The sequence below is a fragment of the Procambarus clarkii genome, chromosome 9 (genome assembly GCF_040958095.1).
Source record: "Procambarus clarkii isolate CNS0578487 chromosome 9, FALCON_Pclarkii_2.0, whole genome shotgun sequence".
Taxonomy (NCBI): Eukaryota; Metazoa; Arthropoda; class Malacostraca; order Decapoda; family Cambaridae; genus Procambarus; species Procambarus clarkii.
In genome coordinates, this window is record NC_091158.1 from 12,742,368 (window position 1) to 12,800,272 (window position 57,905).

Here is a 57,905-nt window from a genome sequence, read left to right on the forward strand (position 1 = left end):
TCACAGCTGCACCACACAACACGTCTCACAGCTGCACCACACAACACAGCTGGTTATCATGTTGATATCTCTTCTTTGGGACTTCATACTTGCTCCACTTTCCCGCCGTCGATGGTAAACTCACCCACGTAAAGTTTTCATAAATAAATTTCAATTGTTTCCGTTCCTTCGTCTTCCAGTGCCGTCCCCTGCTGCCGTGGGGTGGTGACCCACGTCCCCTGCTGCCGTGGGGTGGTGACCCACGTCCCCTGCTGCCGTGGGGTGGTGACCCACGTCCCCTGCTGCCGTGGGGTGGTGACCCACGTCCCCTGCTGCCGTGGGGTGGTGATCCACGTCCCCTGCTGCCGTGGGGTGGTGACCCACGTCCCCTGCTGCCGTGGGGTGGTGACCCACGTCCCCTGCTGCCGTGGGGTGGTGACCCACGTCCCCTGCTGCCGTGGGGTGGTGACCCACGTCCCCTGCTGCCGTGGGGTGGTGATCCACGTCCCCTGCTGCCGTGGGGTGGTGATCCACGTCCCCTGCTGCCGTGGGGGTGATGATCCACGTCCCCTGCTGCCGTGGGGTGGTGACCCACGTCCCCTGCTGCTGTGGGGTGGTGACCCACGTCCCCTGCTGCCGTGGGGTGGTGACCCACGTCCCCTGCTGCCGTGGGGTGGTGACCCACGTCCCCTGCTGCCGTGGGGTGGTGACCCACGTCCCCTGCTGCTGTGGGGTGGTGACCCACGTCCCCTGCTGCTGTGGGGTGGTGACCCACGTCCCCTGCTGCTGTGGGGTGGTGACCCACGTCCCCTGCTGCTGTGGGGTGGTGACCCACGTCCCCTGCTGCCGTGGGGTGGTGACCCACGTCCCCTGCTGCTGTGGGGTGGTGACCCACGTCCCCTGCTGCTGTGGGGTGGTGACCCACGTCCCCTGCTGCTGTGGGGTGGTGACCCACGTCCCCTGCTGCTGTGGGGTGGTGACCCACGTCCCCTGCTGCCGTGGGGTGGTGACCCACGTCCCCTGCTGCCGTGGGGTGGTGACCCACGTCCCCTGCTGCCGTGGGGTGGTGACCCACGTCCCCTGCTGCCGTGGGGTGGTGACCCACGTCCCCTGCTGCTGTGGGGTGGTGACCCACGTCCCCTGCTGCCGTGGGGTGGTGACCCACGTCCCCTGCTGCTGTGGGGTGGTGACCCACGTCCCCTGCTGCTGTGGATTGGTGACCCACGTCCCCTGCTGCCGTGGGGTGGTGACCCACGTCCCCTGCTGCCGTGGGTGTGGTGACCCACGTCCCCTGCTGCCGTGGGGTGGTGACCCACGTCCCCTGCTGCCGTGGGGTGGTGATACACGTCCCCTGCTGCCGTGGGGGTGGTGACCCACGTCCCCTGCTGCCGTGGGGGTGGTGACCCACGTCCCCTGCTGCCGTGGGGTGGTGATACACGTCCCCTGCTACCGTGGGGTGGTGACCCACGTCCCCGGCTGCCGTGGGGGTGGTGATACACGTCCCCTGCTGCCGTGGGGGTGGTGACCCACGTCCCCTGCTGCCGTGGGGTGGTGACCCACGTCCCCTGCTGCCGTGGGTGTGGTGACCCACGTCCCCTGCTGCCGTGGGGTGGTGACCCACGTCCCCTGCTGCCGTGGGGGTGGTGACCCACGTCCCCTGCTGCCGTGGGGTGGTGATACACGTCCCCTGCTGCCGTGGGGTGGTGACCCACGTCCCCTGCTGCCGTGGGGTGGTGACCCACGTCCCCTGCTGCCGTGGGTGTGGTGACCCACGTCCCCTGCTGCCGTGGGGTGGTGACCCACGTCCCCTGCTGCCGTGGGGGTGGTGACCCACGTCCCCTGCTGCCGTGGGGTGGTGATACACGTCCCCTGCTGCCGTGGGGGTGGTGACCCACGTCCCCTGCTGCCGTGGGGTGGTGACCCACGTCCCCTGCTGCCGTGGGTGTGGTGACCCACGTCCCCTGCTGCCGTGGGGTGTTGATACACGTCCCCTGCTGCCGTGGGGGTGGTGATACACGTCCCCTGCTGCCGTGGGGTGGTGACCCACGTCCCCTGCTGCCCTGGGTGTGGTGACCCACGTCCCCTGCTGCCGTGGGGTGGTGATACACGTCCCCTGCTGCCGTGGGGGTGGTGATACACGTCCCCTGCTGCCGTGGGGGTGGTGATACACGTCCCCTGCTGCCGTGGGGGTGGTGTCCCACGTCCCCTGCTGCCGTGGGGGTGGTGACCCACGTCCCCTGCTGCCGTGGGGTGGTGATACACGTCCCCTGCTGCCGTGGGGTGGTGACCCACGTCCCCTGCTGCCGTGGGGGTGGTGATACACGTCCCCTGCTGCCGTGGGTGTGGTGACCCACGTCCCCTGCTGCCGTGGGGTGGTGATACACGTCCCCTGCTGCCGTGGGGGTGGTGATACACGTCCCCTGCTGCCGTGGGTGTGGTGACCCACGTCCCCTGCTGCCGTGGGGTGGTGATACACGTCCCCTGCTGCCGTGGGGGTGGTGATACACGTCCCCTGCTGCCGTGGGGGTGGTGATACACGTCCCCTGCTGCCGTGGGGTGGTGATACACGTCCCCTGCTGCCGTGGGGGTGGTGATACACGTCCCCTGCTGCCGTGGGGGTGGTGATCCACGTCCCCTGCTGCCGTGGGGTGGTGACCCACGTCCCCTGCTGCCATGGGGTGGTGACCCACGTCCCCTGCTGCCGTGGGGTGGTGATACACGTCCCCTGCTGCCGTGGGGTGGTGACCCACGTCCCCTGCTGCCATGGGGTGGTGACCCACGTCCCCTGCTGCCGTGGGGTGGTGATACACGTCCCCTGCTGCCGTGGGGTGGTGACCCACGTCCCCTGCTGCCGTGGGGTGGTGATCCACGTCCCCTGCTGCCGTGGGGTGGTGACCCACGTCCCCTGCTGCCGTGGGGTGGTGATCCACGTCCCCTGCTGCCGTGGGGGTGGTGATACACGTCCCCTGCTGCCCTGGGTGTGGTGACCCACGTCCCCTGCTGCCGTGGGGTGGTGACCCACGTCCCCTGCTGCCGTGGGGTGGTGATCCACGTCCCCTGCTGCCGTGGGGGTGGTGATACACGTCCCCTGCTGCCCTGGGTGTGGTGACCCACGTCCCCTGCTGCCGTGGGGTGGTGATACACGTCCCCTGCTGCCGTGGGGGTGGTGATACACGTCCCCTGCTGCCGTGGGGGTGGTGATACACGTCCCCTGCTGCCGTGGGGGTGGTGTCCCACGTCCCCTGCTGCCGTGGGGGTGGTGACCCACGTCCCCTGCTGCCGTGGGGTGGTGATACACGTCCCCTGCTGCCGTGGGGTGGTGACCCACGTCCCCTGCTGCCGTGGGGGTGGTGATACACGTCCCCTGCTGCCGTGGGTGTGGTGACCCACGTCCCCTGCTGCCGTGGGGTGGTGATACACGTCCCCTGCTGCCGTGGGGGTGGTGATACACGTCCCCTGCTGCCGTGGGTGTGGTGACCCACGTCCCCTGCTGCCGTGGGGTGGTGATACACGTCCCCTGCTGCCGTGGGGGTGGTGATACACGTCCCCTGCTGCCGTGGGGGTGGTGATACACGTCCCCTGCTGCCGTGGGGTGGTGATACACGTCCCCTGCTGCCGTGGGGGTGGTGATACACGTCCCCTGCTGCCGTGGGGGTGGTGATCCACGTCCCCTGCTGCCGTGGGGTGGTGACCCACGTCCCCTGCTGCCATGGGGTGGTGACCCACGTCCCCTGCTGCCGTGGGGTGGTGATACACGTCCCCTGCTGCCGTGGGGTGGTGACCCACGTCCCCTGCTGCCATGGGGTGGTGACCCACGTCCCCTGCTGCCGTGGGGTGGTGATACACGTCCCCTGCTGCCGTGGGGTGGTGACCCACGTCCCCTGCTGCCGTGGGGTGGTGATCCACGTCCCCTGCTGCCGTGGGGTGGTGACCCACGTCCCCTGCTGCCGTGGGGTGGTGATCCACGTCCCCTGCTGCCGTGGGGGTGGTGATACACGTCCCCTGCTGCCGTGGGGTGGTGACCCACGTCCCCTGCTGCCGTGGGGTGGTGATCCACGTCCCCTGCTGCCGTGGGGGTGGTGATACACGTCCCCTGCGGCCGTGGGGTGGTGACCCACGTCCCCTGCTGCCGTGGGGTGGTGATACACGTCCCCTGGTGCCGTGGGGTGGTGATGCACGTCCCCTGCTGCCGTGGGGTGGTGACCCACGTCCCCTGCTGCCGTGGGGGTGGTGATACACGTCCCCTGCTGCCGTGGGGTGGTGATACACGTCCCCTGCTGCCGTGGGGTGGTGACCCACGTCCCCTGCTGCCGTGGGGTGGTGATCCACGTCCCCTGCTGCCGTGGGGTGGTGACCCACGTCCCCTGCTGCCGTGGGGGTGGTGATCCACGTCCCCTGCTGCCGTGGGGTGGTGATGCACGTCCCCTGCTGCCGTGGGGGTGGTGATCCACGTCCCCTGCTGCCGTGGGGTGGTGATGCACGTCCCCTGCTGCCGTGGGGTGGTGATCCACGTCCCCTGCTGCCGTGGGGTGGTGACCCACGTCCCCTGCTGCCGTGGGGTGGTGATCCACGTCTCCTGCTGCCGTGGGGTGGTGACCCACGTCCCCTGCTGCCGTGGGGTGGTGATACACGTCCCCTGCTGCCGTGGGGTGGTGATCCACGTCCCCTGCTGCCGTGGGGTGGTGACCCACGTCCCCTGCTGCCGTGGGGTGGTGACCCACGTCCCCTGCTGCCGTGGGGTGGTGACCCACGTCCCCTGCTGCCGTGGGGTGGTGACCCACGTCCCCTGCTGCCGTGGGGTGGTGATCCACGTCCTCTGCTGCCGTGGGGTGGTGACCCACGTCCCCTGCTGCCGTGGGGGTGGTGATCCACGTCCCCTGCTGCCGTGGGGTGGTGATGCACGTCCCTTGCTGCCGTGGGGGTGGTGATCCACGTCCCCTGCTGCCGTGGGGTGGTGATGCACGTCCCCTGCTGCCGTGGGGTGGTGATCCACGTCCCCTGCTGCCGTGGGGTGGTGACCCACGTCCCCTGCTGCCGTGGGGTGGTGATCCACGTCTCCTGCTGCCGTGGGGTGGTGACCCACGTCCCCTGCTGCCGTGGGGTGGTGATACACGTCCCCTGCTGCCGTGGGGTGGTGATCCACGTCCCCTGCTGCCGTGGGGTGGTGACCCACGTCCCCTGCTGCCGTGGGGTGGTGACCCACGTCCCCTGCTGCCGTGGGGGTGGTGATCCACGTCCCCTGCTGCCGTGGGGTGGTGACCCACGTCCCCTGCTGCCGTGGGGGTGGTGATCCACGTCCCCTGCTGCCGTGGGGTGGTGACCCACGTCCCCTGCTGCCGTGGTGGTGATGACCCACGTCCCCTGCTGCCGTGGGGGTGGTGATCCACGTCCCCTGCTGCCGTGGGGGTGGTGATCCACGTCCCCTGCTGCCGTGGGGTGGTGATCCACGTCCCCTGCTGCCGTGGGGGTGGTGATGCACGTCCCCTGCTGCCGTGGGGGTGGTGATCCACGTCCCCTGCTGCCGTGGGGTGGTGACCCACGTCCCCTGCTGCCGTGGGGGTGGTGACCCACGTCTCACGGTACAAACAAGAATGAGTACCAAAGTGGCAATATAATAATGTTTGGAGCGTCATTATGGTGATATATGAGAGCGCTACACACGGTAGTGGAGCCACACATTACTACAGGTGAACATGTGACACATCTCAAAATGATTGAAAACCTGTAAAGTAGTTAATTGAAGGCGGAGAAGTGGGTACACAGAGCTGAAGCTCGATCCCAGGACGTCCAATAAGGTGAGTTCACACATATACACACACAAACACACAAATCAGAAGAACAACATGGCACCTAACACTATAATTGAGAGAGGAGCCGCTGCTCCCTGAAGAAATCGATCCCATCTGCTCATCATGGGGGACTTCAGTCACGGAAGGATAGAATGGGAAAACAAGGAACCGCATGGAGGAGAGGATACATGGAGAGCTAAACTAATGGAAGTGGTGACAAGAAACCTTTTCGAGTCAGCATGTCAGGGACCCATGAGAATGAGAGGCAACGATGAACCAGCGAGACTCGACTTAGTCTTCATTCTGAACGACTCAAACATAAGGGAACCCTCCCGCCGCCCTCCTTAGGAATGAGCGATCACAATGTACTGATGATTGAGTACCTGGTCGAAGTAGGTTAAAGTATTCAAGGAAGGGACCAGAAAACAAAAGGCCGGCATTCCGGAAGGAAAACTATGAGGAAATAAGGAAATTCCTAACAGATTAAGGGTGGAAAACAGGTCTCAGAGGAAAAAATGGCCCAAGACATGATGGACTATGTCACGCAAATGTGTAAGGAGGCAGCAGACAAGTTCGTCCCAGTCCAAAAGGAAAAACTTATATGCAAACGAGAAACTCATGGTTTAATCAGAGATATAAGCTAACAAAGCAACTAGTATAAGCGCGTGGAGAAACTATAGAAATAACAGGACACTTGAGAGCAGAGAAAGATACCAGAGCGCCAGGAATGAATACGTCAGGGAGAGAAGAGAGGCAGAGTGACAATATGAAAATATCATAGTGAGCAAGGCAAAGACTGCACCTAAATTGCTGCACAGCCCCATCATGAGAAAAACAACAGTGAAGGAATAGGTAATGAAACTGGGGAAAGGGGTAGACAGATTCACTACAAACGACAAGGAAGTGTGCGAAGAACTCAATAAGAAATGCCAGGAGATCTTCACAGTAAAGCAAGGAGATGTCCCAGAGATAAAATAGGGAATATCTAATCAGACTCCACTAGAGGAGTTTGTGATTACCAGTGGGGAGGTGAGGAACCATCTGCTAGATTTGGATGTGACAAAGGCTATAGGCCCGGATGGAATCTCACCATGGATACTAAAGGAAGGAGCAGAAGCTCTGTGCCTGCCATTATCCATGTATTTGTACAACAAATCAATGGTAACAGGTGAATTGCCAAAACTTTTAAAGACGGCCAATGTAGTCCCGATATACAAGAAGGATGATAGACAGGAGGCATTGAACTACAAGCCAGTGTCCTTAACTTGCATACCATGCAAGATGATGGTGAAGATTGTGCGAGAAAACTAGTGGAACATCTGGAGCGAAAGAACTTTGTAACACATCAGCATGGGTTCAGGGATGGCAAATCATGCCTCACAGGATTAATTGAATTCTATGGCCAGGCATCACAAATCAGGCAGGATAGAGAGGGCTGGGCACACTGCATATTTTTGGATTGCCAGAAAGCCTTTGGCACTGTACAACATAAGATATTAGTTCACAAGCTGGAGATGCAGGCAGGAGTGAAAAGGAAGGTAATCCACTGGATAAGGGAGTACCTAAGCAACAGAAGACAGCGAGTCAGTGTGAGGGGGAAGGTCTCGTAGTGGCGAGGTGTTATCAGTGGAGTCCCATAGGGATCAGTCCTTGGACCTATACTGTTTTGATGTACGTAAATGAATTGACTTGTTCCTCTCATTGTTTGCTGATGATGCAAAAAATTATGAGGAGGATTAATACAGAAGAAGACCGTATATGGCTACAATATGACCTAGACAAACTGAAGGAATGGTCCAACAAATGGCTACTAAAATTCAACTCAAGTAAATGTAAGGTGATGAAACTAGGCGGAGGAAATAGGAGGCCAGACACAGGATACCGAATAGGAGATGAAGTCCTTCACGAAACGGACAGAAAGAAGTATCTAGGAGTGGATATCAGACCAACCCTGTCTCCTGAAGCCCACATCAAAAGAATAACATCGGCGTCATATGCGAGGCTGGTTAACATCAGAACACCCTTCAGAAACCTGTGTAAGAAATCCTTCAGAACCTTGTATACCACATATGTAAGGCCAATCCTGGAGTATGCGGCCCCAGCATGGAGCCCGTACCTTGTCAAGCACAAGACGAATCTTGAAAAAGTTAAGAGGTATGCCACTAGGCTAATCCCAGAACTAAGAGGCGTGAGTTATGAGGAAAGGCTGCGTGAACTGCTGGAAGATAGAAGAGTTCGGTGAAACATGATCACAACATACAAAATTCTCAGGGGAATTGACAGGGTAGACAAGGATGGACTATTTAACACGGGTGGTACACGCACAAGGGGGACGCAGATGGAAGCTGAGTACCTAAATGAGCCACAGAGACATTAGAAAAATCTTTTTCAGTGTCAGAGTAGTTAGTAAAACGCCATACATAGTTTCAAATGTAGATACGATAGAGCTTGAGAAGCTCAGGAATCTGTGCACCAGTAGATGGTTGAGAGGCGGGATGAAAGAGCCAAAGCTCAACCCCCGCAAGCACAACTAGGTGAGTACACACACACACACACACACACACACACACACACACACACACACACACACACACACACACACACACACACACACACACACACACACACCACACACACACACCACACACACACACCACACACACACACACACCACACACACACACACACACACACACACACACACACACACACACACACACACACACACACACACACACACACACACATACCACACACACATACCACACACACACACACACACATACCACACACACACACACACACACACACACACACACACACACACACACACACACACACACACACACACACACATACACACACACACACACACACACACACACACACACACACACACACACACACACACCACACACGCACACCACACACACACACACACACACACACACACACACACACACACACACACACACACACACACACACACACACACACACACACACACACACACATACCACACACACATACCACACACACACACACACACATACCACACACACATACCACACACACACACACACACATACCACACACACACACACACACACACACACACACACACATACACACACACACACACACACACACACACACACACACACACACACACACACACACACACACACACACACACACACACCGTGTTAGCTTGGTACACATCAGGAATGGCCGCCATTTATCAGCATATAATAGTTGATTAATGTCGGTGGAGCGATAAATGCTCACGCTGCCACACACTTTATTTAGTCAACCGTTTTCTTTCTTCACAACCGGCCACAGAACCACCGCTCCTGCCAATCATTGGTGATTAATTAACATTGTAACCAAATTAGTTAATTAATCATGACAACAGGACGTCAATTAAGTATAATAATAATAGTCTCCCTCAGGCAGGGGCGGGGGAAACTGTATACTTCAACCAGAATGTAAACAGTCTACAGAAGGTTGGCTTAGCTCACTCGTATGGCTTGGGGAAGGACGCCATCTTGGCCTTACTTCTCTGGGTTGGGGAAGGAAGCCATCTTGTTTCTCCCGTATGCCTTAAACAACGTATTTTCCACACACTTCTAAGTCCACTACGGGCTCACCATAGCCCGTGCTACTTGGAACGTTTTGTTCCAAGTAGCGAATCTTAAACAACAACAAATACACACTTGTAGCAATTCATAAACTCTTCGAACTCAAGTTAATGTTTTGGTTTCCAAAGATATCACACTACGTACTCTGGATATCATAGCATGAAAAGTACATTTAGACTTTATGCATATTATTAAATATTAAAGAAAACTTATTGCATTTAGACTTCAAGAAGACTATCAGTAAACTGTGAACGTTTTGCTGTTGATGATGTTGATGTCTGAAGTGATGTTATCACGTGGTGTTATGTTGATGATTGTATCATTGTTGATGATTGTATCATTGTTGATGAGGATGATGTTTAAAGTGATGGTAATATTGCATCCCGTCCTTTGTCAGTATTAATACACTGGCAATACAATAATAGAGTACACTTTTAAACAACACCATATTATGGTACTCTGTTATAGGCAGGTTAATCAATGCAAGAAATTTATGCACAAAAATACAAGAGCTAGAATACATTTGCAAAAAAAAATGCATCAACGTATGTTCGAAAATGTATTTGCAAAAAAAAATGCACAAACGCATGTGCAAAAATAAATGTGCTAAAACGCATTTAATATATATATATATATATATATATATATATATATATATATATATATATATATATATATATATATATATATATATGTCGTACCTAGTAGCCAGAACGCACTTCTCAGCCTACTATGCAAGGCCCAATTTGCCTAATAAGCCAAGTTTTCATGAATTAATGTTTTTTCGACGACCTAACCTACCTAACCTAACCTAACCTACCTTTTCCGGTTACCTAACCCAACCTAATCTATAAAGATAGGTTAGGTTAGGTTAGGTAGGGTTGGTTAGGTTCGGTCATATATCTACGTTAATTTTAACTACAATAAAACAAAATTGACCTCATACATAATGAAATGGGTAGCTTTATCATTTCATAAGAAAAAAATTAGAGAAAATATGTTAATTCAGGAAAACTTGGCTTATTAGGCAAATCGGGCCTTGCATAGTAGGCTGAGAAGTGCGTTCTGGCTACTACGTACGACATATATATATATATATATATGCATTATCACATGTGCCAAAAATACCTTTGCAAAAATATATATGTGAGAAAATACATGTGCGAATGAATTCGCCAAACACATGTGTTTACGACAGGTATGGTGGCCAACCATTGAACAGGTCTGCCATTGCCTCTTGCCTCTGTTTAGCCTTTCGAATACTGAGTGAGTGCGAGCTGCAAGCTAACTGCCAACTAGTTCCAAATTGCCAATCGCTTAGCTTAATTGGTCTAATAAGCAGAAATTGCGTTTACCAATATGCTAGGTGGGTGTCGCCTGGTGTCTGGGCCCGACCTGACTCTACCGAGATCAAGAACACTACTCCCAAGGTTAATGAGCAGGTAGGAGAGGGAGGGAGAGAGGGAGAGAGGGAGGGAGGAGCAGAGGGGGAGGGAAGAGCAGAGGCTGAGAAGAGAAGTGGTAGGAGTAGAAGGGGAGGGAGGAAGGGAAAGGAGAAACAGAAGAGGATGAAAAGGAGGGGAGAAGGAATACAAAGGGAAAGGAGGAGAAGAAGAGGGAAAGGAAGAGAGAGAGAGAGAGAGAAAAAAGAGAGGGAGACAAGGAGGAGAGAAATGAGGAGAGGGAGGAAAGGAGAGTAAAGGAAAAAAGAGGAAGAGACACACCGAGATGGAAGCGAACATGGAAGAGGGGAAGGAGGTAACACAGTTGGGGAGAAAGGAGGAAACAAGGTAGGCAAGGACGGAGACCCAGAAGGAAAGGGAACTTCCCTTCCGGTAAAAGGTTTAAAAAATAGAGGGAACTATCAGGAGAAGCGCCAAGCCATTACGACTATATAGCACATGGAAGGGATCAGGATAAGGATTTGCGATGGGACGGGGGGGAAGGAATGGTGCCCCCCAACCACTTGGACAGTCGGGGATTGAACGCCGACCTGCAAGAAGCGAGACCGTCGCTCTATACCGTCCAGCCCAAGTGGTCAGAACCAGAAGGAATGAAGGAAAGAAAATAATTGTCTTAACGAATAAGGAGGAAGAGAATTAGGAATGAAAAGAGGGCGGAATATAGGTAAAGAGGGAAGTAGGAAGAGAGAAAGAGATAAAGGAGTGTTACAGTGAAACCAAAAGAGAACAGAATGTTCAACTGATGATAAAAGCGAGCTGACTGTCCATCTTCCCTCTCAATTTCTGCCTGTCTATCTGTACTAACCTAATTGTGATTGCGAGGGTTGAGCTTCGGCTCATTGGTCCCGCTTCTCTACTGTCAATCAAGTGGTGTTCAGATTTCTGATGCTATTGGGTTCAGTGTCGGCCTGTCTGTCTCTCTCTCTCTCTCTCTCTCTGAGAGAGAGAGAGAGAGAGAGAGAGAGAGAGAGAGAGAGAGAGAGAGAGAGAGAGAGAGAGAGAGAGAGAGAGAGAGAGAGAGAGAGAGAGAGAGAGCGTAACATGTTACACATCAGTGGAACATCTAGGGTAGAAGGGCGGGAATAGGTCCTGCCAGGTACATTCCTCACATCCTTCTAAATCACAACTATCCTTACTAAATGCCTAGAGTATGTGACTATATGATAACACATAAGCTCTCTGCAACTATTACTTGGCTTTTATAAAGTGATTTACATCTGTTTTTTTTGTAAGGTCTTTTTTTAATAAAATTAAGTGGAGTTTAAATGAAGAGATGTAATCGTCGTCTAAATAAAACCCTTACAGCCTTGAATCACACCAATATACGCAAAATTAAGGATACATTTTGTATTTCACGAAAATAAATATATTGAATAGTGTGTTCAGACATTAATATATCTATATATCTATCTTCTATATTCTTTTATCTATATTAATAAAAATGGAAATGTTCGTTTGTTCAAAATCGCTAATCTCCGAAAGTTCTTCACCGATTGCTTTGAAATTTTGACACAAAGTCCCATTCGCATCCGAGCGGGTTTTTATATACATGCTATACAGATGTCACGTTTGTGACGGGAAAAATATGTTTTTTTTTGGAAAAACTGTGTTTTTCTTGTGTTTTTCATGTGAGGGAAATCTTCGAAACCTCTTTACTGATTGCTTTGAAATTTTGACAACGTTGCATTCGAATAAGCGCGTGTTTTAATATACTCACTATATACATATATCACCTGTGACAGGTAAAAACATGTTTTTCTTGAAAAACAGTGTCATCTGTTGCACGTAAGAGCAACACATGCTATAATCTCCGAAAGTACTTCACCAATTGCTTTGAAATTTTGACACAACGTTCCATTCGAATACGCGCATGTTTTTATATACCTACTATATAGATGCCACACCTGTGACAGGTAAAAACATGCTTTTCTTGAAAAACAGTGCCATCTGCTGCATGTAATAGCAACACACGCTATACTAAATATGTTACGATTCCATTTCAATGTTTCCGATTGCATTGATAAGTTGAATTTTCATAGATTACGATTTATTTTTATTTTGATTTAATTACTTTGTGTGACATTGCATTGGAACTGAACTGTGTTGTTTACCATACTGTTTATTTTCTGAGTATACTTTATTATTTTATTTTTTCATTGTTTTTCAGTTCGTTTTTTTTTTCTTATATTTCAGTGATGGGAACATCGGATCATTTGATGTTTCCAATTTTCTGATAAGAACATCAGATCAGTTGGGAATGCATCCGATGAGGGAGTGGTGGATGGTGAGAAGGACGAGGGGACAGGGGAGTGGGAGATGGTGGGTAGGACGAGGGGACGGTGAAGTGGGGAATGGTAGGAGGACGAGGGGATCGTGGAGTGGGGGATGGTGGGGTTGACAAAGAGACGGGGGAGGGGGGAGGACAAAGGAACGGGAGAGTGGGGAATAGTTGGGAGGACGAAAGGACGGGGGAGTGAGGAATGGTTGGGAGGACGGGGGGGGGGGGGGGAGATGGGGGATGGGGGGTGAAATGGTGGGGAGGACTGGGAGCCACAGCAATGCGTGGCCGGGTACAGCTAGTATATATATATAACATTTGAATGACATACGAGGTCCTTTATCTTACATTTTGAGAATAAAGAAAGATGTGATAGGAAGCTTCGTGGCTGGTTCCATGGGAACGCACTATATTTCTCCTCGTCGCTCTTTCCCCCAAGTAAATTGCTAGGTCCGTCGCTGTTTGGCTGTAACGCTGGAGTGGTGGGGCCGGAAACGGGAATTCCACCAAAGGTAAGGCAATGGCTCCTGAACTATTTGTCAAACAAAATCCACTCTGGTCATGTTGTGTTGTTGTGTGCGTGCTCCAGTGGCGAGGGAATGTGTCGTCAGTAGAGCACATTCTCTGAGATTTTTTTGGTGCAAATAATACAACTGCTGGGACATTTCCTACTACATAGGAGTAGGTGTTTAATTTGTTATTTTACTTCTACTTCGGCCAAGAGGGCATCGTCGTCTGTGGCTGAGGCAATAATATTCCCTCACAAAACGTTTCCAGAGTGATGGAGAAGCAGTGGTGGTATACTTCGTTCCTCGGTGTGAATATGTACACTGAGAGTTTACCATGTTAGGTAATATAGTATACATTCTGTTTGTTAGGCCTTAAGCCCAACATACTACTAAATTGAAAACATTGAGAACACTCATTGAAATCTGCCTCGTTCACCTACCATCCTCACCCTTGCAATTCAGTCCATAGTTTGTTATTTTCTTTATTTTAAAGTCGCAATGCGTCAAACATATTTCCAAAATGTATATTTGATATAGGGAATGACGTGTTGCTCTGCTATCACAGATTTGAACATAATTACTATGATATTAATACATAAATCTGAATAATCATTTATTAAGGTTAATAAATAATAATTTATAATAATTTCTGGATAAATTCCAACCGTTCTGAATTTCAGGTAATATACTAATTCCAATGAACTAGAAACACCTGTAACCAGAAACACTTGGAATATATAATAAGAAACTGTAAACTTTGTCACGAAGTAACATATAACCCCTTAAGAAACTATTACTGAGGATAACAAGTGATGAATAGATAAGAGAGAAAAGTGTTGTTTGAGGTCATTATACAAAGGAGGTAAGACTGATGGTGAGCCATAAGGGTGGTTGATGATGATGTGTGTACCGTGTGAAGCCTCACCCGCCTGGGGCACCGCAGGCGGGTGAGTACACAGGAACAGAGACACGAAGGAGAAGGGGAGAGAGGGAACCGGGTAGATAGCGACAACGTAAGAGAGGAATGAGGAAGAAGATAGATAGAGGAGAGGAACCAGGAAGAGAGAGGGCAAAGAGTGTCGAGATTCAAAACATGAGAAAGGGCAAAATGAGTGATAAAAGCGAAGGGGCAATGCCAGGGGTTTGGAGTGAGGACAAGGAGGGAGGAGAGAACACACAACCGGTCAGCGCTGGCCCTCTGGTTAGTACTGATCCCGGAATTTGATCCATGTTTGTGTCGCATCTCCCTCAGATCTGTCACATCTGTTTGTATCACAGCTACCACGGCCTCTCGTTGGTAGCTCTGCTGTGATACAAGCTCTGGGTGCTACAGCAGCCCGTCCTCCTAAGTCAAGAAAACGGTCAATTTAAAGTGTCCCCCTCCCAACCTACCTGAGGACCCAAAACAGAAAACGGGACACTACGTCACTTTCGCGAGCCGCTTCCTTTTTCTAGTACGGCAATTTTTGGCCTTATGTAACGCATATGAGCGAAAGGCGACGTTCTTTGTAGGAGGACAGGTTGACTCACAGTGCGTGAGTCAAAATTAATCAATTAATCAATTAATTAATTGAGTCAATCAGTAATCTCAGAGTGCTTGAGATTACTGATGGCTTGTCCCTATGACCGCCCACGTACCCAAGCCTCTCGCCTCTTACAAATTAATACCCAATAATATACACTTATTTACACAATGGTGGAGGAGAAATAGGTCATTTAATACACAATAAACTTCCTGTCATCAAACATGTTTTCCCGTGGCTCTCACTGTGTTCTAGAACCTAGAATGTTGAACTAGCTGGCCACACATGTGTGCTGGTGACCCCACATGTGTGCTGGTGACCCCCACATGTGTGCTGGTGACCCCACATGTGTGCTGGTGACCCTACATGTGTGCTGGTGATCCCACATGTGTGCTGGTGACCCCACATGTGTGCTGGTGACCCCACATGTGGGCTGGTGACCCCACATGTGTGCTGGTGACCCCACATGTGTGCTGGTGACCCCCACATGTGTGCTGGTGACCCCACATGTGTGCTGGTGACCCCACATGTGTGCTGGTGACCCCCACATGTGTGCTGGTGACCCCACATGTGTGCTGGTGACCCCACATGTGGGCTGGTGACCCCACATGTGTGCTGGTGACCCCACATGTGTGCTGGTGACCCCCACATGTGTGCTGGTGACCCCACATGTGTGCTGGTGACCCCACATGTGGGCTGGTGACCCCACATGTGTGCTGGTGACCCCACATGTGTGCTGGTGACCCCACATGTGTGCTGGTGACCCCACATGTGTGCTGGTGACCCCACATGTGTGCTGGTGACCCCACATGTGTGCTGGTGACCCTACATGTGTGCTGGTGATCCCACATGTGTGCTGGTGACCCTACATGTGTGCTGGTGACCCCACATGTGGGCTGGTGACCCCACATGTGTGCTGGTGACCCCACATGTGTGCTGGTGACCCCACATGTGTGCTGGTGACCCCACATGTGTGCTGGTGACCCCCACATGTGTGCTGGTGACCCCACATGTGTGCTGGTGACCCTACATGTGTGCTGGTGATCCCACATGTGTGCTGGTAACCCCACATGTGTGCTGGTGACCCCACATGTGTGCTGGTGACCCCACATGTGTGCTGGTGACCCTACATGTGTGCTGGTGACCCCACATGTGTGCTGGTAACCCCACATGTGTGCTGGTGACCCCACATGTGTGCTGGTGACCCCACATGTGTGCTGGTGACTTCACATGTGGGTTGGTGACCCCACATGTGTGCTTGTGACCCCATATGTGTGCTGGTGACCCCACATGTGTGCTGGTAACCCCACATGTGTGCTGGTGACCCCACATGTGTGCTGGTGACCCCACATGTGTGCTGGTGACCCCACATGTGTGCTGGTGACCCCACATGTGTGCTGGTGACCCCACATGTGTGCTGGTGACCCCACATGTGTGCTGGACCCCACATGTGTGCTGGTGACCCCACATGTGTGCTGGTGACCCCACATGTGTGCTGGTGACCCCACATGTGTGCTGGTGACCCCACATGTGTGCTGGTGACCCCACATGTGTGCTGGTGACCCCACATGTGTGCTGGTGACCCCACATGTGTGCTGGTGACCCCACATGTGTGCTGGTGACCCCACATGTGTGCTGGTGACCCCACATGTGTGCTGGTGACCCTACATGTGTGCTGGCCCCACATGTGTGCTGGCCACATCAGGGTCACTCACGGCTCTATGATAATAAGGTCAGCTGTGCCATACTGCCACAGTTGTGTTGTTACACTTAGGATGCTCCGTCGTTAATGGGTTACTCTCATGTGGAAGATGATTGTTAGTTATGCTTCCCATGCCATTCCTTGACGTGAGATGTCACTAACTACTACGCTTGGTGAACTGGACCTAGTTGATGTAGATAACCTTGTGCGTTCATGGGCTCGTGTGAGCATCTTCACCGGCACTTAAAGACCTCTTAAGTTGCACGAGTGATTTAAATTCTTACTAACTTAGCAGTTTCTCTTGGTAATTATTAAGTTACAGTGAGTACGGGATTATTATTTGTGTGTGTGTGTGTGTGTGTGTGTGTGTGTGTGTGTGTGTGTGTGTGTGTGTGTGTGTGTGTGTGTGTGTGTGTGTGTGTGTGTGTGTGTACACACGACACATCGCTAAGAGCCATTAAATAGAAATTTGATCAATTGCTTATTTATTGCAAATTACGACAAATATTTCACAGGTCTTATTTCCACAAGTTCTCAAAATTCTTACATCTGTTCTCTCTCTCTCTCTCTCTCTCTCTCTCTCTCTCTCTCTCTCTCTCTCTCTCTCTCTCTCTCTCTCTCTCTCTCTCTCTCTCTCTCTCTCTCATATATATATATATAATTTCTAGTTAGTTTTTTAAGTTTCGTCCCCCGTTTGTTTTGATTGTGTTACTTCAAAACAAACATAATGCCTCATAACTCGCGATCATTTAAACAACGCACGTTTTACATGCACGAATAAAATCCAGTTTTATTTTACGGTGTTTCATTCTATTCGGCGTTGTCTTAATTGCTCAGCGATATATGTGAAATTCAACAGACTGTTTAAATTAATTGATGAAAACTGGCCTACCTAGTTAGCTACTTGTTAAGGGTTTTTCCGTCGGGGATACAAGCACTCAATTATTCCCAGTTTTATGCATCAATATGGAAATTTGACTATTAAATCTATTTTAATAAATTGACGTTGCTTGACGCAACTCATTTCTTTAGCATTCTGGAATATGTACGTTCAAATCCGTGTGTGTGTGTAGAGCGTTTCTCCACCACTTAACAAGTACTCTACCTTTGCTGCAGGTAAGCTCTACCAACCATGTATCATACTTGTCTCGTAATTTGTCTAAGTCATCCTGCAACTTCTGGAAGTGGCCCACCCTGCTAATCCTCCTCCCCCCCCCCCCCACCTTCCCCTCACAGCTCATGAAGGATCTCACGAGCCATAAGCTGAATATCCTGATATGTATGCGAATAATCTGAGTTTATCTTAGTTGTGCAGAGTTTACAGTTCACATTATTCGCCTGTATATCTCAGGAAGATGTTGGATCAAGGCACTGGCGCTTGAGGACCCCCCCCCCCAGTGGTAGTTTCTCACCTCTCTCATTATTCTCCTCTCTCATTACCCTCATCTCTCATTACTCTCATTGTTCCGGTTGTACTTCAGTTATCCATTGTAGCACCCTCACTATCGTTCACCATTTTTGAAACTGTGATTCTGCAATGGAGCTCTCATTGAGGTTAATTTAATAATTCAACTAAACTTCACATTTCTAATGGATGGTTTGTTATGAAAATGAATTATTAGGTTTGCTTGCCTACGTTAGAGAACTTTGAACAAGGGTATTCTCAAGTTCTCAAGAACATATTCGCTAATTTTAAAGTGCTTAATATTTTTTACAAGGTCGCTTGATGTCTCAAGTGATGGAACATTCAATAATATATTGTTGAACTGTATATATATTTTCCTCCTGTTTATATTTGAATTGTTCCTAAATAGGTGATTCGTCATATGCATGTACCTTGTGGTTCCCCATCTACATGTTTTTGCCAAAAAATTAACGATATGCAAATCAGAGGCTGATAATTACAGTATCGGAGTGTCTAGCTAATTGGCTGCAATGCCTGTGTCATTATGGTGTGTTATATTTACGTGAGATGCTATTTATACATTTATACAAATGAGATTTTAAAACCTTTTATCCCGTGCATCAAAGGTTATTTTATAAGTGCCAGCGAGGGTCTGCCTTCACAGTCTACGGACGTTAAGTGCCAGATTACACTTACAGGGGAGAACCATCACACGAGCTATCAAAATAAATAATAATTCTTCTTCTTCTTCTTATTATTATTATTATTATTATTATTATTATTATTATTATTATTATTATTATTATTATTATTATTATTATTATTATTATTATCAATGGTAAACAGTTGACGTTGAAGGGCCTGGTTGGAGCCAGATCATAACACTATGAGACAACTCTGAAATTCAGCACTACATCAATGGGCGTATTTCTCGTGTAATTAACTTTATTATTATCAATTATATTTTATTGTCAACATTAATAGACAGAAAGACTTCCTTTCTCCCTCTTTCCCTTTCTCTCGTGCTCCATCTTACTCCTCCACTCTCTCTCTCCCTCTCTCCCATCTCCCCAGACAACACATGAATATAAACCAGTTCGATCAAGGAGCAATAATCCTTCACCAGCTCTACATCAGCCGAGTGCTTTCAAAAGACGTTCCCTCAGGCAATCTTGCGACGTCAATACCCATCTCAAGGAAAGCGGCCCCTTGCTTGCACTATCTAATCCATCTCTATCTTCACTATCTCCCACCAAGAGATGGGTACAGGGGCATGAGGAGAGGTGTGGGTATATATCCTGGGGCACCACTTCAAGGTATGAGGCTCAAGGTTGGGCTGGTTTGTTCTTGAGGAAGTGATTTAGAAAGCGGTATTCTTACGTGATGTCGGAAAAATATTGGATGTTTTGATTTGTTTTGTAGAGCCCAGAGCTTTTGGGATCTGTGTTACCCCAGACCCATCCACTCATTTCAGTCCATGTAGGCTTTTCCGTCTCTAATAATTAGTATATGGTAATTGCCATATGTTAATTAACTGATTTCTTTATTTCATTTCCTTGGCGTTCAATAGCTTCTGCACAAAAAAAATATTTCTTTAAAAGCTTTTTTGTTATTTGCTCTATTTTCTTTACCATCTTTAGTTTCTCATGTAATAATTTATTTTTCTTGTTTCCTCGTTTTTATTTCCATACTGCTCTTTCTCAAGTTCTCTATAACTTTCACTTACTCTCTCTTTTTTTATTTCCTTTTTTTCTTAACTTTCTCTCCAAATCTTTTATGTGCTCCTGGAGCTGCTTTACAATCACCTCCGGCCCTCGCTGTATTCTCCCAGTGTTGGGCTTTACATTCACACACACGTATGAGTGAGAATGTGTGTGTGTACTTACCTAATTGTACTTACCTAATTGTGCTTGCGGGGGTTGAGCTCTGGCTCTTTGGTCCCGCCTCTCAACCGTCAATCAACTGGTATACAGATTCCTGAGCCTATTGGGCTCTATCATATCTACATTTGAAACTGTGAATGGAGTCAGCCTCCACCACATCACTTCCTAATGCATTCCATTTGCTAACTACTCTGACACTGAAAAAGTTCTTTCTAACGTCTCTGTGGCTCATTTGGGTACTCAGCTTCCACCTGTGTCCCCTTGTTCGCGTCCCACCAGTGTTGAAAAGTTCGTCCTTGTTTACCCGGTCGATTCCCCTGAGGATTTTGTAGGTTGTGATCATGTCCCCCCTTACTCTTCTGTCTTCCAGTGTCGTGAGGTGCATTTCCCGCAGCCTTTCCTCATAACTCATGCCTCTTAGTTCTGGGACTAGTCTAGTAGCATACCTTTGGACTTTTTCCAGCTTCGTCTTGTGCTTGACAAGGTACGGGCTCCATGCTGGGGCCGCATACTCCAGGATTGGTCTTACATATGTGGTGTACAAGATTCTGAATGATTCCTTACACAGGTTCCTGAACGCCGTTCTGATGTTAGCCAGCCTCGCATATGCCGCAGACGTTATTCTCTTTATGTGGGCTTCAGGAGACAGGTTTGGTGTGATATCAACTCCTAGATCTTTCTCTCTGTCTGTTTCATTAAGTACTTCATCTCCTATTCTGTATCCTGTGCCTGGCCTCCTGTTTCCACTGCCTAGTTTCATTACTTTGCATTTACTCGGGTTGAACTTCAACAGCCATTTGTTGGACCATTCACTCAGTCTATCCAGGTCATCTTGTAGCCTCCTACTATCATCCTCTGTTTCAATCCTCCTCATAATTTTTGCATCGTCGGCAAACAATGAGAGGAACGAATCTATACCCTCTGGGAGATCATTTACATATACCAGAAACAGTATAGGTCCAAGGACTGACCCCTGCGGGACTCCACTTGTGACGTCTCGCCAATCTGAGACCTCACCCCTCACACAGACTCGTTGTCTCCTGTTGCTTAGGTATTCCTCTATCCACCGGAGTACCTTCCCTCTCACTCCAGCCTGCATCTCCAACTTTCGCACTAGCCTCTTGTGTGGCACTGTATCAAAGGCTTTCTGACAATCCAAAAATATGCAGTCTGCCCACCCTTCTCTTTCTTGCCTTATTTTTGTTGCCTGGTCGTAGAATTCAAGTAACCCTGTGAGGCAGGACCTGCCATCCCTGAACCCATGTTGATGCTGTGTTACAAAGTTCCTTCGCTCCAGATGCTCCACTAGTTTTTTTCGCACAATCTTCTCCATCAGCTTGCATGGTATGCAGGTTAGGGACACTGGCCTGTAGTTCAGTGCCTCCTGTCTATCCCCTTTCTTGTATATCGGGACTACGTTAGCTGCTTTCCAAGTATCTGGCAGTTCCCCTGTTGCCAGTGATTTGTTATACACTATGGAGAGTGGTAGGCTCAGTTCTCTTGCTCCTTCCTTTAGAACCCAAGGGGAGATTCCATCTGGGCCTATAGCCTTCGTCACGTCCAACTCTAGTAAACACTTCCTTACTTCCCCACTGGTAATCTCAAACTCTTCCAGTGGTTCCTGGTTAGCTATTCCCTCACTTACCTCTGGAATTTCTCCTTGTTCTAAGGTGAAGACCTCCTGGAATTTCTTATTCAATTCCTCACACACTTCCTTGTCATTTGTAGTGAATCCTTCCGCCCCTATCCTTAATCTCATAACCTGTTCCTTTACTGTTGTTTTTCTCCTAATGTGGCTATGCAACAATTTAGGCTGAGTCTTTGCCTTGCTTGCGATGTCATTTTCGTATTGTCTTTCTGCCTCTCTTCTCATCCTGACATATTCATTCCTGGCATTCTGGTATCTTTCTCTGCTCTCCAGTGTCCTGTTATTCCTATAGTTTCTCCATGCCCTTTTACTTTGCTGCTTAGCTAGCCTACATCTTTGATTAAACCATGGGTTTCTCATCTTCATTTCTCTGTTTTCCTTTTGGACTGGGACAAACTTGTTTGCTGCGTCCTTGCACTTCTGCGTGATGTAATCCATCATATCTTGGGCCGTCTTTCCCCTGAGCTCTGTTTCCCATGCTATATCTGTTAGGAATTTTCTTATCCCCTCATAGTTTCCCTTTCGGTATGCTAACCTTTTGGTTTCGGTATCCCTCCTCGAGTTCAATAACCCTTCTTCAATCAAGTACTCAAACACCAGTACACTGTGGTCGCTCATTCCTACTGGGTCCTCAAAACCGATTTCTCTTATGTCGGAGTCGTTCAGAGTGAAGACTAGGTCGAGTCTCGCTGGTTCGTCATTGCCTCTCATCCTTGTGGGTTCTCCGACATGCTGCGTTAAAAAGTTGCTTGTCACCACCTCCAATAGTTTGGCTCTCCACGTATCCTCGCCTCCATGCGGTTCCTTGTTCTCCCAGTCAATCTTTCCGTGATTGAAGTCGCCCATGATGAGCAGGTGGGATCTATTTCTACAGGCAGCAGAGGCTGCCCTCTCAATTATAGTGTTAACTGCCTTGTTGTTGTTTTCATACTCTTGACTGGGTCTCCTGTCATTTGGTGGAGGGTTGTATATTACTGCTACTACTATTCTTGGTCCTCCCATTGTTATGGTGCCTGCTATGTAGTCTCTGAACTCCTCACAGCCCGGGATGGCCATCTCCTTAAAACTCCATTCCCTTCTCATGAGTAGGGCCACTCCGCCTCCTCCTCTACCTTCCCTCTCTTTCCTTATTACTGTATACTCCTGTGTGTGTGTGTGTGTGTGTGTGTGTGTGTGTGTGTGTGTGTGTGTGTGTGTGTGTGTGTGTGTGTGTGTGTGTGTGTGTGTATGTGTGTGTTTTCCCACCTATTTTTACTCACCTATTTGTGCTTGCGGGGATTGAGCTCTGGCTCTTTGGTCCCGCATCTCAACTGGTGTACAGATTTCTGAGATTCAACTGGTGTACAGTAGATGTGGCAGCTATCTAGCACACAGCTATCTAGCACCCGTAGCAGCTATCTAACACACAGATGCTTATTTACTGCAAGGTGAACAGAAGCATCAGGTGGGAATTGAACCCAGGCCCTTTGGGATACGACTCCAGAACTCCATCTGCTCGGCCGCGGGAACCTGTGTCTATAAGTGTGTGCTTATGTTTATATGTATGTATATGTGTGGAGGAGTTCTCTTGACAAGCCGCTGCCTTCCTGCCACCTTCGGTCCACTAGAGGTGGTGACCCTCAAGTCAATTCAGGTAAAACCAGGGCGGCGAGCTGGTTTTATATTTCTGGTGTTACCCTTGAAACGTGGCAGTGGTGACTTCCACATTTTCTATGAAGCGATACCATAAATAATGGGGAGACTTTTGTAAAAGGGGTATTATGCAGGCCGAACCTGTTGTCTAACTCTCGGGTACCTGTTTACTGCGAGGTGAACAGAGGCATCAGGTGACAGTAAAAACTGCCCTACCGTCCCTATTCTGTTGTAGAAATTAAACGTGACCTTTCCGCTGTAATCCTGCTGCACTTAGAAGTACGCCGGTCGGCCGAGCGGACAGCACGCTGGACTTGTGATCCTGTGGTCCTGGGTTCGATCCCAGGCGCCGGCGAGAAAAAATGGGCAGAGTTTCTTTCACCCTATGCCCCTGCTACCTAGCAGTAAAATAGGTACCTGGGTGTTAGTCAGCTGTCACGGGCTGCTTCCTGGGGTGGAGGCCTGGTCGAAGACCGGGCCGCGGGGACACTAAAATGCCCCGAAATCAACTCAAGATAACCTCAAGATAACGCCCCCCCCCCCACACACACACATACAAAATTGAAGGACGGCTAATGTAGTGCCAATTTTCTAGAAGGGTGATAGACAGGAGGCAATGAACTACAGGCCAGTGTCCCTAACTTGCATACCATGCAAGATGATAGAAAAGATTGTGCGAAAAAAAAATAGTGGGACATCTGGAGCGAAAGAACTTTGTAACACAACAGCAGCATGGGTTCAGGGATGGCAAATCATGCCTCACAGAATTAATTGAATTCTATGACCAGGCAACAAAAATCAGGCAAGATAGAGAGGGATGGGCAGACTGCATATTTTTTGGATTGCCAGAAAGCCTTTGACACAGTACCACATAAGAGACTAGTTCACAAGCTGGAGGTGCAGGCAGGAGTAAAAAGGAAGGAACTCTAATGGGGTACCTAAGCAACAGAAGACAGCGAGTCACTGTGAGGGGTGAGGTCTCGGAATGGCGAGGCGTCATCAGTGGAGTCCCACAGGAATCAGTCCTTGGACCTATACTGTTTCTGATATATGTAAATGATTTCCCAGAAAGAATAGACTCGTTTCTCTCACTGTTTGTTGATGATGCAAATATTATGAGGAGGATTAAGACAAGGAAGATAGTATGAGGCTACAAGATGACCTAGACAAACTGAAGGAATGGTCCAATAAATGGTTACTAAAGTTCAACCAAGTAAATCTAAATTAATGAAACTAGGCGGGGGAAATAGGAGGCCAGACACTGAATACCGAATGGAAGACAAAGTCCTGCATGAAACGGAAAGAGAGAAAGATCTAGGAGTCAATATCACGCCAAACCTGTCTCCTGAAGCCCACATCAATTAATAACATCAGCGGCATATGCGAGGCTGGCTAACATCAGAAATGCCTTTAGAACCCTGCGTAAGGAATCTTTCAAAACCTTGTATACTAAGGATACAAGTATACCTACATATACTTGTATATATAAAGCCAATCCTGGAGTATGCGGCCCCAGAATGGAGCCCGTAACTTGTCACGCACAAGACGAAACTGGAAAAAATTCAGAGGTATGCCATTAGGCTAGTCCCAGAACTTAGAGGCATGAGTTATGAGGGCAGACTACGTGAACTGCACCTCGCGTTGCTGATAGATAGAAGAGCTCGGGGAGACATGATCACCACATACAAAATTCTCAGTGGAATTGCCAGGGGTTATCTTGAGGTTATCTTGAGATGATTTCGGTGCTTTTAGTGTCCCCGCGGCCCGGTCTTCGACCAGGCCTCCACCCCCAGGAAGCAGCCCGTGACAGCTGACTAACACCCAGGTACCTATTTTACTGCTAGGTAACAAGGGCATAGGGTGAAAGAAACTCTGACAAAGATGGATTATGTAACACATGTTGTACACGCACAAGGGGACAGAGGTAGAAGTTGAGTACCCTTATGTGCCACTGAGACATTATAAAGAACTTTTTCAGTGTCAGAGTATTAGTAAATGGAATGCACTAGGAAGTGATGTGGTGGAGGCTGACTCCATACACAGTTTTAAATGTAGATATGATAGAGCCCGAGAAGCACAAGAATCTGTACACCAGTAGATTGACAGTTGAGAGGCGGGACCAAAGAGCCAGAGCTCAACCCCCGCAAACACAACTAGGTGAGTACACATTGTCTGTGATTCAGCTGCATTACTATTTCATATGTTTACCACCGTAAAAGAAGAATTTCCTAGTGTATTTTCTGCATTTTTTGTAATTTTTTAAATATTTCATCTTATTTGGCTCTGGACATCTTGAAGAAGTGAATTTTTATTTGAGTTGTTAAACTTGTCCAATTCCGTAAATGTCTCGGTGAGGTTTGTCTTGTGCTGCCTTGCTTGAGGAAAGTTGTTCTTCACTTATGCCTAAACTTACCGGAGGGCCGCCATTTCTATTGGCCTACATGGAGACAGGAAGCAGGCAACTTGTTAAAGGTTTCTCCACTATTCCTCGGAATTCGTTCTATATAGACTTTGAAGTGTTGTGTCCAACAGTGAGGATTCTCCGACTTGAAGCTGTTGCCTACTTGTGTGAATCACATTGGTCTTGGTAATATGTGGTCTCCCATAATATCTTCCAATTTGTTCAGTATTTTAAAGGTCTTAACTTGGTCAATCATGTCATGTTTATTTCGTGGTGGTATTAGTGTTGACGCCCTCAACCTTTCATGGTTTAGGAGTTAGTTCTGGGATGATTTTTGTTGCTCTACGCGTATCATTTTCAAAGTACTTATATCTCCTTGAAGTCAGGTTTCCGCGCTTGGAGGAGGCGCACCAAAAAATTTGTATTGGTAAATAACCAATATCTTTTCCTTGGAATAAAACGTTTGTTTAATTATTTATAAGGTTTGGTTGGCTTTTCCTTTTTTTAGTTCCTGCTTGCTGTGTAGCTTTCAATGACTGCACGATCATAATTGCCTGTTTGCCGGTCTTCTCACCATTTGTGAAGTACACGTAGGTCGTTTTGCAAGGACTAAAAATGAATTAAGTTGCTCACTAGGACACTGACTGATCTGTCAAAGGAGATTAAAACTGAAGTTCCACCAACCTGTTAAATGCTGACACGGGCTCTGGTCAACTTTATTAACCATCTTCATTAGGCACTACGACACACAGTAATGTGTTTTGACCACCACTTCACTCTTAATACTCCTTGCAGGTTGAAAACGTAAAATTGAAATACAAAAGGATGTTTGGGAATTGAACGTTGGACCTTGCGAGCCCCAATTTTCCACTTGTTAGTATGCCAACTTACCACTCTTCCAGAAAATAATTTGTCATTCTGTCATAAGTCAGTAACCTGCCGAACTTTTTTTTCCAAAGAATAAATCTCTTTCCAGTTGTAATTATCGTATTAAATGAATACCACAACCTCACTTATTTGTTGGAGGCGTCTCCACTCTATACTTAGAAGGTTAACTCACCACATATCGACGATGAAATCACCAAATTCTAAGGCTGGCAAAAACATAGTACACGGATTAAATTATCATACGTCAAGCATGAATTCTTGGTGCTCCATTGGGCGAAGACATCGAACTCGCCTACGTTCTCCATGGGGTGAAGACATCGAACTCGCCTACGTTCTCCATGGGGTGAAGACATCGAACTCGCCTACGTTCTCCATGGGGTGAAGACATCGAACTCGCCTACGTTCTCCATGGGGTGAAGACATCGAACTCGCCTACGTTCTCCATGGGGTGAAGACATCGAACTCGCCTACGTTCTCCATGGGGTGAAGACATCGAACTCGCCTACGTTCTCCATGGGGTGAAGACATCGAACTCGCCTACGTTCTCCATGGGGTGAAGACATCGAACTCACTTACGTTCTCTATGAGGTGAAGTCATCTGCATTTATCGTTCTCGAGGGGTCAAGCTAATCTACTGCAAGGATTCCATTGGCATGTTTTCCAGCCTGGAGCCTCTCTCCAATACCAGGCTTTATGGCTGATCTAATAAACACGAGCTGACAACGCCTCCGGGGAAATTTCCGTGATATAAGAGTCCAGACTTCGGGGTGTCGAAACAGGCTCCCGCCTGTAACATTTTCCTTTAATGCTTGAGATCTCAAGAGGAAAATTGAAGTTTTGTAAAAAAAAAAGTATAAAAAAGTCATGCAATGGCTTTAGTGGATAACTCAGGAGAGAAATTTTAGTCTTCTGTGGCCTTTGTGTGTATTCTCTTGTATGTGTTTTTTTTATTCATTTTGATTTTATTAAAATCACCTTCGTTACTTTTCAAGAAAAATATCTGTGAGCAATAAAATGTTACATTAATTCCATTATTCTATATATTTTATACTAGTTAGCATTGTAAAACAACGTCAGTCTTCCTCAGTGGTTCAGTGTACTGAAGCAGCGCTCAAATTAGGACAGACGAAAATGTATACATGCTGGTTAGCACTGTAAAAATATATGGCCACGTCTGTGGTAAAATAACATAGACAAAACAATTAGCCATAAAATATACAATATATTCATTCAAGATTGTAATGATACAATATGATTATTATACATCTTGAAGATGATATTAAAGTTTGCTTTGCTTCATGCATATTACCTTATAACACAAAATTAACCTGATAATTTACAACGAATTTAATGTAAATTAAACATTAATAAATAACTCATCCTCCACCTATGAAAAGATAGGAAGGAAAAAAACGTTTCGACCCGTCTTGGACCCTTATGAGGTAGTGACTTAAGACATATCGAACTGTGGTTTCCCTTCAAAACGCATAAATCTTTCGTCTTTTGAGACGATTGATGATTAATGAAGATTAAGCCACCCAATAAGTGGTATGGACATGAATAACCCGTAATCCTTTTGAAATATTTTTGTTGTTATAGCTTCAGCTACTGGCAACAAAAAGTTCCAAGTAGCACGGGCTATGGTGAGCCCGTAGTGGACTTACCTGGCACAGGAGCGGGGCTGTAACTTGTTTTTTTTTGAGAGAGAGAGAGATGAAGGAAGCTAATATAAGGTCTAAAACTAGGTGAGGTAGTAAAGAAGAGGTGAGGTAGTAAGTGGAACAAAATAAAGCACGAAAAATGGAGCTAAAAATATTATTTTATAATACTGAGGAGATACATTTATGAAGGTAAAACCTAACGTGAAGTCATGGAAATATGTACTAAATGTTTTTAACATGTTTGATTGAATTATCAGCAGTAATTACACATGCTAGACACTAATCTCTTAAGATATCTGTAGAAAATTCATAGGCAAGACACAAGCCTAAATAAAATCTTGCTGACCCACAGGTACAACGCCTTGAAGGAGAAGCTATATTAATGTCACTATTAACATATACTCGGAGACGCACGGGTAACGACACAAGTATTGCGAAAACCTACACGGTTTCTGCTTCCCCTCCCTGGCACCCTCTCTCCCCTCCCAGTATACCTCTCTACTGTCACACAATTCTCTCTTATTCCTACAGGATCTCGCTCTTCCCTCTCACAGGCTCTCTCTCTCTCTCTCTCTCTCTCTCTCTCTCTCTCTCTCTCTCTCTCTCTCTCTCTCTCTCTCTCTCTCTCTCTCTCTCTCTCTCTCCATTCAAATCTCAGATGATTTTGAAACAATTCAAAGCACGCGAATGATATACAAATTTTCTCTGATTACCTGCCATTCTCAACAACATTGAGCAAATACTCGTCCAATCAGCTGCCGCTGCTTTTGGAATTAAAAATGTTTTGCACGAGACTTACAAGTGATTAACGTTAGAATTTTTCTCGAACAGTGTTTCGCTCACTGCCTGTGTTCGAAGCACGCCTCTCTAATGTAAACGTAATTGGGTGAAGAATTATAAGGACACGGAACTATACCCTGTTTTTCGGTGTATATATATATACAGTGACAATATACTTTCGTAAGTAGATTAAACTCGAAATCATGTAATTATTTGGATAGATGTTACTTAATTACAGAAACAAATAAGTATTTAGAACACACATTTTTACTGTGTTGTCAGGTAGATTGTCCTGCTCAAATATTTCCTAATCAGATAGTCGTGAAGCGTGATACATTACGATATCTACCACAGGGGGCAGCGGAAATATTTATGCAGTTATGTCATTATCTGATAACCAGATATATGCTGAAATAATCTATGATGATGTAATGGCCAACCGCTATATTGTGGTGCCACCTCTTGTGTACGATGATGTTCGGTATGATGCAGTGGCCAGCCAATCACAGCACAGGAGACAGGTAGAAATAAGAGCCTGGGAAAAGTTTTTAGTCAGTCTTCAGGTGTCGTTGGGAGAGGACGCGTCGTGTGACCAACTAGAAACATTGGCAGCAGTCGGTGAAATGGCAGAGGTAAGCGGTTTTGTTAGGCTCGTAAGAGCACGCACAGAAATGGTGTTTTGATTTGATATTTGCATTGAGATAACTTACAGATAGGGCTTGAGAGGAACTGTAAGGTGCATATGGACTTAAAAAATATTATATGGCATTTTAATGAGTTTGTAAGTTCTTTAATGCTGTGAGAAGTTCCTATGTATTGTGTAATTAAATGTTACTGGTGACTTGTGTAGCTTGTACGCCAAGGGTTGTGCTGTTACTTTGCTTATTTAATAAGTGCTGAAGGGCCGTGAGGATGGTAGAGGCGAAAGCTCAATATATTGGCTCAATATATCAATATATTGAAAATTTGTAATTTGGTGAATGTGAAATTTGATGTTGGCTAAGGATTAGTCAATTTAGCGAAGCGGATCTTTAGATTGCCAGGATGTTGGAGAAGGATATTATGTGACTGGTTTAAATGCGTAATGAGTGATTGATAAGAGGCATTTTGTTCCGTCAAAATTGAGTAGTGTGAATCAATGAAATTGCAGTGTGAAAACTTCGGTTACTGAAGCCACGATGCAACTAGATGAGAGTAGTTTGCTTGGAGCCCGTGGTGGTGCCGCCGAGCCCTGTGTTCCCTGTGATCTGAGGAAGGTGGGCAGGTAGGTAGGTAGGGAGGGAGAGGAGGTAGGTGGGCAGGTAGGGAGAGTGAGGGAGCAAGGAGTGCGGGTATACACAGCACGATATATGGTAATGGTCAAGGTTAAGTATAAATGGTTTGTGGAATGGAGTGAATAAATATGTTGCATACAGAGGCACGTAACTGGTCTCGTGAAACTACTGTTGTTCCCTGGCCGACTGCTGGAGCGGTGTTGCTTATCTTGTACAGTCTCCGTAATATAATGAATGGATGAATGAAACAAATATGGCACGTAACTACTTAAAGTTCAGTTGAGTATAATAAATTTCAGATGTAGGAACTGTGTTGGGTAGTGGTTCTCGTGCAGTAGAGAACAGTATCAAAGGCAAAAAGTGCCTGGAGGCGTGTGTGATGTTGGTATAGCTTCTCTATTACCCCGCGGAGCTTGAATGTCTTTAGAATTTATCATAACACATTATTGTAAACACCTTAATAGAATTATTCACGGCTAATTTCGTTATTACTCTCAAGCTTGGAGCGATATTTTCTAGTGCCGAGCACAATGCTCGCTGCGTATAGCATTATACTCCTTCATTTTCTCCCAATATTTTTGTCTTGAAAATGCATCTTGTTCTTAATGTAGATGTGAGTTGTTAATGATTCATTCGTATATTTTCGTGCGTAGAATCTTCTGGTAATCGGTCCACTATGATGCTGGCTCTATCTTCACCCAGTGATGTAAGCTACACCGTGGTGTAAGTGTTCCTCTTTAGAATTCACTCTGCATAACGCCTCTGCTTGAGAGGTTTTAGCTTGATCAACGTAGCTCTGTTCACAAGCATTCTGCATCGGCCATGGAGACGGCTGACATTGCCACACCGGGGGATTTCTTGAATTAATAATTGTAATGCACAACTCTTCGTGCCAAGTTGTTGTTGCAATGAATCTACACAATACTGCGTGGCGTTAATTTTAACTTTTTTTTAACTAGTATTGTTGGCTGGGCGCATGACAATACAGGCAAAGCAAAGTATTTATGCCCCACCATTAAGTCATTACCCTAATCCCACACGTGGCACACATCAGGAAGAGACGAGAGCAGTGCTGGTTAATCTGGTAGTCAAAACCACGTTCCCTCTTGCACAGTATCGCATAATAAACAGCAATAATAACTAGTTTAATGTGCTTTTTAAAAGTTTTTGGTCCATAGCCAAACTCCGTACAACTTGTGGTTGACTGTTCACTAGTCCACTTCATCCATCTCCTTGCGAGCCATAGTCTGAAGATTATTTTCCTGCTTCCTTGTTTACTTTTGCTTTTGTTACACACGCTGTTCTATATGGGTCATAAATGTCACTGTTGCTCTTCCAAACTTTGAGTTTCACTGTCCCAATCACTTTGTCTCGCCACTCGATCCCCCCCCCCCCAGCTTAGATTGCATTACTGTGTTTGTATAAGTGGCTCTGAAGTGCTCGACGTTTCATAATTTTGCTTGACAAGCGTTACCTTCCTAAAGTCTTCATTCTCTTCATAACCAGGGCTGTTCAAAGACCTCCACCCGCCACACCTGCAAAGTTTCATGTTGGCTTTAGTTTATACTAATTTTCTCCAGCACTTCCGGCCTTGACACGTTTAGTATTAAGCAATTAATGATAATTACTTCACCAGTTGGCGTTGATTTTTATATTCACTCCTGAAGTAATGCCACCATCCTTCATTTAGTATATTTTTCCCATCGTTTCGTGATACTTTTTCTTGGCTCACCATTAACTTTTACCTAGCTGCTCAGTCATGCGTTTGAACCCTGCTTGGTGTACTGTGCATATACGCTTTCCTAAGACTTGGTCCTGTTCAAACACTGCTGACACTACAACGCTTCCAGCACACACGGGTCAAGTCTGGCGTGTCCACAACGACACTAACACAGCCCTTACAACACCCATTTACCAACACATTACAGAGTTTTCCATCAATAGGAAAAACCAACTGTGAGGGCGAAGATGCCCATGTCCGTGGCTGGGGATGTTGATGCCCTGAGGAAGGCGATGAAGGGCGTGGGGACGGATGAAGCGACAATTATCAACATCCTTACCTCCTGCACCAACGACCAGAGGAAAGTCCTGCAACAAGCCTACAACAGAGCCTACGAGAAGGTGAGGCCTCGGTGCTCCTCTGAGCTCCTGCAAACTCTTCTCTTCATGGTTGTGCTTTCTCTTCAATCTCCCTCGACCCGTTCATTTGTAAACGGTGACTCAAAATTACATTAGATGTCCAATGAAACAAAAAAGGGGCTAGTTTAAAGACTTGTAAATATATTGATAGTGGCTATTGTAATGTTATAATATTCTTTTGGGAACATTAAAACTTCACTGAATTAAGATTGTCTTTGCCTTCCTCTTCAAAATTCCTTGTCACCTCAAAGTAGTCGGCAAGGCTTGAAACCCCCCCCCTCCCCACAGGATCTGACGAAAGACTTGAAGAAGGAGCTGAGTGGAGACTTCGAAGATGTGATCGTAGCCCTGATGACGCCCGAAGCAGACTACCTGGCTCAGGAACTGCACGACGCCTGCAAGCACAAGAACGGGAGGGTCATGGTAGAGATCCTCTTTACTGCCGACAACTTCCTCATTAAGTACGTGGTGATTGTGGCAGGCGGATAGGCGCCAGATCTGTTTAGTACTTCGCACATCTCTTGTCTTGTATCTTGTCTGCACTCTAAGGTAGACTACGTGATCATTCACAAATGTTCGTGTTTGTACAAGAGTCTGGCTGTGACGTGGCTGCTGTATCATTCTTATGGTTTATCTATTTTGTACATAATATTATGTTTGATTCCCCGTATCTCTTTAGTCTTTATTTTGTCTTTTACACCCTGACGCGTCTCTCCACCACCCCCTCCTCTTCCCCCCCCCCTCCCTGCCTCTCACGGGCCGCCACCCCCCTTCTGCTTCCCCTGCCTCACGCAGCCCTCTTTCCCCTGCCTCACTCGCTCACCTAGACACATTCCAGGTCAATAAAGTCGGCGTACGAGCGTCTCTTCAGCACCAGCCTGGAAGAGTCCCTGACGAAGGCCACCTCGGAGACCTTCCAGGCCCTGATGCAGCGGGTGGTGGAAGCAAAGAGGAGCGACACGGTCAACGAGGACTTCGGCCGCGTCATCGCCAATGAACTCTACAACGACGGTGAGTGTGGACAGCTGCACACTTAATCCTCCTCCTAAAACCCATAGTGCAACAGCCAGTGTGGGTTGAATGTGTAATTATTGCACCCACGAAGTTTGTAGTGTACTACTGGTGTAAAGAGGCATAACGAACTGCAACAACCCGGTCATTAAACTAACCTAACCTGCAGACGAAGAGTCACAACGTGACTGAAGATATGATTATCAAGTTGATTGTCAAGACAATCAACTTGATAGTGGTCCAGGACGGACAGAAACGTAGTCTCCATCTTCTGGTGTGGTTTGGTCATCATAAACTAATCTAAACTAGACCTAAATAAGTAAACGGGTTTAATATAAGTAATCTTAGGCTTCATTTAGTTCATATATGAACTAGATTAGACTTAGGAAAGTAGATTTTTTATTTCTGCCTTCAATTCTTGGGGCTTCTACTAAAGCTGTAGCAAAATACGGACTGACTAAGTTGCAGATACAAAGTTCATATTTTGTACGTTACTGGTGCTATGAGTACCGTCATTTCTAGAAGATAAATTTGCCACTTGATATTCTCCCTTCATACTCTTTAATTTACTGCCTCGTTAGTTTAATATTTAACTTTTTCATACGTTTCTGTATCTTTAGTGTGGATTATGCATTAATATTATAATATATAAAGACTTAAATAATAGCAGGTGTTATGTTGTCGCTACACCTGGCGATGCAGACGAAGAGTCACAATGTCGCTGAAATATTACCAAACCACACACTAGAAAGTGAAGACAACGTTTCGGTCCGTCCAGGACCATTCTAAAGTAGACTGTAGATTACTCACTGGTGGTGTTATCTTATTGGTCCATTAGTGAGGTGCGTGTGCCTGTCCTTCCTGTCTCGCGTCTCATGACAACTGTTATCGGCCGCCGCTCTATCTCTACAATGTACCAGTGTTTGATACTGGTGTTTGATATCGTTCGCCTTGTGCGTTTTTGTTCTCGTATTGGCATCCTTGGTGATATTTAGCGCCCTCTGATTATCTCGCACTTTGATGGTGCTACATGGCCTTCCCGGTTTGGTGCCTTCTATTGATAATTACTTATTTGATACTGGTGTGTGTGATGCATGGCGTGGAGGGACGATGCTCTAATAGCTGTAGTATGGAACGACTAGTAGTCAAACCATTCTTCAATATAGCAGTATAAATTATTTGGACAACTTGGCTGGTATGAATGCTGTGAATGAAGAGTGCTATGATTCTGACAAACGCGTCTTGGGGGGGGGGGGGGGGATGGTGTCTGTGTATGGTGTCTGTGTATGGTGTCTGGGTACGGTGTCTGGGTACGGTAACTTTCTCGTATTAATTTCCGAAGACGGGAAGTGTTAATGTATTTCATTTGTAACCTGTGGCCGTCTTTCTTCAGGAAAAGGTCTAGTTGAGAAAAAGTTGCTCAAGGCCCTCTGCTTGTACTCCTACAAAGAATTTCGCAGCATCTTCGTAGAGTATTACAAGCTGGCGGGTCGAACTCTGGGAGACACCTTCGACTGCGAGTACAAGGGCAGCACCAAGACTAACATGAGAGCTGTGTGTAAGTATCCCATGACACTGTGTTGGCCAGTTTAGGTCTATCGTTAGCGGGAGGGTTAAAGCCGCCGGCCCCCCCCCCCCCTGAGCTTGCTGACCAGCTTATAGTATACTTTAAGCATAAACTTTGCTCAGTGCTAAGTAAACTGTGCATACATGTGGGGTATGTACCTCTCGGTGGCTGAGAGGCCCAGGCGGTGCTGCCCTGGGTGTAATGGCACCTCCCTGAAGGTATTACAGGGAAACTTTGGGAGAGTTAGAGAGGCGATCATTGAAATATTTAATTATTTGTACGTTAATGTTGGAAAACCTTAACACATGAGATATAGATTGTCTGTTTTATTGTAGATTGTTAAATGTGATAGTCTTGGTTATCAGGGATCCTCTAAAGTGGTAATTAAACGCTTGTACACGCGGTAGAATGGTTATGGTCCAGTGAACAGCTGTCAAGTTCATATTCCATCTAGTGTAAAAAATATAAAAAAATTAAGTATAATAAACTGGTCTTCAGTGAAGATTGCGTGGCGTTAGGCGATATACCTGGGTTACGTCTCGCAAATTACACGCTCCCTTCAAAATTGTTTTATGAATGATGTATGTATACAATTTGGATTGCACTGTAAATTGTTTCAGCTCGACAGCTTTTTTAACCCGCAGAGGATAAGTGTAGCTTAGACATCCTTTATTATTTAGATCTTGATGTGTAGTTAAAGACCAGGATGGATATTGCTCTAGACTCCCCCGTATCCCCACTGTTTCCTGTTCATATACACCACCACCCACCCACCCACCGCCATTGCTGACCATCACTATTTGGTACAGTTGACTGCCTGGAGAACCGGTACGTGTTCTTCGCCGAGTCTCTGCACAAGGCAATGGCCGGGCAGGGCACCAAGGACCAGGACCTCATCCGCCTGGTAGTCTCTCGCTGCGAGGTAGACTTGGGCAACATCAAAACAGAATATCATAACCTGTACGACAAACTTCTGGAGAACGACATCAAGGTGGGCGTCTCATTTTGTTACACATTTAGAGTAGGATTGTCAAGTTGAATTTTTAAGAGTGTAATTGGTGGGAGTTATGGGGGTGGTATTTTTGATGTCACCCCTTGCAATTTAAATAGTTAGCTGGCGCCCTTTCTTGGCCGGGTCTGTGTTCACTCTGATGTTACGAGTAGAGTACTGTTCCTTTGCCTAGTCTTCATACCGCGAATGTTATGAATCTTCCAAATTGAAGATTTTGAATTTCACTTGATGCCCATCAATTTGACAGTTTGGTTCGTAAATGGGTGAATTGAGCATCAAAACTTATTCTAATTTATTTAGTGTTTTATTAAAAATTGTCTTCTCAGGCCGACACTTCTGGGGACTACAGGAAGGTTCTCCTGGCTCTCGTCGGAGAGTAAATGACCACACCGCCAGATGGCAGCACTCGACCAGAAACATGACAAGAACAATAACCCTTAATTATATATATATGTATACATGTTATATTTTAGCCAGTTAATAGTTTGGCACTATGTATAGCCTTCTAATGTTTATAAGCATGCACTTATTTGTATTGGAAACAATAAACATATTAATATGATGGAAAGTTTTATCATTGGAACTAGCCCTTAATGCTGAAAAAGCAGGCGTTGGTATTTTGTGATATGAAGTCGGCTCATCAGTAGTGTTAAAACCCAAAATACATGGTGCAGCTCGTTCTCCAAATAAAGACCCGAAAGTTGATTCCATGCACCCCTACAAACCCCCCCCCCCCACGTTTATGGATGAAAAACGGTTTACATATTACTCACAATTGACTTCATTCGAACACTTCCGGAGCAAGTGCTTCACTAATTTTGTTCGAACCAAAACGCTGTAAATGCTTCACCCACGTATTACAAATAATCGCCAACAGAACTTAAACACCTAACCTGTGCCTATATATGTACGATATAATATATTAACATGTATATATTTGATAAAATTTAACGTTTTGAATGAACAGCACGTAAAAATTTATAAATATGTATGGGGTCGACCGCTGGATGTAATGGACTAAAGTCGAGGGCGGGTTGTGTGGGTATTATAAAATGTGACAAGGCCGCTGAAACTGGATGTAAGAAACTTTAAAATAGACTGGTATACCTAGGTACAATACAGTTCAGTTGTAAAATGGATATCTTTACCAAAGTGGTGAACTATAGCAAAGATTACATTTTACTTATGTTGAATTTATTGTGAAAATTTTTATCTTAATATAAAATGTTAGTAGCGTATATGAACCTTAAGATAAGTATGCGGATAAGTCTAAATTACAAAGATGCACATTTACTGCCACAATTCCTCAAAACTGAAAATAGAACACCAATTTAAAGTTTCAAACATTTGGCGGCAACAAGGAGTAACGGAATTAAAGGGATACGGGTTAAGAAACTAATGTAGAACCTAAATAGCCCTACCCAATGGTTTACTCGGTGGAACACGGCTTGCAATATAAATTACAACCTTCTGTAGGTTGTATCTGACCAAATGTCTTGCAGCACTCACTTGAATAATCAATCTAAAGGAAAGCTATACGGTTGAAGATTTTTTTTTTTTTTTATAGACTAGGTGGATCTACGCAGACAGCTGGTAGTTGCTGGGTAACAAGCAGTTGACGGCGTGCTGGTAGGTAAGCTTGGTCTAGAAGCCCCGTCCACCTGCCATATCACCAGGCGAGGCTTCTCAACAACCTTGTGTTGTGTCTTGCTGTTCACCGCCCCGTCGCCGCCCGTCACTCGACCACACCCAGTTACGGCGCGCGGTAACCCTAAATAGTGGATAGCAACAGCATTTCCTTATGACTGTAGAGTTCGCAATCTTCCTCTCTCTTTTTTCGATATATTTTCGACTTTCATGAAGTGTGAAAAGAAGCCTCCACTTAATTTACAGTTTGAAGATAAAATATTCGGGAGCAACATTCCAGGGATAAGAGGATATCAACGGTGAGTTCTTCTGTTGCCTTCACTTGGTGCCTTGGTGGTGGTTTGAGCCGGTGGATTTGTGGGTGGATGTCGTAGTTGTGGATGGGTGAATTTATGTAATCAGATTTTTTCAAAGAATTTGCAAAACAAATGCAATTAACCAGTATAGTGAATTCTCTTCAGGTTATCAAACAAATCTCTGATGCTTATTTACAAAATATGGGTGTAAATTGTATGAACATGATAATCTTTTGTGTATATTAAAAGTTGGCTTAGATCTTCGATTAGGTTAGATTTGTATAAAAAAAACTTAATTAGATATAATAGATTTTATGCAGAAAATTCCAAATCGATAATGCGTTTATTAAAGTAATGGATAATTACCCGGATGAACGAGGTAATTATAAATGAATATATTGGGTAGGAATTAATGTTCTGTATTTGCATAATGCTCAGACTGTGTATAGTGACAATATATTATAGTTATAGTTTACATTTTATAGAAATATTTTCTGGTGTAAATACCTATTTGAAGTTTGGAACTTAAACAGTTTAATAGTACAAAGATCAGGCGATGGCAATAACAAAGTTATTACAAATAACGTTTGCAAAAGAAAACACTGCACAATGTTGACGTTTAAATGGCGGTTGCGAGTATTGGGGTTGCGCGTGTGTGTGTGTGTGTGTGTGTGGGGGGGGGGGGGGTTGCATGCGTGCATAAAACCTAGTCATAACAAGATGGCAACTCACAATCACATTGACTTTGGAGACGAGGTGGTGTCCTTGGGCCGCTCCCAGTGGTTGACAGGTGTCGCTTCTCTCGTGAGGTGACGGCTTCTCACACACTCACATTCTCGTGGTTGCAAACCAAGTACCGAGAGTATAATTATCCCACGGTAATTGTTACTAAATTCGTAAGCAACTATTACTGAATAATTCGTTGGTGGTTGTCCTGTTGACCTCCACGTGCGTAGGGTTTAGGGTGGTCTCATAACACTGATGCTCTTGTAAGTGTATTCACCTAGTTGTTCTTGCGGGGGTTGAGCTCTGCTCTTTCGGCCCCGGCAAAGTGTGTGAGGATGATGAGTGTGTGTGTGATGAGCTGTGAGTGGTGTTGATGCTAAGGCATGTGATGAACATGTACTTAACAATTCCCGTTGTTAGGATAGGAAGCTTGTGCTTAGACATCTCTAACCCTCATAGGCTGATTACATGCCTTCCCCCATGCAGGCCACAGTTGCTAAACTCCACGGTACCTATATCATTCCTAAGTGAACCAACGCATTAGATGAAAGGAAACGTACCCAACCGCTTCAATTCTGCCCGGGGATTGAACCCGGTCCCTAGACTATGGGCTGAGAACTTATACTACTGTGTTACAGGACACTTGTGCTTGTCTTGAGTATTCAAATGTGTTATCACCTGCGTTCCGAGAAACACATTTCGGCGTCAGAGATGTGCCGTTCTCGCTTACTTAGCATTAGATCTAAGGAACAAAAGTTACAGATTAGTCCAGTAATATACTGCGTGAGAACAGTCTGCAACGGTTTATAATTACACAACTTCTGCGCCTATAAGTAAACTATTGTAATGTGTTATATATATTTTTAATTTGTATTTTTCCAACTTATTTTACTGAAATCTGTTCGCTTTATATATTTGAAAAATATTGTTGTGTTAAATTCTTGAGTATTAATACACATCTATTAGTTTTAATATTTATTATGATTGTTTCCACATAATGTGTAATAAGCATTTTGTATGTTAGGAAAATTATTGATCATTCATGTGAAACAAATAAAATTTCAGAGAATTCTATTACAAATATTCAAGAAATGTATATTTCATTCAAAATGGTGTGCTACCATAAATCAGAGCAAGGTAACCAATGTTAGGTTACATTGGGGTACATGGGTGTAGGTTCCCACCACTGCCCACTGGTTGGGTGCTGGCTGCATGATCGGTAAACATGCAACTGGCTCACCACAGATGTAAGTTGCTGTTGTGTTCTTGCACCATTTGTGCTATAAAGACTATTGATACACAAGTTTAAACAATTTAACTAACTTACCAAGATTGTTACATAGGTCAGTGAATTTTTAGGTTCAGTTTCCGAGCCCATTAATGTGCCTCTAATCGTTTAAACTACCGCCCACGGAATGGGTATGGGGCGCATAATAAATTAACAAATTTAAAAATAAAAACCATGTGTGGAATGTTTCAAGTTCACATTGTACCAAAGATCTGCGAGTTAGTCTCCAAACTTAATTTATAACGTGTAACCATCATTTTAAAATTTTACTTTCTTTTGGTCGACTGATCTACTATATTTCCAAATAGGCCTATAGGTCTCTACAATGATGATTTGGTTTTCTATTGTCGGGAACAGGATGTCTGCTTGGCTTATTGAGGTCTCTCAAGGCCAACGGTTGACCACCTTCAGACAAAGACAAATTATTTAACATTATCAGAGTAGCTAACAAGTGGAATACACTAGACAGTTATGTGGTACAGTTTGAACTGTAGATATGATAGAGCCCAAATAGGCTCAGCTGATTGATTGTTGAGGCGAGACCAAAGAGCTGAAGCTCGTGCCCCGCAAGCACAACTAGGTGAATACATGAGGTGAGAAACTACCGTGTATCTGTTACTACTCTTAAGTGAACAGCTATATCAGGTGAAAGGAATATTTTTCCAAACGTGTCCGTCCTGAGCGCCAATCCAGATCCGGAACTTTTTGAATGGGAACCGACTGTTCTGACAATACATTTCTCCGTTTGCTGATATGTTATTGTCGGAGAACTGGTAAGTTGTCTGACTCTCCCACGTACCGCAAGCCAAGGAAGAGGCTGTACGCTCGGTCACCCATCCAGCGCTGGCCACAGCCTAAGGTGCTGAACCTATAATCATAATTATAATAAAAATAATTTATTTACAAGAAGGTACAATGGGTTTGTGAGATTACATAATATTGGTGTTTTTACATTCTTGCCAAGCCCCTAACACGCACAGCGTCTCGGGGTAACCTGATGCATTCATATTTGAATTGTGAACTTTTTGTTCGGATAATAAACTTTCGTTTATTTATACTCATGTAAATTATATTGTTAAAGTAAAACAAAGCTCAGTGGTTCAAAATACTAATGTCTATCTTAAATTAAATTTTTCTTTATTAAGTGCGCAGAAGAAAATGATCTACATTATTAGAGGGTAAACACTGGCCAAATACAACATATGTTGGTGACAATAATTTGCGTTATTGGGGACAGGAAGTCTGTAGAAGGTCCCCTCCCAGGAGTCCAAGTACTAACCTGACCTTCAGGATGTAACAGGATGCCAGATGAACAGACGCTTATTTCCCGGGAACCTGTATTTACCGCTAGATGAACAGAGTTGAATGAAAACGTGCCCAACTGTTTTTGTCCCGTCCGGAAACCGAACCCGGGATCTAAGATTGAGAGTCGAGAGCTAAGCCAATAGTACTTTAGTGTCACAAACAATGTGCCTGACTTGTTCGTTAACACTCGTGTATTGTGGCGTGTTAGTTTCAGCTTTTAAATCAACTTTGGGATTGTCTCGGCTTCGAGAAACTGAGCATTCCTTCCGTAATGCTTGGTCACGTCTCGGCATAACAACAACCTTAATTTTTCTGCTGTTTTACTTGCACAGTTGGGTGTGCTTGGACATGGCTTGAGAAAGTTCAGTGTGTCAGCAGTAGAGTGTATCCTGGAGCCACTCTGACAACTGTATTACAGCCTGGTCCTTCTCCTCACTAATGTGCATCTGGAATCTCTCTGGAAAACAACAACAAAATTTTAGCACCAACAGTAGAACTATTATAAGTATAATATACTTACACTAAAGCAGTATGGTTGTAAACCAGCCATCAATGCAATCCTTCATTCGACATCTTGTAATAGTTTAACATATTAATAAGTAGACACTAGGAACTGAATAAAATGGGGTTTTCCCCTTTCAGTACAACAGATAATATTGAATTTATTAAAGTAATTATTGAATATTATAATCGCATGTGGATGTAAAATAATCACGAATGTTTACCTGTTAGAATATACTTGTTTCATACTTTCCCTCATTTTTAATATGTTTATTAGTCAAGATCAGTGCTGACAAGGAGCTTGAGTCACCAATATGAGAGTAAGACTTAATTTTGTATATTCCCCCTTCCCGGGGCACTGCCGGACATATGGCAGTGATAATAACAATGTATTAACATACATCATGTGTTGACTGAACGCAATTAGAGATAGTTTGCCCCCCCCCCTGGCAAGCAGATAGTTACATTTGCTTGAATGTAACAGATGGATACAAAGGATTAGTGTTAATAAAGGTGGGAAAGGTATGAGAATGTGCAAGGTGAGGAAGGTGAAGGTGAGAGATAGTGAGGGATTACATTTATACCTTCTGAAGGATTAATTTAGCGTCAGGAGCGACAGTTTTATGCTTAACAAGCCACAAAGTGGGAGGGGAAACGGGAAATGGCGTAAATGCCAAGACATTACGGCAGTTCAAAACACAGTTGGAAAACAAATATTCTCGTACAAGGTGGGGGAGGGAGGACCTTTTGTCAAGCCGCCGGATTCCTGTCCTCTCGTATTCCATTAGAGAGTAGATCACGTAAATTTAGATTAGCAACAATATACGTTCTCACCCCAACCTGTAAAATATTGAGATAAATGTGGTGGGCCTGGTGTAGCCCCTCTTCCTAAACAATGGCCAAAACGCTCGTTAATGCACCCGCCCAAACCCTTTTTGACTGAAAATTCCTTCACGCCGAGGCACCTGGTTGATACCTGCTTGATGGGGTTCTGGGAGTTCTTCTACTCCCCGAGCCCGGGCCAGAGGCCAGGCTTGACTTGTGAGAGTTTGGTCCAACCGGTTGTTGCTTGGAGCGGCCCGCAGGCCACTAGTGGGATCTGCTGGTTGGACGTTCTAGTCGCCGTCAGCTGCCTTTCGTCGTGTGACCCCTGGAGGCACATATGCAGTTTTCCCTTGCCATCCTTGGTCCGGTCACCTCTCAGATACCTCTATGGACAGCTGGATGGACAGCGCTTCGGATTCGTAGTCCTGAAGTTCCGGGTTCGATCCCCGGTGGAGGCGGAGACAAATGGGCAAAATGTTTCTTTCACATTGATGCTCCTGTCGCCTAGCAGTAAATAGGTACCTGGGAGTTAGACAGCTGCTACAGGCTGCTTCCTGGGGTGGGGGGGGGGTGTAACAAAAAGGAGGCCTGGTTTAGGTCCGGGCCACGGGGACGCTAAGCCCCCGAAATCATCTCAAGATACCCTCAAGATGGACAGAGGAGCTCATCTGGGTGTCTGTGAACTTTTCGAAGCCTCTTCGCCAGAAGCGGGATTTAGAGGAACTGGTCCCCTTGGTTTTTGCTGACCTGTGAGCCTCCTTATACCCGGGAGGGAGAGAATTATCAGGAGAAAGCGTCATGTCAGTACAACCATATAGCACTGGGAAGGGATCAGGATAAGGATTTGGGATGGAAGGGGGGAGGAAGGAATGGTGCCCCAACCACTTGGACGGTCCGGGATTGAACGCCAACCTGCGTGACCGTTCAGCCCAAGTGGCTGAACCCTTATACCCGGGATACATGGAGGTTTACTCCGATGGGTTCCGTATCGATCAGTCGCCGTTCACCTCAGCGGCTGCGTTCTGTGCACGAATGAGCTGTTCCCGGCTCATTCGTGCCTGACTGGAGAACTGTTTACAATCTTGCTGGTTTTACGACTCCTCCGACAAGTTTCTGGGTCCTCGGCGGTGGTCCTCTACATAGACCACCACGCAGAGGACCACTTTACGGGGACTCTGTTACGACCCTGCGTCTGATATCATCTCTGCGTCCGCGGGTTCACCGCCATACTGGGTCAAAGATCCGCTGGGATGTACTCTGGTTCCCGGGTTGGTCGGCCTCACTCCACTGGGTTCCGTCTAATGTCGGGACTAATGGCAATGAGATGGCTGGCGCAGCAACAGGGATGGCGCATGACTACACAGGTGCCTCTGGACCATACGGTAAAACTCCCACAGCTCCGGGCGGCCTGCCTCGCGGGATGGGAGGCGGAGATGGCGCCAGTCCTTTGGTCCTCTTCCCTGGCGAGCGTCTGGGAGGGCTCCTTCCCGCGTCCGTTGTCCCGTCGCCGTTCTCGTCTTCTCGACACGGCTCTCACTCGCCTTCGGATTGGGCACTCCTGCCTGGCTGCACATCTTCATTGTTTTCGGTTAGTAGATTCGCTCTAATGTCAGTGATGTCCGAACCAGGAAGATTCGGACCTCCCCTCCACTGCCCAGGGTTTTATAGTACTCACGTCAGGCTACAGAGTACCGTCTATAGGTTGCATATTTCCCGTTCTCCTCGACGGGGCAGGTGCGAGAGACGAACACGTCCGTTATGACAGCCTTCGCCATACCTTCCGCTTCATTGGCCATGTCCCTGAATCTGATCCTTCTTCGCCATTTCCCGGTATCGGGCAGTCGGGACGCAGCCAATCCCTCGATCGTCGTCGCCCCTCAATCAACAACAATAACTACTTTATGCATGACACAACTCGTCCTCAGGTTATGCTCGTCCGTGCAGCGACCTTCATACAAAATAAATAACTTCAAATGTGATGTCCTCTTTAACCAACATTACACACACACACATCAGGAGCCAGTTCGCACCACAGGTGAACAAGTTAGTGGCTTACGAATCTAGTACTCACCAAGCATGACGGAGATCCTGCAGGTGACCATGAGGAAGTCGCTAAGGGATATGTTACCATGCTGGTCGCCGTACCTGACCACCACCAGGCCTTGCAGGCGACGGGGCACCTGATAACCAAGTTCCTTCAGAGCATCCCCCAAACCCCAAGCTCGCCCCGAGAGCAGTCCGCTCTCCGCCGCCTTCTTCCTGTCATAGACATCCTGAGGGACCAAGGATGCAAAGAGGCGTGAAGTGCATGAAAAATCTTCGTAATGGCGGATTCCCTAATTGGTGTATTCTAGATCACAACTTTTATTTGTTCTGTGGAATTAATACTGCGACCTTAGGGACCTGAATTTTAAGCAAGACAGAAATTTTAAATAGATTGTATGATATTAAATGATTTTAAGAGATTTGGCCTCAATGATTAACAGTATTTTTTTATAATTTTATTTTGGGGACATAAATAAATTTAAATATTATATTTTGTTGCTTTAAATGTTTTTTTTTTTGGGGGGGGGGAGGAGTGCTGTGGCTTTCCTATTATGGTCATTCATTCACTTATTCATTCACTTATTCATTTACTTTCTTTTGAGCTCTCACTCACTCACTCACCACCCAGCGCCTGAGGGAGCGGATCAGAGTTTTGAATTCGTAAAAGTCTACGTTGCCGGAGAGGTCTCTGTCCATCATCGCCAGGAGACTGCGGCTGAGGTCTAGGGAGAACTCCAATATTCCTGCCAAAGAAAGCGTACTTATATTCAACGCCAGTTTGAGAGAATGTAGTTTTATAATATGGAAATGAAAATGTATTTGTGGAAGAAGGAATATATATATATATATATATATATATATATATATATATATATATATATATATATATATATATATATAATTTATGTGTGTGTGTGTGTGTGTGTGTGTGTGTGTGAATTATATCCAGAGGCAAATAACGATGCGGAACAAAGTGCCGACGCTAGTGGGTCCTATCATCTTAAAAATAACGTCGATTTTAGCCGTTTGCCCGTATGGCCGAATTTGGACGTAATTTGAAAATGAAAAAAAATAAAAATAAATTTGGGATTTTTTTTTCAACAACAGTAAGTTAAGGGTCCTCTGATAGGTTAGGTGGGCAGGAAATTATCTTAGTTTCAAAACGTTATGAAAAACGTGAATTGATAGTCATCTATTCTAACCTTACAGAGTTGGCCGGACGACTCAAACAGAAAACGGAACAGTACGTCACTTTTGTGAGTCAATTTCATTTCAAATTACGTCCAAATTTGGCCATAGCGCGCATACGAGCCAAAAGTGACGTTATTTTTAAGAGGACGGGTTGGGTGGTCTTCGCTTGCGACCACTGAGCAAAAGTCTATTCTAAGAGGCTTGGTTCCGCCAATTGGGTGCTGTAAAAATAGTCTAATCTTACTGGGATTAACCTCACTATTACTGATATATCGACTAATTCCACAGTTCTACGTATTACCTGTTTTCTCTTTGGCGGCTACAACATTCATGCGATACTTTCCAGAATGCTTAAAGAGACATCATCTAGTCACTAAAAATACATATAAAATAAAGGAAATTGCATGAAGTCTGATTCATTAGTTATTAATACATAGTAAAATACAAGAGGGTTAATTCTTCAATGTTGGCATGTAAGACTGGGCCGTTCTGACTCTCAGGAGTGCCAAGTACAGAAATCAAGTCGTCTGGTAACAGTGGCCACATATTTGATAAAATAATAAATCTAACCCAGGGAAGGGTACAGTGTATGATTCTCTAAAGCACGGAATGAAATTAGTTTTGTTGCCTGGCGAAAGTCGCCAACTGGACGAGGGTTTTTCACTATAAGATTGAATGCGAGATTAATCTCTTCCTTGTTAAGATATAGGAAGAAAACCGGTCCATGAGCTCTGTAACCTCCTAAGTGACCACAGGAGGATCAAGTCCCTGTGATGTTTCTGGCTTACCCGAGAAGAGGAGGTTGAGGATGTTGTGAAGAGTAGCAGCCTTCACTCTGCCATCCTTCCCGGCAAGCGCGAGGAACTCTTCCTTCTGGATAGTGGCTCCGGGTGACTCTCCACTCGGCTCTTTATTGGCGTCGACCTCATCCTCAGCCTGTGGAAAACTAACTTAGTTGAGGGCGATTTGACCTTGAAAATTACCTGCTTGTCAGTTATTTAGAACATTCATGCACTTCTACTCCCTTATAAGCAATGTAAGAAAAACAGTCTGAATTGTGACGTAATTTATTCGGCTCGATCAGTCGCTCTCTCTCTCTCTCTCTCTCTCTCTCTCTCTCTCTCTCTCTCTCTCTCTCTCTCTCTCTCTCTCTCTCTCTCTCTCTCTCTCTCTCTCTCTCTCTCTCTCTCTCTTTTTCTGTCTCTTTCTTTCTGTCTCTCTTTCTGTCTGTCTGTCTGTCTGTCTGTTTGTCTCTCTCTCTCTCTCTCTCTCTCTCTCTCTCTCTCTCTCTCTCTCTCTCTCTCTCTCTATACACACACACACACATACACACGGGCCTGGTGGATAGTGCGCAGGACTCGTAATTCTGTGGCGTGGGTTCAATTCCCGCACCAGGCAGAAACAAATGGGCAAAGTTTCTTTCACCCTGAGTGCCCCTGTTACCTAGCAGTAAATAGGTATCTGGGAGTTAGTCAGCTGTCACGGGCTGCTTCCTGGGGTGTGTGTGTGGTGTGGAGGAAAAAAAAGTAGTTAGTAAACAGTTGAGTGACAGTTGAGAGGCGGGCCGAAAGAGCAAAGCTCAACCCCCGCAAACACAACTAGGTGAATACACACACACATGTCAAATGGTAACAATTTGACACGAATATTGTGACAAAGAAGGAAGGAGGAAAGTGTGTCAGGAAGGTCGTTTTTCAATATCAAGACTTATATCTTACCTCGTGTGTGGTGTCCAGAAGCATGGGGTCCTCATCGTTTTCCCTGCAGTGATAACATTTGTGTTCAGAAACCATGCAATAACGTCCATTACGCACCAACATATATACAATGGATAGATTAGTGTACGTATTTAATAAGCATTTCTAGATTTGTGAAGATCATGAATGACACATTTCCACTCATACTTCTTGTCCCTGTCAGCAAGAAGTATTCAAGATGTGTAATATTTGTGCTAAAGAAAAGGAGTAAGCCATTATATTTAAACAAAATACTACATGAGCAAGATGAGTGACTCCGCATGAGAGCAGTGTTCCTGGGTACATACTGCATGGTGGCGGCCTTCTCGCAGAACACCCGCAGGAGGAACTCGCCCTCTTGGTCTGCTGTGGCGGTGCAGGGGATCAGGATGTACCGTCCTGGCAACAGCTCCAGACGGTGCGTGACGGTACGTGTTTTAAAGAACTTCGTCAACAAGAGCGGCCGGTTGATTCTGAACCAGGAGGCCGGCAGCGGGGAGGGTACCTTCTCTGCCTCCTCCACCTGGAGTAAGGACACTGGGGTAACACATACCATTGTATAGAGTATTTGTGTGCCATGATCTCCTTAGGCAAGGGTCGTTCATTCAACTGAGGGGAAACAGTCTTTCTGTGACAAAATTATTTCACCCACTTGAGGAGGAGTTTGTATCTGACCCAATGTTTGGAAAATAGTGACAGGCTTCTTTCGCTGACCTTGTAGACGCAGACGGTGATGGCAAGGAGCGGCAGGTTCTTAACCCTCCGATTCTTCTGCGTAAGTGAGAGGACGACGGTGCAGGTGCCTGCCGCCCCAGCCTCGTCGTCAGCCTCCCTCAGGTGAAGTAAGTACTGCGGGTTGCTGCTGAAGAGGTCTGCCCAGAAACAAAAATATATATATATGGGTGGTGGAACGGGACACCTGTATTCACGTTGAATGAGGCACTCAGAATGCAACAATATACACAGCTACGGGTGTATAGTGTTCCAGAGGTATTCAGCATAAATTATATATGAATATTGGGCCTACAGGTAGCGCTGCAGGTGGAAAACAAATGTTTAACTATTGGGGTTGTGGCAGCTGGACAAGCAACACTGAGACAAGTCGGTTGCATATAAAACTTTTTTGTTGACTTGACGACAATGTGCGTATGTATTACTTCACTTTAAATTACTACAGAATGGACGTACAATGACAAAATTACTTTCTGGTCTGACCCTGTTGTATAGAACTAACCACCATACCCGAAGATGAGGCTATTTAAACCTGGTTAGACTATGCCTCACATCACTTAACTGCAAAATCTGAGGTTGGCAAACAAATCTTAATTTGATTTCACACGTGCAAGGCCACAAATGATGGTGAAATTTGCAAACAGTGTGACGTCTTCCGAGTTTCTGAGGAAGTATGATGATGATGTCCTTAGATTGTCGTAAATGGGATGAAGTCTGGTTGGGGAGCCGTCATTAGCGGTGTGCCTGAATTGTGTTTTGGAGCCTTGTTTTTAATATACACTTTTGACCTTGATGTTGGAATAAACATTTTAAATACCTTGTTAGTATTATCGTATTTTTTAGTATATTTAGGCCTAGGTTTGGTGACTTTAAGTGTGTTTTAATTTGTGAATTAATATCGGCTAACCTAAATGTTTACCAAAGTTGGAAGAATGTCACAAGGTATTTAAGATAATGTGTGGATTATATAAAACTCTGAAACATAACTGCAGGGAATGACAAGCCCATAACACACATTCTTGACCTCTCACCTCTACCTGACCCCCACTATTCCTAGATCTTCCCTTCTTACTCGACTCACTTGAGTTACATGGAGCTCCGGCCGCTGAGACGTGCCTCACCCAGGAGCCGTCGTAGTGGACCACCTCCCACACCTTCCTCTCTCTGGCCTCCTCCTGCGACGGTGGCGCCCTCCCTCCCTCCCCAGGCTGGTGCATGATGCGAGTGACAACATCTGCCAAGGAGTGCAGGTGTTCTCGAGCCTCGCTGTTCAGGGTCTGGGGGTTGAGGCTGGTGATGAACACTTCCTGAAAGTTGTCTTTAAATGCCTAGATATTGGAGAGAGAAAATAAAGTTTTGTATGCAATTGAAGATATTGTATATTGTAGACATATATGAATGAGGGAATTCTATTTATATATTTTGAAGTTATTATTAACCTTTATTTATCATTATATTATATATATAATATATATAAATATATAATATAATCAACAGTTACTATAGTGTTAATGTACAATATTCACCCAATAGCCTTTATTGGAACTCCAGCTCATTGATTTCACAATTGCCATCTACACGGCAAGTCTAAATTATCCATTTTCATTTACATTGGAATGAAATTTGTTTTATATAGAAGTGGCTTCCAGCTTGGGCCTAACAAGGCCTGTAAGACTCGTATGGCCGAGTTTCAATTACACATACACTCCTGGAACAGCCGTGTCAGTGTAACACACATACTGTATTCGTGTCGAACACGTGTCCGTCTCATAAGCGCCCACAACACCTGCTAACCTGGAAGGTCATCCAGAATTCACCGTCATCGGCAGTCGTGAGTCGGAGTCTGGCTTTCTCCTCCGCCGGCACCAGCTTCCACTCCTCGGAGTCGTCGGAGAACGCTCCTCGCCACTCACTCTACCGAGAGACCGGAGAGATACTTCCCGTGCGTCAAACGGAGGGAATAAAGAAAGGGAAGAAGATGGACAACAAGAAGCGTGAATGGATGGAAAAAGAAGAAAAAGAGAACTTTCAGATAACGTCATTTGGCCTTGGGGAAAGATTGTATTATATTCTCTAGTGGACATAATAGAGGAACTGATCAATTCAGGTTTTGAGAGGTGGCACTAGATAAAATTAAGGAAATATAAGTATCGAATTGCGGAGAATGGAAAAGGAACAAAGAGGAAATTAACATTGTTTTACTTAACCATATAAATAAGTAGCCGAAAGAGAATTATTTAGTGTATAAAGTAGGAAGACGTTAGTATTGTCATACACAGAAAATGAATGATCTGGTTGGGGAAGTACTTGGGTGGTGGAGTGGGGACTGTCAAAGAAAGGGGTGGGGGAATGGAGGGGGGAGATAAACTGGGATGATGGGTGGAAGTGTACTGAGAGGGGGATGAGGGTTTCTGGTAGGGTGCGAACCAAAGGTATCTGGCCCAGATTCACGAAGCAGTTATGCAAGTACTTACGAACCTGTACATCTTTTCTCAACCTTTGCGGGCTTGTTTACAATTATGAAACAGTAAATGAGCTCCGAAGTACCAGTAGGCTGTTTATAACAATAACAACAGTTGATTGGGAGGTTTTCATGCTTGTAAACTGTTGAATAAATGTAACCAAAGCCGTCAAAGATTAAGGAACGATGTACACGTTCCTAAGTACTTGCGTAACTGCTTCGTGAATCTGGACCCTGGGCCCTGGTTTCTGGAAAGAGGGCACTTACGTCGTCTCCCCAAGGGTTTCTGAGGCGCACCAACTGGACGTCAGACAGCCAGGGTGTGATAATGACCTTACATAGCCTGACCCCTGTGACGCAGTACCCATGACTAGCCACCAGCCCATTGGATATGTCTCCCAGTTTTCCCTGAGAAAAAAATTAATTGGTTTTATGTAAAATAAATTACAATTTATGCAGTAAGAAATAGGCTTAAAACACATAAAAACTATAAAGAACTCGCAAAATTAAAACGGAAACACATGTAGAAATACACAATTCAGCTGGCGGTGGATGAGGAAGGCATGGTTACCGGAACGTTGCAGGTGATGAGAGAGCCTCGCTGGCTGGCCTGTACCATGATGGAGAAGAGGTTGTCTGGCGGCGTCTCCTTCTGCAGCAGGAACCTCTCCGTTACGCCTCCCGTCAGGTCCTCCGTAGCCTCGTAGCTCTTGCCAGCGTTCAGAGCTCCGTACGACCCGTGGAGCCTGCAGGAGACCGCCCACTGTTGATTAGTTATTACTTAACACTGGTTTTAGTTGCAGGCAGCTTAGATGATATTGACCAATTAGGAATATGATAATAATAGGAGGTAGGTACAATTATATATTGAGGGAAAAGTCCACACCCAGTGGGCACAATATCCAAGAGCAACGCCTAATCAACGTCATCAACGCTGATTGAACGTTGATTCAGCGTCAAACCAACGCCACTCTTGGATATTACTCACTGGGCAGTGACCAAACAAAGGTTACATTTATAACAACTGAAAGGGATACCGTAGTAAACTCGCATTAAAACATTAAACAAAAAATCCAGTAAGCAGAAAGGAAATAATAGTCACTAAATAGCTGTAAAATACAGTATGTATAAAGATAAGAGTCGTGAGGAGGACGTACTTAGCATAGGCTTTCTCCAGGAGCGCCGACCAGAACTCGCAAGAGTTGGAGGAGCGCGAGAAGCACAGTTGGTCGATTTGGTTTACTGGTAGCCGGTCGTCAACCACCACGTCCACCCACTCTCCTCCCTGCCACACCCTGACACGTTGCAAATGACCGCTGATGAGTATTGTCTGGTAGGCCTTCACGCCATAGTGCATAGTAGGATTATAGATATTAGGACATTGTGAGCATCCAGTATACGATTTTCTCAGACTCGCAGGAATGACCAATAATGGAGCAGGGATGAGTTAACTGCGACAAAGCAACACGTAGCTATAGTATTAACTTTATACTATATCTTTTACTAAAATATATCCTCTACCCAATTTAGTCTTCTCTCTCCGTTTTCATCCTCTCCCAAATAATTATCTTTTCTTAAAGAGATGGCAAGACAAAATCCTAGAATTATTATATCATCAAGTATACACCTTTTGAATTGTTGTTAATGGTAAATGTCACTGGGGTCCAGTACCTGGAGGACGTTATGTGCTCCTGTAGCATTTGTGCACCTTCCACAGGATGATTATGGGGGTCAAGTAATAAATTATTTAAAGTGACCACGAGCACCAATAGCCAGGTCGTGTAGTATAGTATACTGATGTAGTAGACTACATCAGTGTCGCAGCTAAAGCACACATCGTCTTACCAGTCTCGTGAATGAATCTCCGTACCTGAAGTGGAAGATGCCGGCGTACTTGGTGGTAAAGTCTTGGTCACTCGGTGCCACACGCCGCAGGAGGCCAGGGTTCAGGGTGATGGCTGACAGGGCCGACACCAGCCAACAGTCTCCTGCTCCACACACGTACGTGCACAAAGTGCATTATCATGTATTGAATAACTGCTTGATATTGTAAATACATTTCAAGAGCCCTAGTGCCTGTATAAGCGTGTTTACGAGTACTAAATATCGTTGGTACTACCCAACTAGATGAGTACCAACGATATTTAGTACTCGTAAACGCGAATATACGAGCACTTGTGCTCTTGAAATGTATTTACAATATCAAGCAGTTATTCAATACATGATAATTTTAATACATAAATTATGATAGGATGAAACCCAATATTGATAGCATCTGCCTTTATTTTCAAGAAACATGAGCGAAAAGGAAATGATTAAAACATGGAACCTCTCATTTTTTTGTTTATAATTTGTTGATATTTGCCTTTTGCAGAAGTGCACCCTTGAAACTCTCGAGTATTTCAATTAATAGCATCTTGAATTCGCAAAATTGACGGGCTGTCCCGTTTTCTATTCGTGGGTCCTCAGTTAGGTTAAGGTTCGGGCAATTTAGTACATAGTGTTTTGTGATATGGCAATTCTAGATTAGAGGACGGGCTGATGTATTACCATTATAGGTTACTAGGCTGGCTCTTCAAGCAGCTCCTCCTCTAGAGCGTTAACAGCGTCATTAAATTGATGTACTAAATTGCCCGAACTCAGCCTAACCGAGAACCCACGAATAGAAAACGAGACAGTCCGTCAGTTTTGCGAGCTGTTATGATTGATAGTACATCATATTCTGGCCGTTGGGGATTTATAGGTCAAAAATTCGATGTACTGCTGGAGAGGACGGGTTGTACCACGCTGCCAGCAAGACTATAGTAGTCTATGTTCTCTTGTTAATTTATTTAGTTTTGTTAATTTCATTTGTTCGCTTAAATATATTTACTATTTTATAAGAACTGACATCTGGATATTATTGGCATACTTTTGTCCTCATTTTTAATTTAATCTGTGTTTATATGTCCCAAACGGTGTGACACATCCTGACGGGGGACAGAAAGCCTGATAGGCTTATCAAGCTTCCACTAGACTAACGACAGATCTTACCAAACATGCAACCCACCACAACAGTTATCTAACTCGATACCTATTTTCTGTTAGATGAATTGAGGCATCAGGTGTAAGGACACGTGGGCAAGCGTCACGCTAGGCGGTGTACGAGTGGTTGTGAAGCCACTTCATTTTTTTTTTATTAATATATTAGGTACATCTGCCTTTGTGCAGCCCTTAACTTCCTCTTGCAGTAACATTATCATAAATGCAGTAACATTATCATGAACACTGATGCAACAGATTTGTATTAGTCCACGATAGAAGTTAAAAAGAAAACTTAATTATTTTGGAGCAAATGGAAAAGTAAATTGATTTATCAGAGCTGCTTGAGGAAAATTGATTTTGAATCCGTTAACTTTTGGCATTAGGATTGTGATGTGATTTTTGTTATACAATTTTTGAACCAAATTTCTTGCAGGAATATAATGATTTCACCTTGAAATTGAGACGTTGTAAATAATATGCGTTACAAAATTCAAGGATATACGCTCATACAGCGCCTTCCCCGTCCAATCTCCAGCAGAGCAAGTTTCAGCCCCGCTCCTGTGCCAGGTAAGTCCATCACGGGCTCACCATAGCCCGTGCTACTTGGAACTTTTAGTTTCTAGTAGCTGAAACTTAAACAACAACAACAACTCCAGGAGAGAGATAATACATACCCAGGTCGCCCTGTACCACGGAGAACCTGTCAGCGCGGTCCATGAACCGGGGTTTGCCCACCAGCTCCTACAGGGGAGGTTCAGTTTGGTGTTCAAGTAAGTTGTGATGGAATTTACGCTATGACGTATTTACTGGCCAATATATCTTTCAGTATACATATTTCATGTACTTTTTACGGGTAGATACTAGCCACTTCAGAAATCAACATTTGTCAATCACCTACGTGTTCATCAAGATAATTAAAATTAAATATAAGAATCACACAGAATAGATACACAGCTTCAGCCTCCATTATTCTTACATAACTCGAGCTAATTCAATTTAAGATGTTAATAGTACAAGGCGGAAGCTATTGCCAACATTTTCAATTCCCCCCAAAAATAATTAAACAATTTGAACTGGCCAAATTATCAATACATGCTTTGTTAACATTAAACACGGCTGCGAACTCACCGATGGTCTCTTCCAGCTGACCACCTTGTCGAGCCCAAGGGAGCGGTCGTCTGCGGGGAACTCTGGGTCCTCGAAAAGCCTCTTCTCAGCCCGGCAACGGTCCCGAAGCCTGATGAAGTCCTGGCCCCGGTACACCAGCAGCCGCTCTCTCTCATGCCCCATACTTCCTCAGAAGTATCTGTTATATCTGTTACCTTAACAGATCTTCCTCACTCTCGCTCCAAAGGGGAATGCTGACCTGTAGGGGGGAGAAGAGGATTTATCTCCGCCTAAATTCAACAGGTTGGTTGATTGAAGTTCCTATAAATGATAGATTACAGGCCTAGTCTGCGGTGAACAGTTTAGCATACTGTAATTTGTTTCCTGGAAGAAAGTTCTCATCTCCACTACGGATATTTGCCCCCGGACAGGTTTTTTAAGACCCCAGAATGGCTTAAGCTGGATAAATAACCCCAGTGGCTGTCGGTAATAAATATATCTGTGATAATTGGTATGAGCTCGGTAGCAACATTTTATTGATATGAGAAGGTAGCAACAAGACGGGGTGATAACGGACAAGCAAAGTGTTAAAAATGCTGGTACAGAGTTAACGGACACGGACATTCAAACACCGTTCGATACATAACATTATTAATGAACTTCTTCGTCCACCTTATCGCCTGGCTTAATCTGACACCTTAATCCATCATTCATTGAGCCCTGGTGACAATCACTATCTAAATCCCGGGTACAAAGTAGACGTTATTCGGCCAAGATAGACAAAAAAGTGAGGAGGCGGGGGGGGGGGGGGGAGCACAATGCTCGGTAGCCTCATATTATTGAGTGTGGGGTGAGTGTGTGTGTGTGGGGGGGGGGGGCGAGTGAGTGTGTGTATGGGGTGTGTGTGCTCACCTATTTGTGCTTGCGGGGGTTGAGCTTTGGCTCTTTGGTCCCGCCTCTCAACTGTCAATCAACTGGTGTACAGATTCCTGAGCCTACTGGGCTCTATCATGTCTACATTTGAAACTGTGTATGGAGTCAGCCTCCACCACATCACTACTTAATGCATTCCATTTACTAACTACTCTGACACTGAAAAAGTTCTTTCTAACGTCCCTGTGGCTCATTTAGGTACTCAGTTTCCACCTGTGTCCCCTTGTGCGTGTGCCACCCGCGTGTGTGTGTGGGGTGTGTGTGTGTGATGTGTGTGCGTGGTTCTGTTTGTCGGGGGGGGGGGGGAGTGTGTACTCACCTAATTGTGCTTGCTGGGGTTGAGCTCTAGCTCTTTGGTCTCTCCTTGGTCCTGCTCACACACACACACACACACACCAGCGGGGGTTTGTGAGCGAGTGGGGGGGGGGGTACATTTGTGAAAGGAATGTTTGTTTGTGGTGATAGTGATGGGAAGTGTTCGCAGTGGTACAGTGGTAGCTAGCCGGGTTGAAAAGAGTATTACCAATAACTGTCAACATTTCAGTGTTGGTCAACACGACGCGTTATCGGCATTGTGCTACTGCTGTTTTCGTTTTATACAAGGCCGCTCGCTATCCCTTATGTTGTACTGTTTGTTCACTGTTACAAAATACAAGTTCAAAATGTATTTAATAATTTTGTATATGAGACACGCGAAATATAATATACACGCGAAATAGAGCATAAATATATATGCTGGCGCTCAGCGCTCGTGTATACAGGGGATTGTATAGCGCAGTAGTCAGCTCAGCGGGTTTACAATTCAAAAGGTCCTGCCCGGGAACCGAACCCCGGACAAGAGGTTGAAACACGCCAGCGTTTGCCTAGATGACAATGGCTCTCAGAGGGAGCCTACACCCACCCACCCATACTCAGGTGCCATCACGCCCACCCCTTCTCAAACGCCCACGCCCGCATGTTTCCGAGCATACAAGCAACGCCCACATGCCCAGTATACACACCAACACCCCAACCACTCCCAGCATATCCCGACACATTCTTCCTACACACCCAAGGCCAACACACCGAGCCACATATTCCAAAAACTGTGCACCTCAATCAATATCTCAACCCATATTGTGACACCCCTTTTCAACACCCCAATTAAAGCACACACTTACCTTCCGAAATTAAAAATCAAATCTTGAGTACCGGAACCTCTGGACAGAGATACCTGGCTGGCGGGTCTGCTGTCAGCTTACTAACGGTCACAGGAATCGCTATCGTGTCAAACAAGCCCTTATCACACCCAGACCCTCCACCCCAATTAGGCAGCAGCGGCAGCAGTAGGCACTAGCCTCCAGATCAATGAATGTGGTCAAAATAGATGGTAAAATAGTTTTTAACTCGATAGTTTTCAAAAGCGTCACGTCTCGTATAGATCTCAAAGGAAACCGCTTTTAATACCGATAGATTTACCGACCTTTTTTTCATTGTGTGATCTTCAGAAAGTGTTATATCATTTTATTTTCTAAATACGTTCAAGTTAGATGTGTTAGGTACTCGTTACTCGCTATCTATTACATCTCATAAAACTATTACAGATACAATGCTAATGTTTGTCCATGAGATCCCAAGAGTATCGTGGATATCATGAACATAATGTGGAGGGCTGCCCTTTGCTAATCCTTGAGCAGGCAACCCTCCTTGCAATGAAGGGTTGCATTATTTGTCGTCAACATCTTCAGATCTTGAGAGAAAGATGAGAATGTGATTATCATGAACAGTGAATGCTTGTAACTTCAGTTGTTCCTTTATAATTTCTCATTACTGGCAATTAATATATTACTAAAGCGTAACATTTGCAATTTAATATAAGATGTGAATCGGGTGACCTGCAGAAATCATTTTTTATTCCATACA

The 57,905-nt window shown here is 45.7% G+C and overlaps 3 protein-coding genes across 5 annotated transcripts; 1 reads left to right on the forward strand and 2 right to left on the reverse strand.

Annotated features, from left to right (window-relative positions):
- Positions 1–25: 25 nt before the first annotated feature.
- LOC138362806 (mucin-22-like) lies at positions 26–9,315 on the reverse strand. Its single transcript, XM_069321368.1, has 2 exons — positions 9,290–9,315; positions 26–5,552 (listed from the first exon to the last, which is right to left on the reverse strand). The coding sequence occupies exons 1-2, from the start codon at positions 9,313–9,315 to the stop codon at positions 26–28; spliced, it is 5,553 nt and encodes a 1,850-aa protein (XP_069177469.1).
- A 20,232-nt stretch (positions 9,316–29,547) lies between these two features.
- Positions 29,548–36,747, forward strand: LOC123766234 (annexin B9). 2 transcript variants are annotated; one of them, XM_045755249.2, is made up of 7 exons: positions 29,548–29,814; positions 32,401–32,577; positions 32,884–33,056; positions 33,434–33,606; positions 35,000–35,164; positions 35,983–36,164; positions 36,512–36,747. In XM_045755249.2, the coding sequence occupies exons 1-7, from the start codon at positions 29,563–29,565 to the stop codon at positions 36,563–36,565; spliced, it is 1,176 nt and encodes a 391-aa protein (XP_045611205.2). In that variant the 5' UTR covers positions 29,548–29,562; the 3' UTR covers positions 36,566–36,747. The 2 variants fall into 2 exon arrangements, with proteins under 2 accessions (XP_045611205.2, XP_045611206.2); XM_045755250.2 differs by lacking the exon at positions 35,000–35,164.
- Positions 36,748–39,816: 3,069 nt separating this feature from the next.
- On the reverse strand, positions 39,817–57,280 carry LOC123766233 (calpain-B-like). 2 transcript variants are annotated; one of them, XR_011227890.1, is made up of 17 exons: positions 57,164–57,280; positions 55,092–55,329; positions 54,638–54,704; positions 52,810–52,927; positions 52,097–52,234; positions 51,511–51,685; positions 51,207–51,347; positions 50,273–50,392; positions 49,560–49,806; positions 48,461–48,618; positions 48,055–48,269; positions 47,729–47,771; positions 46,799–46,946; positions 45,441–45,562; positions 44,845–45,046; positions 41,422–41,904; positions 39,817–41,010 (listed from the first exon to the last, which is right to left on the reverse strand). XR_011227890.1 is itself a non-coding variant. In XM_069321150.1 (16 exons), the coding sequence occupies exons 2-16, from the start codon at positions 55,251–55,253 to the stop codon at positions 41,819–41,821; spliced, it is 2,142 nt and encodes a 713-aa protein (XP_069177251.1). In that variant the 5' UTR covers positions 55,254–55,329; positions 57,164–57,280; the 3' UTR covers positions 39,817–41,818. The 2 variants fall into 2 exon arrangements, 1 of the variants encoding a protein (XP_069177251.1); XM_069321150.1 differs by having other exon boundaries at positions 39,817–41,904.
- Between the last annotated feature and the right edge of the window lie 625 nt (positions 57,281–57,905).

What these genes read in the sequence shown, in the direction of transcription:
- LOC123766234 (XM_045755249.2), top strand. Translation starts at nt 29,563, where the DNA reads ATGTCATTATCTGATAACCAGATATATGCTGAAATAATCTATGATGAT. An exon ending in GACTAACATGAGAGCTGTGT is followed by an intron (nt 35,165 to 35,982) that starts GTAAGTATCCCA and finishes TATTTGGTACAG; the next exon opens with TTGACTGCCTGGAGAACCGG. An exon ending in TTCTGGAGAACGACATCAAG is followed by an intron (nt 36,165 to 36,511) that starts GTGGGCGTCTCA and finishes TTGTCTTCTCAG; the next exon opens with GCCGACACTTCTGGGGACTA.
- LOC138362806 (XM_069321368.1), bottom strand. Translation starts at nt 9,315, where the DNA reads ATGGCGTCCTTCCCCAAGCCATACGA. An exon ending in TCCTTCCCCAAGCCATACGA is followed by an intron (nt 5,553 to 9,289) that starts GTGAGCTAAGCC and finishes TTGTACCGTGAG; the next exon opens with ACGTGGGTCACCACCCCCAC.
- LOC123766233 (XM_069321150.1), bottom strand. Translation starts at nt 55,253, where the DNA reads ATGGGGCATGAGAGAGAGCGGCTGCTGGTGTACCGGGGCCAGGACTTC. An exon ending in CCTCAACCTCCTCTTCTCGG is followed by an intron (nt 45,563 to 46,798) that starts GTAAGCCAGAAA and finishes TTTCTTTGGCAG; the next exon opens with GAATATTGGAGTTCTCCCTA. An exon ending in CAGGATCTCCGTCATGCTTG is followed by an intron (nt 41,905 to 44,844) that starts GTGAGTACTAGA and finishes GTTGTTTTCCAG; the next exon opens with AGAGATTCCAGATGCACATT.